We start from the raw sequence: 72,089 nt of genomic DNA, 5'->3' as shown, positions 1-72,089 counted from the left end.
TGGTGTTTCGCGGCACTGTGATGGTGGTCAGGTGCGGTGGCGAGGCCATCCCGGCGTCGTGAGGTGTCTCCGACACGAGGCCGGTTCGGGATGTCGTGACAGACTGCGGTGGGACGGTCGGCGTCGTGCATCGTTCGGTCGGCTTCGGCGGGTCAAGCGTCGTCACAGTCATGTTGAGTGGCGTCAGGTCTGCGAGGGGTGTTGAGGCTGGTGGCTTTGGGCCCGGAGGCGGAGGGAGCAGGATTGTCGGCGAGAGGGTGACGAGCGTCGGCATCGGGACGGAAGGCGTCCTTGGTGAGGCGTAGTGCGTCGGCGTGAGTGGCGTCAGGTTGATGAAGCGTGGTCTCGCTGGTGACGGTGTTTCCGGACTTGGGTCGGGAGGCGTCAGGTCTACGAGGGATGCCGAGGTTGGTGGCTCCGGGACAGGAGGCGATGGGAGCGGGATTGCTGGCGTCAGGAAGCTGAGCGTCGGCGTCGGGACGGTAGGTGGCTGGAACATTGTACGTGACGGTGCGGATGTCGTCGGGACGTGCGTTCGTGATACATCATGCATCTGCGTGAGTGGCGTCTCGATTTCGTGAATCGTCGCGGCGTATCGTAGGGGAGGAATTATTAGCATCGCTGCCGAATACTGCACTGGGTGGCTCGTTCTGCGGTACATCGCGCGCATGTGAAGGTGAAGGGTTCGCGCCGCAAAGTCCCTTCACGCTCGTTGGTACAGTCACGATGCCATAGGCCGGCGCACTCGTCGCAGTGGTAGCCCTTGCTACTTCCTACGGGACACGACAGGTTTCCACACATCGTCACTCCATATAGGCGGTACTCTTGACAATAGCCACACTCGTACCCCGCGGCAGTCCTGCCATATAAGTACCAACTCGGGCAGGGGTGGTAACACCCGATGCATTCGTCCGCATACATCTCTAGTTATCGTGCGTGTTCAGCTGTGTTGATTTGTCCTTTCATTCTTGGTGTCGTGCGCGTGGGTCAGTCTGCGAGCAGGGTCGCGCTCGGGGGCTGGCAGGTGCCCGGACAACCGCACAAAACGGAGGCCGAGAATGGTCGAGGCGCGGGCGGGGGTGCGGATGGGCATGCGAGGTGATGGCCGAGAGCGCCCGGACAGCCGCACAAAGCGGACGGGTGGAGGATTGAAGGAGGGGGAAGCTGTTCGGATGGCCGCGCGAAGCGGAGAGTTGCTAGGTGGTGGAGAGGTGGGGAGGTGGGGGGAAGGGCATTCGGCCCGTCACGCGAAAGAGAAAGTGGGATGGTGCGGAAGTGAAGAGGGGTTGGGGGTGGCCGCTGGGCTGTGACGTCGCTCGCCTGCGTCGCGCGTTCTGCTGGAATGTCGGGCGCTGGGGGAGGGGGAGAGGGATCCTTTGTCCGCTGCTCCTGGCGCGTCAGCCTGTCTAACCCTCGTGCGTCCAAAATGGCCGTTTTCTTGCAGTTTGTTCGGTTTTCACGTATTTTGTTCAAAATTTAGCCACACGCAGGGGCGCCATTTGCCGTCCGCCGCGGTCTCGTGTTCGAGGCCGGGCGCAGGTGCTAGCAGGGTGGCAGGCTTTCTTAGAGATTTCTGTTCTGGGAGGGCGCCAGGCTAGCTCGGTGTCTGACCGTGTGATGGCCGTGGGTTCGTTGCCCCAGCGTGGTCCGCTAGAACCGTCGGCAGTGATGGAATTTGTTTCCTGATTAGGTTGGGTTGTTTAGGTTAATTTACATACACTGTTCTGGTTGTTCTACGGGTCGCGCGTCGCGCACGGGAGGTGCGGGGTGGACGTTTTATTGTTCACGATTTACACTGGTTCAATACATTGGGCACGAGGTCTACTCGGCGGTACATGACTGCCAATGAGGCGTCGGAACACGTAGAAGTTTTGATTACACTATTATTACAATTACACTTGACAAAACGGCACTCTGTGGTGCTCTTACGTGCACGATTACACTCCACACGTTATCTGAGAGGGGCACCTGCGTGCCTCTACGTGTGTTTACTTATTAAGTCCTCACGCCAGTCGCAGTTGAGGGAGAGCGTTCGATTAGCATCGGCTAATCTGGTAATCGGTAACTTGCGACGCGCGGGCCCACCTGTGTGGACCGGGGCTCGCTACTAAATTAAAAACACGTTTAAGCTTGGATGTAGCCTGTGCCTGTGCACTGGGCGATTAACTAAAGTTCTGGGGTGGCGGGAGACGGCCCGTACCGTATAGTGCACGGCCCCACGTATTGCTTTGTGTGGGGCGTGTTAAATTGACGCGGCTGGGTTAGGCCCTACACCGGAAAAGGACCGGGCGCGCATGGGGAGTATTTAAAAAAAAAAGGTTTTGGTTGTGACTATAATTACCAGATGGACGTTCGGTGAAACAAATAGATGCTGGCTCCCCGTGGGACGTGCGTCCGTCCCGGTCCGCGAGTCGCGCTGTACTGGCGTCTGGCCCTGGCGCGAGGGGAGGGATGAGCTCCCTGTCGCGCCAGAGTTTCTAAAGTTCCGTTATTCGTAAAAATCTATATAATTAACTAAATTTAAGTGGCTCTAAATTCACATAATAAAACATAATGATTAATTTAATATCTATATATGTTTTTGAATTAACATTTAATAAGTTTTTCTAAAATAAGTTTGCATATTAGAGTCAAGCTGGAGACTGTCTGTTTCTTGGTAACTACTCCAGTGGCGAATGATAATGCTAATTTGGGGCGGTTTGCGTTACGTCACACGTTTCACTACCGAATTTAGGCTGAAGGCCACAAGGGTTGCACTCACAGCTGTTTTAGTAGGAAGCTACATGTGAGTGACCCGGGCACTCCTACGTCGCACTCTATTAATTAGGGGCTTTTGTTTGTTTTTGATTACTTAATTATTGTGTGGGGAATTTTGTAGGCACGGGGAGTGTGTTGCATGCGTAATTAAAATGGTTCGCTATTCTCTACCTTGGGCTGCGGTCCGCTCACTTGACTCAGGTGGGTCATGGCTAGGGGTGCTTTCCGTTAGCGGAGCCGAGTACTGGCGGTTGCAGGTCGGGCTTTGGGGTGGCTTTCGGCCGTACTATGTCAACGTTCAGTGGACGAAAGTCGACGCAGAAGCGCAAGGAGCCGTCCTTCTTCGGCGCTATAATGGCACAAGTGTTGTAGTGACTGTTCTAGGGCTCGATGACCCCGTCCCGGCACATCTCCGCGACCTGTTCCATGATGGTGCGCTGTTCGCGGTAACCGTAGCCCCGAGGGGGCTCGTACACGGGGTTGTTATGGGTGGTCGGGATGTGGTGCTCCATGACTGTGGTTCGCCTGAGCGGGTCGGACATCGTGAACACGTCCTGTATCTTTGCCAATACTCGCTCTACCGCCGCGCGGTGCTCGAGTGGGACATTGTGACGTACGTGGTGTAATATCATGACCTCTCCAGTCCCCTCTGGCATTGATCCTATCGCGTATATCACTAGTCATTCTTGGGTGCCGATGTGTACCCGTGTGGACTTCATCTCAATTACCATGTCCTGCTCGGCTAGCCAGGGTTGGCTTAAGACTGTCTCCCCGTGGAGGTCCTCAACAACAAGGGCAGTCACTGTGGTGGTGTAGTCCCGAAGGGTTACCTTGAGTACTGTCTGCCCCATGGCATTGAATACATATAATGTACAGAAGTTGCGAGCCCAGGTTAAATTTTCTGTCCGGTTTCGTAGAAGAATTGTTGTAGTAGGAAGCTCAGTCGCAGCGATCGCTTCAATCGCTGGGTATCGACAGCGCACGCCCCTAGCGGTCTTAGGACGTACTACGTTAACCAGCCAGTCATGCCACCTCCCTTCACCCTCCCATATACGTGAAGCTGGTATCAGCACCGCTCGGTGACCTTAACGATAAGTATTCCTTACCACTGCCTTTGAGAGCCACGAAACCCCGGGAGAAGACAGTCACTGGAATGGATTATGGAGGGATTGTGTACCCTAGTAACGTGAAAATTAGCTCCTAATAACTTTGTATTTGGCCTACAGTAAGTGTTGAGTTAAAAATAGTATTTAATTTAAAAGTAAAATACCCATTTATTTTAACTTTATTTCGCATTAATAATTTTATAATGTCCAACATTCTGAAGGGGGAAAAGGTGCGTACACGGGTTGTCAGAATAAGAGGATCAGTTCACGAGGCACATCAATGTTCCATTTTCCAGTTAAAAATAATGACAGGGAAGTTGTAAATTATAACTTGCCAATTTTGTTTTACATTATTTATCAGTTAGATACTGTGTATAAAAAAAGTTGATGCGAGTATGCGAGGAAAGTCCTAATTATTTAGTATGAATTAGTAAAGAATTCTTTTCTTTTATATTTTAAATATCCACGTTTTAATTACTTTACTAAACTAATTAGATTACAACAACCACGTACATATTTTAAATTTCATAATTTTGACTATAAACCGAGTCAAGAGTGAACGCTAGTTAATTTTTAATGTAAATTTTAATAAATGCAAAGTTTTAGCCAAGTATTACCCACGTCGTCTGTTTCACCTAAAATGCATTTGTTTGGCAAGCGTTTCAACAAAAATTTTAAGATAGATTGCAAAATGTGTTTAAGAAATAACTAAACAATTAATTATTTGTGAGTAGATAGACTGCAGCTGCATTAGTATTTTTTTTTTGTTTATTACTTTATAATATTAAGATGTCAGTAGCTTAATGATCGCTGTCAAAAAACGTAATGTGAAAAATGTTGCATAACATAAGTTCGAAGTTTTGTTTTATACAAAAATAAAAACAAAAACGTGGTAAAAATTGGTCCACACAACCACCTCAGTACTTTTTTTAAGTAGATAAAACTTGCAATCCGCCGCGGTCTCGTGTTCGAGGTCGGGCGCAGGTCCTAGCGGGGTGGCTGGCTTTCTGAGATTTCTGTTGCGGGAGGTCGCCAGGCTAGCTCGGTGTCTAACCGTGTGATGGTCGTGGATTCGTTGCCCCAGCGTGGACCGCTAGAACCGTCGGCGGTGATGGAATTTGTTTCCTGATTAGGTTGGGTTGTTTAGGTTAATTTACATACACTGTTCTGGTTGTTCTACGGGTCGCGCGTCGCGCACGGGAGGTGCGGGGTGGACGTTTTATTGTTCACGATTTACACTGGTTCAATACATTGGGCACGAGGTCTACTCGGCGGTACATGACTGCCAATGAGGCGTCGGAACACGTAGAAGTTTTGATTACACTATTATTACAATTACACTTGACAAAACGGCACTCTGTGGTGCTTTTACGTACACGATTACACTGCACACATAATCTGAGAGGGACACCTGCGTGCCTCTACGTGTGTTTACTTATTAAGTCCTCACGCCAGTCGCAGTCGATGGAGAGCGTTCGATTAGCATCGGCTAATCTGGTAATCGGTAACTTGCGACGCGCGGGCCCACCTGTGTGGACCGCGGCTCGCTACTAAATTAAAAACACGTTTTAGCTTGAATGTAGCCTGTGCCTGTGCACTGGGTGATTAACTAAAGTTCTGGGGTGGCGGGAGACGGCCCGTACCGTATACTGCACGGCCCCACGTAATACTTTGTGTGGGGCGTGTTAAATTAACGCGGCTGGGATAGGCCCTACACCGGAAAAGGACCGGGCGCACACGGGGAGTATTTAAATAAAAGGTTTTGGTTGTGACTATAATTACCAGATGGACGTTCGGTGAAACAAAGAGATGCTGGCTCCCCGTGGGACGTGCGTCCGTCCCGGTCCGCGAGTCGCGCTGTACTGGGCTCTGGCCCTGGCGCGAGGGGAGGAGTGAGCTCCCTGTCGTGCCAGAGTTTCTAAAGTTCCGTTATTCGTAAAAAATTACATTAATAATAAAAAGCAAGTGGCTCTAAATTCATACAATAAAACTTAATGATTAACTTAATATCTATATATGTTTTAGAATTGACATTTAATAAGTTTGTCTAAAATAAGTTTGAATATTAGAGTCAAGCTGGAGACTGTCTGTTTCTTGATAACTACTCCAGTGGCGAATGATAATGCTAGTTTGGGGCGGTTTGCATTACGTCACACGTTTCACTACCGAATTTAGGCTGAAGGCAGCAAGGGTTGCACTCACAGCTGTTTTAGTAGAAAGCTACACGTGAGTGACCCGGGCACTCCTACATCGCACTCTATTAATTAGGGGCTTTTGTTTGTTTTTGATTACTTTATTATTGTGTGGGGAATTTTTTAGGCACGGGGAGTGCGTTGCATGCGTAATTAAAATGGTTCGCTATTCTCTACCTTGGGCTGCGGTCCGCTCACTTGACTCAGGTGGGCCATGGCTAGGGGTGCTTTCCGTTAGCGGAGCCGAGTACTGGCGGGTGCAGGTCGGGCTTTGGGGTGGCCTTCGGCCGTACGATGTCAAACTGTTTAAAATGCATTGAATTATACCGTTATTACCTAAGTTATGAACAATTTAAATTCCAAAATATTTTATTATGTATCCAGAAAAAAATTAACCTGGAAGACACTTATATTGAGATTCTAAAAATTAGGTACTCATTTAAACACGAGGTGTTATAGACTTCTAGCCCAGTCAAAGTATATTATGTGCTCAAATTCAATCCGATGTTTATGATTTTGTGTTTCAATTGTTCAGTGGTCTGCACGTAAATAATATGTATTGACGCCATCCACGCTGCCTGTTCTGAAATTACGTTAATTAAAATTATATAAAGGACATTTTTGTCTCAAGGGCGGGTTCCTGGCTTCGTGGCTGCAGGCAGGGACGCGTCGACAAATGACCCCCCGGGCTGTTATGGCCTCCCAGGACACCGTATTAGTGAAATAAACACGTAATCAGATTGTTTTATTCAGGTAGCACACGTTACAGAACGTTACACAAGGCACTGGCACGTGACTGGCTGTATCGTCGTCAACCTTCACTCCGCCTACACGGCCTTCGTATGGCGGCACTGATTACGTCTCACGGTGTTCCGAGGACTACTCCACCGAGGGGTGCAGGCTAACCTGAGCTACGGTGATGACTATTCGTGGCGCAGCAAGTCTGGTGCATAACACGTGATATTTCGTGATACACGTACTACGTGAATCTGTTACTGTATATGCGGGTTAACAATTAATACTGACTTATACATGAACATGACGATGACGACACACACTAATCTGAACACGGCAATTAACACTGAATAATTCTGAGTACGTCCCGGACTCGAGGTGGGACCGGTCTCCAGACGTCTAATGATCACGTGATGCAAGACTGGTTCTCGCAGTGGCATGGGCCACGTTTAAACTGGGAACGGGCGCGACGGGACCCAGCGTGGTCTCTCGTTCACTTCCGTTGCACGTCCCAGGGGTTGATGCGTTCGTATGTTCAGTTACGCATTTGGCACAATGCCGCCCTGCGTGGGCAAAGTTCTAATCCTCCGTGGGGAGGTTTTATAGCATGAGGCGCAGGCGCCTAAAAACACAAAATTACGTATTACGCAGAAAAAACCGTGGTCGGGTTGCACAATTTATCTAAGGACCGCACGATATGTCGTACGGCCGGTTAAGGCCGACCGGGGAGCTGTAGAAAGAGGATTCGGAGATAATTACCTATTGATGCTGTGCAGTGTATTAGGGATTTAGGCACTTTTATTTAAAATTTTGTAATCTTAAATATTTTTGGAATTTTTTTTCTCTCATCTTATTTTCTTTACGGCCAGGCCCTCAGCCTCTGTTCTCAGAGGCGAGCTGATTTTCTTTCCCAGCCTCATGCTAGCTTAGCATTCTGGCTAATATTTCTCCCGCCTCCAGGCACGTCGGGGGTCGGTAACTTTATTTCTTCGCGGGTCTACTTTTGCCTACAGCAGCTTGTGAAGCAGTGCTGAGCCCTGCTAACTCTGTCACGAATCGGTATAGGGTTCACTAGCAGCAAGACACGACAGGAGGATCCCGTGGGCCTTGTGTCCCACAGACCATGCGTTTTTTGAAGCCATCCCCCTCCTGCTCACCCACCCTTTCTTCTCAGAAGTGAGGCTAGGAGCGACGACCGCACGGGGACGTTAACCGGAGTCAAGGCCATCTCAGGCTTGACAGCCGCAGTTACGATTCTGGCCTTTAACGACATCTAGCGACGGCTGTGATAACTAACGCTTCTTGTGGGCGTAGGCAGCGCCGACACTACCGCGCTCGCGCGGAGGTAACGACAACCTTTCCCCTCCTTATGTCTCAGGCCGCTAGGTGGCACCGCTGGTTACTCCATTACCCCCTAGCTTGACACTCTCGTCGGTCACTAGTCGATTTATTAGTACTTCTTCTCGCCACCAAAAGATAGCGCCTCAGTCGCGCAGTCACTCCAGTAAGATCTAATTTTTTTTATGCCGGACACCTTCGGGTGGACTCGGTAATTTTCGGCTCAGAGCCTACCCCCCCCCCCCCCCTTCCCATTCTCTATAGATCCCGCGCTTATGATATTCTGGTGATATCCCGCTCTGAACTTACTTCGGTGCGCGCCTCCTGACTGACTGGTACCGTTTGTATCTGCGATCTTCGGCGAATCATCGACATCGTATATTATGTAGTCTTCTCAGACTAGAGGGATGGAGTCCCTAGCTAAAATTATTAACCAGTCAGTAGTTTAGTTGAAAGTAGAGAAACTTAGTATTTTTATATAAATTATTTTCTAATTAATCATGATGACTTCCGTGGCTACCGCGAAACGTGGTTCGAGTTTGCGGAGACGAGACGCCCTCTCCTGAGCGCCAGGACCAACACCCTGTTTTGGTAAGTCTTGACGTCATCCCCCCCCCTTTAATTTCCCTCTATTGGCCTTTTGCGCCATTTAAGTATACTGTCTGGAAACAGGTCTAATTCTTTGGAATTTGGATGTCTGTTTCAGACAGGGTTCCAAGTTTGGGGCAACCAAAATCCTCTGCCAGAACCTCTGGAGTCGGTTCCTGCGCAGAATCCAACATCGTTAGGCCTACTACCTCGATCACCGTCTACCTACAGCCCCGGGTGATACCCGCATAATTCTATCTTTTTATTCACGAACTCAGAAATAGTGTAACCCAGGTAAGACAGTGGACAGTAAAAAGCAGTTCGAGGAGAAGAAGTTTATATTATGTTTTGCAAGGACTATATGTACAACCTTTAAAGTTACCAATGTCGATTTCATTCATGTTTTTAAGTATTGTTATTTTTGTTAAACATTCAGGGCCGGCCCGATAGTCAATAAGTTCAAAAATGTATAATATAATAAGTGTAATGGTGAGGAATTTAAATAAGATCACTTATCAATAAAAAAACAATGTAACTAAGGAAAAGTCAATCTATAAAAAAAAGAACAATGATTAATAAAATAAGGAAGTCTATAGACCTAACAGTTGTTTTTATTTATTTAATACATAATAACGATCCTTTTACTCCCAAGTATTCGTAGGGAGTCTCTAAATTTTCTTTGTTTGCTCCTAGGGTCGCCTCTGTTGTTGACTCTTATAGTTATATATTGAGGGCCTCAGTTATCAAAGTTTCCAAATCTTTTTACCTTATTATTTTATTATTCTTTAAGACACTTGGGGTATTACAAAATGGTAGCAGAGCATGGTTACGTCTATAGGCATACCTAAGTTGAAAGGTCATACCTAAAATTAAAATTTAAAAAAAAAATTAATTTTTTTGTCACTTAGAATATTTTTGTAGTAAGTAATTTGTGAACTGTCCGCTGATACACTTAGTAGCTGAATTGACCATTGAATTTTAAAATTATCATAAGTTTTGCTGCACTTTGGTCTCTGTGTTTACATCTGAGCGCGAGCCGAGAGGCAGCTGGCTGTCCGCCCACGCAACTCAGCCCGCGCGCGTGGCTTATCAACAGAGACGTGTCCGCTGGACAAGATACTCCCTCCCCCCCACACCACTAGTTAAAGGTGCTGCGCGCCAAGGTCAGTCCTGCCGGCTGACGTGACGTTCATTGTAGGTACCGTGTTGTGCAAGCTAACCTGACAGCTTTTTACACCCGAGTACACTGTTCATTTCCCGACGCGCGTAGTAATAATAATAATAAATTAGGAAGGCACATACTTCCCACGCAATAAAGCAATTGTTTTAAGCATAAGCTAGATTTAATTGTATTTATAAGTTTAAAGTAAGAGATAAGTTTAAGAGGGTAGTGTTTTGTTTTGTGTAATACTATGAATCCGGACAGGATGATTACTCCGGAGCTATTACTAGTAGATGAACTAAGTTACGAGTTGCAGTTGCGTAATTTACCAACTACTGGAAATGCGCAAGAGCTGCGAAAGAGGCTTCGAGCCGCAGTACGTGAAAAGTTACCTACCTCAGTACATAATCTAAATTTAGAAATACTCGAGGAATTCAACATAGCTTGCTACAAATTTTACGACATAGTTGCTTTCGTAAGTTATTCAGATGTGGAAGAGAATTTGCCCAATGTAAAGCGACACATTATGCGATTAGAGCATGTCACCAGACGACTGGAAAATCTTGTGTTACTTTCCGCAGATGTGCTCAATGGTGTTTACCGAACAGAGCTAAATCGTTGTCTGCAACAGACAAACGCCTTCCAAATTAAATTGATAGCTAGGGCAGCCCAATTAGAAACTCAACAGGACCTCCGGGCCAGAAACGCCCAGGCAGAAAACTTAGGAATGGAATCACTAGGAAATGTAGAGAGTGAAAATCCGGAATTTCCTCAGGGAATAAGGCAACCTGACACACAAGTATCTTTGTGCCAAACAAGGCAGGTTCCGCCCATTTCATCAATATCTCAATCATTCTTCGCAGTTTCGACCCCTCCCATCCCAGCAGCCACCACTCAAATTCCCTTAGGCGTTGTGTTTCTACAGCTCCCATCACCAGTGTCACATTTTCCGGTAACTTGCCTGCAAATCCGCATTCTTTAACACGGCAAAATTTGTTTTTCCCATACGCCACAAACCAGCCATATTTTAATCCATATTCCCAGTTTCACTCTTTATTGACATCCGGGCAAGGAACTCCGATCCCTACCATCCCTACCGCGCAAATTGCACATCCTTCACCCCCACCTCCGCCATCAACGCAGAATCAACCAGAAACAACATTACCAGTTACGCCAAGAGCGGCTGAGTATAGCTGTTATGGGAAAATTGCCCATCCAGTCGAGAGATTACTTGTTGGTTTTCCAGAAACAAGTGGTCTTGACCCAGACAAATTAATCGAATTTATAAGGCACTTACTTAAAATCAGACAGAAAGGGAGCATTCCTGACAAACAGTTATTGGAGATAGTTTTCCTTACACCCAACCACCACTGAGTGAAAGAACGAGTCAAGCAATAGAAAATAGTTACTCTTTTGACAAATACCACGAAGAAATTTTGAATTTTTTTTATACCTGCTAGACTTTTGACAAATTACCGTTTGGAATGGTACAACAGGCTACAGCGAAGTAATGAAGCATTGCCGCACTATGTAGCATCAATCAGAGAAGCCGCGGTGGTTCTGAGATTGGGCGTATCAGAGAGCGAAATTGTTAGTTGCATAGTAGACGGACTAAATCAGGCAGAGCGCTCACGCGCTGTTTTCCAGGCTAGGCCACGGAGTTTTGTAGAACTAGATCAACTCTGTATACAGGCCATGAGTTACGAGTATGCAGACACTCAGAGAAACAGGTCAGCGAAGTCCGTGGATAAGCATGATTCTCAGGCAGAAACTGCAAATAGTTTTCCATACACGAAACAACAGAATAGCCACCCACAACAGAAAACAAACTACTACAGAAATAATAAGTATAGTTCAAACAAGAACATACAACAACAAACACCTTTCTGTAATTATTGCAAGCAAACAGGACATTACATTGAGCAATGTAAACACAAAAATTTCAAACCAAATTTCAACAAGGCAAAAAACGCGTAAGGCGGTGGCCAGGCAAATTTCTACCTGGTCCACCTAAAACTTCATCCGAGAGGAATTTTTCTGTTCATAATGTGCATACTAACGAATCACAAAAACAAGATGAAAATCAAAAAAAGGCATAACACAGGAAAACAAAAACACAAGAAAAATAAACGAAAGAAATACACAGAAAAAGACAGAAAACACAAACAGAAGATTATAACACAGCAAATTAATCATAAAGAAAATTCTGAGAAATTCACAAGAATTTGCAAAACATGTGTTAGCCTGACTAACAAGGGAAAACGTAAGTGTCACAACATTTTCGGTCACGTCCGAACTGTATTACCATACACTAAAGCAATGTTTGGCAAAAATCAAATTATTGGTCTGATTGATACAGGAGCTACTCGTAGTTTTATTTCAATCGATTTGTTTAGTGAATTACAGAAGAACAAGCAGGTTCTGAAAACAGAAGTCACGGATGTGCGCTGTTTTACTGCAGCGGACGAACCAATTAGTATATCCAAAGTGGCTATAGTGAAAATCAGGATAGAATTATTCACTTGGAATTTCCCTTTTCTTGTGGCAGAAAACTTAGCCACGCAGCTTATTCTAGGCTCCGACTTCATCGCTAAAACAGGTATTTTAATTGATCTACAAGCAGGAAGTTTTGTATTTAAATTTAATAAACATTTTGTCATATCATTCGTGGAACCTGAAAATAAAAGGTCAGGACAAATTACTAATGTTTCTACCAACACTGACGAGAGAAATTCTTTGTCCCTGGATCATCTCGAGCCCAGTAAACAAGTTGCTATTCAAGATTTGTGTAATGAATTTTCAAATGTGCTAACTAAGAAATTAGGTCGAACTAACCTAATTGAATATCAAATTGAATTGACTGATACCATGCCAGTCAAAAGTCATCCTTATCAACTTTTAGGTCCTAAAATGGAAATTATGAGAAAACACATACAGAAAATGTTAGATAATAAGGTAATAGAACCTTCTAATTCTCCTTTCAGTTCACCTGCATTTCTAGTGCCCAAGGGCACGGAACAACGTTTCGTCACTGATTATCGAAAACTGAACAAACAGATTAAAATACCGCTAACACTCCTCCCAGATTTGAACTCGGCCTTTCATTGGTTTAGTAAGGCCAGGTATTTCAGTGTGTTCGATCTCAATTCGGCGTACCATCAGATCCCACTCACGCAAGACTCGAAACCTATTACCGCATTTTGCGTACCTTGGAATCTTTACCAGTATAATGTGGTACCTTTCGGCTTGGCCACAGGTGCTCAAGTACTCACACGACTTCTTGAACAAGTAGTGGGAGATTTTAAATTTAAATTTGTTTACAATTATTTAGATGATCTTGTAATTTAATCAGAAAGTTTTGAGGAACACATCCAGCATCTGACTCTTGTCCTTGAAAGACTGCGCAAGGCAGGCCTCACTGTAAATACAAAAAAGGTAAAATTAGCTGCTTCCGAAATTTCTTTTCTTGGACATTTGGTATCACACAAGGGTGTTACAATTGATCCAGAACAAACACAGGCGATCAGGGAATTCAAACCACCTAAAGACACAAAGGGCATAGCTCGTTTTATTGGCATGGCTAATTTTTATGCCAAATACATACCAAATTTCGCCGAGCATGCGGCACCTTTGAATGCATTACGTAAGAAAAATACACAATATATTTGGGGTCCTAAACAAGACAAGGCATTTAATTTCTTGAAAGAAGCCATAGCGAATCCACCTGTTCTGCGCATGGCAGATTTTAGTAAACCCTTTATTTTACAAACAGACGCCTCAAGTGTTGCTATAGGGGCAGTATTGTCTCAGGAAATAGATGGTGCCAGGCAACCCATTGCCTTTGCCTCACGTACATTAACGTTTCAGGAAAGGAAAGCATCTTCAGTGTATGAATTGGAATGTTTAGCAGTAGTTTTTGGTATTGATAAATTCCGACAGTTTCTGGAACATAGGGAATTTCTATTGGAAACTGATAATCAGGCACTCGCTTGGCTGTTAGCTCACCCTAAACAATTAGGAAAACTTGGAAGGTGGATCACCAAAATTTCTTCTCTCAAATTTAATATTCAACATATTCGCGGTACTCAAAACATTGTGGCTGACACACTTTCTCGAATGTTCGAGAACCCCTCCGAAACAATATCTCAGGAGGAACCTCAGATTTCGTGTCAGGCACTCCTAACCGATTTCCCCTTAGCTTTTCAGGACATACAAACACATCAACAAGCCGACCCATATTTGGCAAAATTAATTGAACAAGTTAAAACTGGTACAGCTCCGAAATTTTATAAGTTAGCTAAAGGTCTCCTACAAAAACCTACACAACAGTCAAGGCACCTTAAAATTGTTCTTCCACAAAATCTGCGTGATATGATTTTCACATATTACCATAGTTCACCTCTCTGTGCCCATTTAGGTATTTATAAAACTATTCAATGTATCCGACGCCATTATATTTGGGAAGGAATGCACCGGGACATTACACAGCGAGTTAAGTTATGTAAGCTATGTGCACTAAGTAAACCTGCACAAAATACACAGTACGGTTTTCTTGCCTCAGAAGTAGCCGAAAGACCTATGCAAAAACTTTTTATTGATTTTGTAGGGCCATTTCCTCGATCCAATTCCGGACACTCTATGCTTCTTGTGGGCATAGATGCCTTTTCGAAATTTGTTTGGCTTATCCCACTCCGTAAGGCTACAGCTGACACCACTGTGCGTGCATTACAAAATCACATTTTTAAAACTTCAGGATTACCGAACATAATTGTATCCGACAACGGAACACAGTTTACATCCAGAACTTTCAAGAACATGTGTTTCTCGCGTGGTATACAGCATGTGACGACATGGCCATACTACCCTAAACCCGCGCACGCGGAGAGATTTAATAGAAATCTTCGTTCGGCGCTCATAGCGTTCCACGCGAATGCGCAGGAAAAATGGGACAGTAATTTGGTGTGGTTACAGATGGCATTTAATTATGCCCGACATGAAGGACACAAATCCACCCCATTTGAGATTATGTTTACTTATAAGTCCAACACACCCCTTTCCAATCTTTGGTCTCTCGAAGACTTACTGCCGGATGATCCCAAGGACATCGCGGAGATTTGGAGAAAGGCGCGTAGGAATTTAAATTTGGCTCACCAAACAAGTCAGAGAAGGTACAATAAGTACCGCTCCCCTAACCCCTACAGGGTAGGTGACACGGTAATGTGCAAAGCACACCCGCAGAGTAAGGCCATCGATAAGCGATCGGCCAAGTTATCGTATCGCTGGACTGGACCATTACAGATCCAACGATTTCTAACCCCAGTGACTGTGAGTCTAGCCGACCCCAGTTCCGGAGAGTATGTGACACGAGCGCACATCTCCCACCGTTTAGAAAGCGCATCCGAATTTAAAATAGGAGCGATTACTTTCTCTAAGCCTTGGCATGCCATACAGTTATATATATTTAAGACTCAATAAGGAGTTTAACCATAGAATACAAAACCTAGGTAGTAACATTTAGTAACAATACAAATCCATGGTACTAGTTTGTAAGGAAACTTAATATAAGGTGTTAGTTTAAGTGGCCACTTAAGTTAATAATTTTATTTAAGATAATGAGTTTAATCATGTTAGTCATTAAGAATGTGCACATTAGTTCATAGGAGAGTTTAATATTTTTTTTGTGTGTTAGCATGTAAGTAGTAGGATACAGGCGAACCTGGTAACTTGTCCTACTGAAGTTTTTTGTTTTTTGTTTTTGCTTTTCCCTAAGCTCCGCTTTAACGCGGGGGAGTATGTGTCGTGTATTAGGGATTTAGGCATGTTTTATTTAAAATTTTGTAATCTTAAATTTTTTTGGTAATTTTTTTCTCTCGTCTTATTTTCTTTACGGCCAGGCCCTCAGCCTCTGTTCTCAGAGGCGAGCTGATTTTCTTTCCCAGCCTCATGCTAGCTTAGCATTCTGGCTAATATTTCTCCCGCCTCCAGGCACGTCGGGGGTCGGTAACTTTATTTCTTCGCTGGTCTACTTTTGCCTACAGCAGCTTGTGAAGCAGTGCTGAGCCCTGCTAACTCTGTCACGAATCGGTATAGGGTTCACTAGCAGCAAGACACGACAGGAGGATCCCGTGGGCCTTGTGTCCCACAGACCATGCGTTTTTTGAAGCCATCCCCCTCCTGCTCACCCACCCTTTCTTCTCAGAAGTGAGGCTAGGAGCGACGACCGCACGGGGACGTTAACCGGAGTCAAGGCCATCTCAGGCTTGACAGCCGCAGTTACGATTCTGGCCTTTAACGACATCTAGCGACGGCTGTGATAACTAACGCTTCTTGTGGGCGTAGGCAGCGCCGACACTACCGCGCTCGCGCGGAGGTAACGACAACCTTTCCCCTCCTTATGTCTCAGGCCGCTAGGTGGCACCGCTGGTTACTCCATTACCCCCTAGCTTGACACTCTCGTCGGTCACTAGTCGATTTATTAGTACTTCTTCTCGCCACCAAAAGATAGCGCCTCAGTCGCGCAGTCACTCCAGTAAGATCTAATTTTTTTTTATGCCGGACACCTTCGGGTGGGCTCGGTAATTTTCGGCTCAGAGCCTACCCCCCCCCCCTCCCATTCTCTAGAGATCCCGCGCTTATGATATTCTGGTGATATCCCGCTCTGAACTTACTTCGGTGCGCGCCTCCTGACTGACTGGTACCGTTTGTATCTGCGATCTTCGGCGAATCATCGACATCGTATATTATGTAGTCTTCTCAGACTAGAGGGATGGAGTCCCTAGCTAAAATTATTAACCAGTCAGTAGTTTAGTTGAAAGTAGAGAAACTTAGTATTTTTATATAAATTATTTTCTAATTAATCATGATGACTTCCGTGGCTACCGCGAAACGTGGTTCGAGTTTGCGGAGACGAGACGCCCTCTCCTGAGCGCCAGGACCAACACCCTGTTTTGGTAAGTCTTGATGTCATCCCCCCCCCCCCTTTAATTTCCCTCTATTGGCCTTTTGCGCCATTTAAGTATACTGTCTGGAAACAGGTCTAATTCTTTGGAATTTGGACGTCTGTTTCAGACAGGGTTCCAAGTTTGGGGCAACCAAAATCCTCTGCCAGAACCTCTGGAGTCGGTTCCTGCGCAGAATCCAACATCGTTAGGCCTACTACCTCGATCACCGTCTACCTACAGCCCCGGGTGATACCCGCATAATTCTATCTTTTTATTTACGAACTCAGAAATAGTGTAACCCAGGTAAGACAGCGGACAGTAAAAAGCAGTTCTAGGAGAAGAAGTTTATATTATGTTTTGCAAGGACTATATGTACAACCTTTAAAGTTACCAATGTCGATTTCATTCATGTTTTTAAGTATTGTTATTTTTGTTAAACATTCAGGGCCGGCCCGATAGTCAATAAGTTCAAAAATATATAATATAATAAGTGTAATGGTGAGGAATTTAAATAATATCACTTATCAATAAAAAAATGATGTAACTAAGGAAAAGTCAATCTATAAGAAAAAAGAACAATGATTAATAAAATAAGGAAGTCTATAGATGTAACAGTTGTTTTTATTTATTTAATATATAATAACGATCCTTTTACTCCCAAGTATTCGTAGGGAGTCTCTAAATTTTCTTTGTTTGCTCCTAGGGTCGCCTCTGTTGTTGACTCTTATAGTTATATATTGAGGGCCTCAGTTATCAAAGTTTCCAAATCTTTTTACCTTATTATTTTATTATTCTTTAAGACACTTGGGGTATTACAATGCTAAGCATGGAAACTGGCGCGAAAATTGTTGGCTCCCCGTGCGTGGAGCTGCCGGCCCTGGCGAGTGCTGGGTGGCGACTGACGACTCTCCCTGGCAACCGGGCCAGGGAGGGGAGGAAAACCTGCAGGAAAAACGACGGAGCGCGGGAAGGCGATGCCGGCCAGTTTTGTGAGCGGAAATATTTGACACAACCATTAATTAATTAAAGACAATTTTTATGCTTATTAAAAGTTTTAGTTTCTGTTTGTTAAATAATTTACATGTGCACTAATACCTGTTGCGCATTGCCACACCCGGCCGGGCGCTTTGAGCATTTAGATGGCCGTGACTGACGTCACGACGTTCGGGGCGCTGCACTAAGGCACACTCGCGGGCGTGTTCGACGCACTAGCACTGGCTCAGGTGTTGAGGACACATAGGGGCCTGTGCTCCCAGAGGGAGCAACGACAGCGGCGTCAGTATGTACATGTTTACTGTTTAGTTATGTCTTTAACATACAATTTTTCCCCCGATAAAAACGAGTTTCTTGTGTCAGAGCTTACTAAAGTTTTTATGAATGTATGCCTAAGTTCGTGCACAGATTTACACTGATCAACTATTTATATAACAGTGTCCGGTATTTTATAATTTCCGCTTTGCATACATTTGGTTAAATTTATTTTAAAGTGTATTCTTTGAGGTACTTTAATTAATTTGGTGAATAAAATATTTATTTTATATCCAATTGGACCAATTTTTATTCAAATACAATAATTATTACACCATCTGGAATCAAACACCAATGAATAACAGATATATGAGGCTGTTTTTAAATAATTGTGTAATATTTCAAGGATTTATTTTTTGCTTTCAGTTCTTAACAAAACACATTGTGTTAAATATATTTACGCATCGTTTTGACGAGCATAACATAACCTCCCGCCTTGTCAATGCGCTGGCCCTCCACACAGCAACGGATACAAAATATAAAAGATTGAGAGAGAGAGATAGAGAGAGAGAGAAAGAGATAATATGCGAACGACCTTGAGACAACCGATACTATAGCGCTCTAGCATGGGAGACACTAACCACGAGTGCCTTCTTTTCGAACGCAGAGCTGTCTGGCGGGGGAGCTTCCAACTACCTCAGTTTGGATTCCAAAACTGGCAGAATAAATCGTATCCTCTCGCGACTTCTATACATTATATATATTCAATGCCCATGGTAATGCCTGGCTGGGTGCTGGTCGCCAGCTGCAACTCCGTCTGGTGTGGTTGGAGCATCCCAGATAGCACAAGGTGAGGAGCCACGAACACGTGGCTCGCCCCAGTGTCCACCAGGGTGGCGGCATATTGCCCATTGACCTCCACTGGATGCGCAGGAGGCCGTCCCGGGGCGGGTCAGCTGGTTCAGTCGGGGTGGTGTGTCTCCTTCCGTGGGTAATTTGTGTCTCGTGGTAACCGGAGGCTGTGGTTCTAATGCCACACCCCTGGGTTCGCGTTTCCCGGCATGTTACTTGGTGGTAGCTGCTGGTGGCATGACAGGGGGCAGTCCCTGTTACCAGTGGTGTGTGATGCTGGGGCACCCCCTGTTTACACTGCGGCAGCCTCACGTCGTCCCATTGTGGTGTTCCGTCGGACCGCTCCTGTCTAGGTGGTTCGTAGTTTGGTAGTGTGCTTTCAATGGCTCGCCATCGTGTCGGTGGTTGGGTACCATTTGCCTCCAGTGTGTTCGTTGGGGTCGATCCTCAGCTCAGTATCAGGCTGGTACGCCCCCGACTCGCGTTCGGCGTGTTACGGTGCCAGAGATCCTGCAGGTTCTGTTCGGTCGCGATGGCCTATTGTACGTAATCTTCGACCTAATCGGCTCGACAGCAATGCATGAACGGCTGGAGGTCGGTGCAAAACAAGGCTGTCACTGTTGGTAATGCGGTCGTTGGTCATTGGCTGTGTGTGTGGTGATACACACTTGAAGAGTTGCATCTTTTGCGCAATGAAATGTTCGACTGCCTCGCCCTCGCATTGTCACTCGTCATAGAATTTCGAACTGCAGTGGACCAACGCCTGGTCAGTGTCGAAACGGCGGGTGAGGGCGGCGGTGAACTCGTACCACTGCATGCTAAACTGGCCCCACAGGCCTCTACATTGGCGGGCTGTGCCCCATAGTTGTTCGCTGGCTCGTCATGACTACTCGTCTGTCGGCATCTCTGACTGGGCTAAATTCGCCTCGCAGCTCTTTAAGAAACTCCGCGTGTCCTCGTGTCCAAGGCCACCGAATTCGGGTAGCATGAGTTTTCCCTGATAGCCTTGGGGGCGGTTGCTTGTCCCGAGGTTCGGGTCAGTGAATAGTGTAGGTATCCGCGTGTAGAGTTTTCCCGGCACAGTGTGTGTGCACGCGGGCCATGCTGTCGGTCGGGTGTCCACTAAGGTGGTGCTGGTTACTGTTTCCGTCTTTATGGGTTGTGGGTCGGTTTTCCCCGGTAGCAATTGCCAGGTTGGTTGTCCGCGGTTCGCACCTGGTATCTGTTCTTCCAAAGGCTTTACCCATGAGTGGTCGGGTGGATCGTTACTGCGGGCGGTGCATTGGCAGGTCATGTACCATGGTCTCGATTCCGTCAGTAGATCCGCCTCCCTGGGTAATAGGCAGTGCGCACACACGATGTTGGTGGTCTGGGCCTGCATGGTACTCCGGTTATGGTGCGTGTTCCCCTGTGTTGGCTTGTTTATTTACTAGCGGCGTTGTGTGTGCGAGGTAGCTCTGCACGCGTGGTCGCGCTCGTCGGCTGGGCAGGTGCCCGGATAGCCGCACACAATGGAGGAAGAGAATGGCCGTTACAAATGAGGCGTGCGGATAGTGGTGTGGAGCGGCGGCCGAGAGCGCCCGACCAGTCGCACACAGTGGAGGCCGAGGATGGCCATTGTGGAGGGGGGAGTGCGAATAGCCATGTGGAGCGGCGGCCGAGAGCGCCCAGACAGTCGCAAACAGTGGAGGCCGAGGATGGCCGCTGTGGAGGGGGGAGTGCGGATAGCCGTGTGGAGCGGCGGCCGAGAGCGCCCGGCCAGCCGCACACAACGGAGGCCGAGAATGGCCGCTGCAAAGGGGGGGTGCATATGGTGACGTAGTTGGTCTGCATCGCGCGCTGCGCCGGAGTAATCGGAGGGGGGAGGGGTGTTGGAGCACCTTTGTTTGCTTGCTTCGTCGCGCTGGCCTGTCTGACCCTAAACCCCCTTTTCCTGCGCAAAATGGCTGTCCCGTGTCCGTGCTGTGACTTGGTGTGGACGTAAATGAGCGGAGAGATGGAAAGAAAAAAAATTGGTTGTCTGTAAAGTCGGTTTACGGACGATAGTTTAACGTGACAACATCATAACAAAACATTGGTGAAATGATTGATCCAGAAGAAAAGGAAATATCATATACGGCCTGAAACTGAGCCGTAATAGGTTTTTTGCAACCAAACCATTTAGGCATTAAAAATATTATATTCTTTGAGGAAGATTTTTTTTTTAATTTCTAATCTTTTTCATGATAAAATATACCTCTGCATACTTTTATGAATAAAATTGAATCATTTTTATTGAATTATCACTAATTTTATGGATACAAAGGATTGAAATGAAATGTGCAATTGAATTAATAAATTAACTTTTATTTGCATTCATTAATTCAAATATATTTATTACTTTTGAAATGTTGCGTGCGCCATATTTATTTTTACAAGTACAAAAAAAATCGCAGCTGCCAGGGATCGAACCGACAATCTCTAGTTTAATAGTCAGGTGCGCTAACCACACGCCCACAAGGCTATACTAAGGTAATGTAGTTTCAAATGTTATTTATACATAATTATAAAACACTTTGTTCACGGTAGGGGTATAATATTAACACGATTTTATAACAAATACACATCCCAAAAACACCAAACTTATTTATAATGTGTTACAATATTTTTTAAAACATTGTGCAGAAGATCCCGGGTGTAATTTGAATTATTATGTGTAACTGTAAAACACCATTGTTGGTTCAAAACGTATTTGAATTTTAAACATTACTTTTAAATAACCGTACCGATTGTGCTGAAAATCGGTTGACGATCGTTAAATTACATAATATTAATAATTCAAACGACGAAAATATGATTCAAAAGTAAAATCGATGGTTGTTCCAATCGAGTGGAAGAGAGATGCCACGCATGCGTACAATGAGCATGAAGAGAGATGCTACGCATGCATACAATGAGCAAACAGAACACATCCGTAGTGGGACATCCGTAGTGGGACACTTTTTCGTGCGTGCAGCCGGCGTTCATCGATTTATTAGACGTCACGTCAAAAAGTTTCTTTTTCTTTTACTTGAGATCTTTTGGAAAATGAATGTGAAGAAATCCTGGTTTTTCTCTCTTCGCCCCACGTTGGGCGCCAAATGCCGTCGTCCGGGTTCTTGTGTTCGACACCAGGCGTGTATCCTAGCGGGAAATTAGCTCTTGTTGAAATTTATGTTCGGGAGGGGGGGGGGGGGGTGGGCACCAGGTTAGCTCAGCGTCTAAACTAATTTGGGTCTTGTGGGTGTGTTGCCCCTGTGTGGCCTGCTAGGACCATCGGCGAAGTTCGTGGTTTGAGGGGCCCCTAGCTGGTATCACAACACAGGCCCTGTGCAGCACAGTGGCGTAGCCAGGATTTGTATATGGGGGGTGTTAAGAAGCATGCCCCCCCCCCCCCCCACGGTAATAAAAGCGGGTGGTCCGGGGGTCCTCCCCTGGGAAAATTTTGATTTTAAGGTGTAAAATATTGCTATTTTAGCAATTTTCGGTACTTAAATTTAAATATTGTAATGGTAAAAATTTTATTAATTTTAATATGAAATTTTTTTCAGTGATAAATAAGAAATTAATTAAAGATTTGGTGCTAAGGGGGGGGGGGGGGTTGAACCCCTAAACCCCCCCCCCCCCCTGGCTACGCCCCTGGTGCAGCATACTATGCTGATTCCTAGCTGGGGTAGGGAGGCTCAATGCAATAACAGACACGAACTCGAGATTTAGATGGTTGCTGGCACGTCGCGCACGGAGGGTGCAGAGTGGCAGTTTAATTAGATTGAATTATTACAGTCGCAAATTACACTTTGAACCAGGTGGGGCACGAGTCACCCACCTGACTGCCACAAATGTCAAAGACACAATTAAACACGTAAATAAATTAAGTAGTGCAGATATTCATTTGAATAATGCAAACAACATGTCTATTTATTTGTTAATACTGAAATGGCACACTCATCATTCATCATATAAGGTTGCTGTTAACCTATAAGAGAATAATATTGATACACATAACATTTAAACAAGACAGGTATTACACAGCTCGTAACCTCAATAACAATTTAACATATAAGAATAAAAGACAACGAAATCATAATTATGAGTCGCCCCTGTGGACCTGGTAAGGCGTGGTAACAATCTAGGATGAAGGAAAATAAATGAGATAGCAAATCAAAAAGAGCAGAAGTCCTGAATCACGCAGCCAAAGAGTGGCTTAGCATCAATAATTAATCAAATCAGTCTCGGCGGCAAGGCGATCAGAGCAAAGACAAGTGGGCATGACCAGCAAACGCGAACATTAAGCTCAAACACGACAACAAAGCCCGACAGCAGGCGCCAGCACCTGGAGTTGAAGAAACATAAGTGAGTTAGAAACGGGCATGGCCGAGCACGCCTGCAAATACGCCTTATCCAGTCACAGGAGCGACCACGACGGGAACCAGGACCGTTGCAAGTCGACAGACGAGTGGCAGGTTGCGCTGCCCAGAATCCCCGCGGGCACTCGTTGTGCCAGTGGCGTTCGCCACGCAGGCATCCCAAGCGACACAGGGGGACTTGCTCTCGTGCTCCGGCATTCTGCGGTGGTCGATCCGCTTGCCAAGTCGGCAGCGCCTCGATGGCTCGTAGTCCTCTGTGTTGTTGGGAGGGTGAGTTCAGTAGTGTGGTGTTCCGTCAGGCTTCTGGTGGGCTGTCACCCCACGGGTGCTCAAGGTCGGGCAGCGCTTGCAGGCTCGTTGGAAGTTGTGTTCCGTCTTGCGTGCTTCCTGCACGTATCCCGCTACACTGCCGGTGTGGCAGCGAAGCAGAAAAGGTTGCAGCTCATCCCTCACTAAGCCTGTGATGATGGGCAGTGCCCCGGACAGGGGGCTGCTGGGCGAGATGCGGAGAAACAATTGGAGTTTCGTGGCGATGAACGCCTCCACTGCCTCGCTATCCTTCTGCTGAGCCCCATAGAAATTGGCAGAATACTCGACGAGGGGCGATCCTGTGTCGAACCAGTGTCGGAAAGAGTCGGTGAACTCGCCCCATTGCATGGCAAACCAGCCACACATGCCCCACCAGATCTGAGCGGTCCCTCGCAGCTGCTCGCTGACCTGCTCCATCCACTCCGATTGGTGCGTTCGGCACCCGGTTAGGCGTGCTCCGCACTGCGTCAGCAATTCCCTTGGGTCCTCGTGCGGGGCTCCGGTGAACTCTGGCAGAGTCGCTCTGCGGGGCGGCAGGACTCGTGCCAGGTCTTCCAGGCCGGGCCACACGCACTTGGCCTCGGTGATGTCCGGCGCGTGTGTCGCGCAGCCGGTGTGCGAGCTCCAGTCGCTGGCGTGGGTGGTTGGAGGGGCTGTGATGGCGGGGTAGGTACAGACCGGTAGGGGGGGGTTGTCCACTGGTGGTGTTCGCGCCTGTGATTCCGACTCCATGCTGTCGTGCCCCGGTTCTATGAGCGCTTCGACCTTGATTGCCAGCAAGTTGTTGTCCAGTGAGCATTTACAGGTTTGCAGAGAGTTCGCTTACCCCGTCACCAGGTCCCTGCCCTGTGGCCAGTAGCAGACTCGACAGGTGTTAATCTTGAGTCTGTCTGCCATTGCGTCGCGCGACGCATCGGCGTTGACAGTCGCTTCGTGCACACACATGGCTCTGTTTACAAACAGACTCCCGGCGGAGGACGATGGGAGACGGAGGTTGGCACGCGCGCTGATTCAGGCCGCTGGCTGAGGCGCCTGGACAGCCGCACAAAAGGGAGGGCCGAGACTGGCCACTGCGAAGGGGGGATGCGGATAGCCGTGTGTAGCGGCGACCGAGAGCGCCCGGACAGACGCACAAAGCGGAGAGTGCGAGGATGCGATGGAGAGGCTGAAAAACCGAAGGGGAGGGGTGGGGGTGAATGTGAAAGTTGGTGGAGGGTCGGTGCAGGCAGTGACGCGCTCTTCCGGGTGGTCCCTTTGTGCGCCAAATCCACAGTGCACGTCCAAAGTGGCAATATTCTGTCCCCTTTGTCTGATCTTTGTTATTTGGTCTTTGTCCGATTTTGATCCGATTTTTGTTATTTTGATTCCGTTAATTATGCCCAACGCAAGGGTGCCATTTGCTATCACCCGACATCTGATTAAGACCCGGGAGGTACCTGACGAATGCTACGGGCGTCGTGGTGCTGCTGATGTCCGGGGGGTGCCAGGCTAGTGCGATACTAAGCAGTTTATGGTGGGTCGTGGGTACTCTGCCCCCGTGTGCCCCGCCAGGTAGGCGGCTTGAAACCTATCCTGAGTTGCGGCGCTCGGCCCTGTGTTGGATGGAAGGGTGCAGAATGACGGTAGACGACACAGTTTATATTAAACAGTGTTAATTCACTTACTTTCTGGTGGTACGCGTGGGTACCTGGTATGCCCTACACGTACACTACGCGGTACAAAGTCGCTACACAAGCTGCGCTAATGTGCTGTGCGGAATCTACGCCGTATTACATTTACACTTTAAAACAAAATTCAACACTACAACAACCCTTGGATTTTACGGCGGCAGTCTCGCGGGAACGTAATTAATGTTGCTGGAAACGGCCAGCGCCGAGAGTTAACGAGTCTGGGAGGGCTCGACGATTGTGACCCTAAATTAGCTGTAACGTTTACGTGACATTGGAGCCGGCAGGCATATGCGCGGCAAATTAACTAAATATCACTGTGGCTGGAGGCGGCCAGTACCGTAAGTGAAACTGTCCCTGCAGAAAGGGCTTTAGTCAATCAGACATAGTTTTGAGATATCAAAAAAAAACTGATTTGCAATGAAACTATTAAACATAAAAATGTGGATAAAATAAATAAATAAATGTGTGTGCTTCAGCATACATGAAATAATCTCAATGATATTACTTTGACTTGTATGATTTTTCAAAATGTCTTGACTGAGGCCTCTTCTGCATGATAGGACATTGATGATCGTCAAATAACTTGAAATTCTTCAAAATTACTAGAAATAATTATGAAAAGTAAATATTATTTACTAATGAATGCACAACACACAGTATACGTACCTATTACCAAACATATATAAATGTCAATAAAAATTTTAAAACTTCCTTTTGTAGTAATACATACACATTTCCTCGTGTAGTCTTTTTTTTTTTTTTCAATAATCTATATCTTTTGATTCAGTAGCAGTAGGCCACCGAACGATACTGTTGTAGAATTCTTGATGTTCGTCAGGTACAAATCGTAATAGTTTATGTAAATCATTGATTTTTTTTCCTTTTTCAGAGGAACCATTCCTGATAGGTAAGCTAGTTTTGTAGGAATGGTTGGTATTGGTTTCCCAGGTTGTGCAAGACAGAATGTATGGCTCACTAATCCATTTATAAACTCTCTTGCCAAAATGGTACCTCTTAACTCAATGTTGTAGGACAAATGCATCATGTTGCTAATACCAAAGTGGATTTTTTGGTCTCGTGGCACACTTTTGCAGGACGTTTCTTCTGAGATACAGTTCTTCTTATAGTACAGCTGCCACCAGTTATTGAAATCTAGAATGTCAGCAGAAGTAATTTCTTTGACAATAAATTTGTGTGTATTGCTGGATGCTACTATTAACGTTGTGAGTTCATGCACATTGAAAAGTCTATCATGGCGTTTGATGTATCTCTTTATAATACTGAAATCTCTTTCACATGGCAAGAAGAAATGGCCTCTTACAGGGAAAAAGTGTTCGATTTTGCTGAACTGCCGATTGTCAGTCATTGACAAAAGTAGTCTGGATAAAAAATGGTTCTTATTTTGTCCACTGCAGTTGTCTGAGTACAAATGTATCTCAGTAATCTCTGGTGAGACATCCTTCAAGTAGTCATACAAAAAAGAACAAACTTCGTTTGGTCCCTTCTTTACGATACCTTCATGGTAGTGTAATGCCTACAGGCATAAGGACGGGGTGGAACGCCATAGCATGGCAAGGATTGCGAACGGGTATTTGTAACACAACAAGTTTGAAACAATAATAAAGTTTTAATAAAACTTAACAAAAATAAATAACAAGGTGATCATTATGTAACAAGAGTTTAACACACACAGCAAAAGTGAACGAGACATTATCAAGGCTACAAAAAAGGTGAGATTTTACGCCGGCGCAACGTGGTACAAAACATGCGCGGTCCCATTAAGGGGCCTCGAAAGAGGGCGTCACAAGGTAGACGCATTTGAAACTGCCAAATTACTAGATTGCCAAAATGCAGGGAAAACCCACTGCCTTATGCGGATTACGTGCGTTACAAAAAGTAAGTTACATTATCTTAAAATGAATAATTACGTTACGTTTTACGTACGTCGACGACTCAGGGGAGAACAGTTACAAACATGTGAAGTTTAATTAAATTAATTTACATGATTTCCAAAAGTAATTTTCCAGGTGGCGATCGAAAAGGAATTTAGACAAAACACACAAATTTCAATAAACGTTTACATTATGGCAAGGGCCACCGCCTTACTCCAACTTACATTTTCTTTCCCCCGAGGTCGCGCACGTCGTACAAAGTTAAAGTCTAACTGACTGACTACATGCTGGCTAACAATTACTCGAGCTCTCACAAGAGACTAAAATAGGTCTGACGAGCTAGTTGATACTAGAAGAACAAGAAGAACAAGACCGAATAAATTGAAAACGTCTGCTTTTATAAAATATGTGCCGCGCAGCGCGCATGCGCCGAACGGAGGAGGAGAGGGGAGAAGCAAGCAGTTATACACTAGGAGGGGGAAGGAAGCAGGGGACGACGAGCCGCTGCCCACGCAGACACGCGGTGTTTGAAAGAAGCGGCGATCCTAACGCTTCAGTAGATATATATTTTGGCAGTGTTGTTAGTTATATAATGTATGCCAAATACATTTACGGTTAATTGGCGCAGATAGAATGTTTCCTGAACAGGAACCTGTGGCAACTGTATGTGTTGCATGTAGTCAAAACATAATGCTAGGTAGTACATTAGGCTGGTTTGACGATTCGGCATCTGATTAAATTTGATTATAAAATTTCTTGTATCGCCTGTTGTGAACCAAAAGTTCTGCCGCTGCACACCTTTTAGCAGCATCATTGAGATGAGGAATTCGTGATTTCAACTTTAATTCCTCACATTCACAGCAACAATCAACTTGAGGGCGTCAAAACTATAAACAAAAATTATCTTTGCAGAATTTTGCATAGAACTGATAGCTTACTTTAGTTTTGGGATTCTTTTCCTTGAACAACTTAAACATTATGGTCAAGCTGAGCATGGCATCTAAATATTTTCTTTCCCTCCCAGAGTAATGACTTTCCTTCACAGGAAAACTTTCAATGTGTTCTTTAATAAGAACCCTCGTCTGTAATGGAATTCAATTTACACTGGAATTCTTCCCTCGCATAACTTTGGGACTCTTCCCCGGTATACTTAGGCTCCTGATTCGTTTTACACGCTTCATTGTTATAGAATGTAAAGATAGAAATGCTTGAAGACATACCTCAATCCTTTCTTCACCAACAATTGTGTGGTACTTAAATGATTTTACATTTTTTCGTGAATCTTATTTACGAGGACGGCGTTGCTTGATATCATGAACGTCTATCAGCGATTGAATAAATATGTTCTGCTCATCTTTTTTTGACAGATCATGATATCGGGTTAGAATTTCGTGCTGGTCCTCTTCACTGATTCCCTTAACACAGTCCTTCCTCTTACACCTAGAAAAAATAATTCACAACATTTTGGTTATGAACACTAAATTTAACAATATGATACTTGGTTATACAATAAGATATTAAGACATTACGTATCTATTTTAATTTGTAATAAGCAATATTTACCTGCAAGGTGTTCCTGTTTTTTTGGCTGGCACAAGTTTCCCTTTGTAATCTGTGTATTCTCTGCACTTAACTTTTGCCAACTTAGTTATATTTCTAGCCCATGAAGAAGGATTACTCTTCCTTTTTTTCCCCCACCAAAGGGCTTTCTTCCATTTCCATACTAAGAAAATCGACTCTACCAATGCAATTGTAACAAACTTAATAAATTACAGCCCTGCAGCCTACTGGCAAACATAACCTCACTTAACTATCAGCTGTTAATTTGGCGCACATCAGTAAGTTGTGCCAACATTCTTTAATTTAAATGACTCTTCCCTGCAAAAAGGTCTTCAGTCATTGACTGAGGACCTTTCTGCATGGAAATATGTAATTCGGTAGTCAGTTTTTCTGGTTTCTAGTCACTTGACTGAGTCCCTTATATTGTAAAAATATGTAAACCATCTATGAAATCATGAATATGAAGTGAACACATTTTCGATGATTTCATGACTGAGGCCCTTTCTGCAGGGGCTGATTCAAGTGGCGTGATCCGCGACGCGGTACGGAATCACTAAAAAGACGGTCGGGATAGGCCCGGTTCCGCGGAATACACGCCAAGTCGTGGTGAGCAGCAGCGAATTAGAATGATACGTGATTACATTACTTACAGAAGGAGCGATCGGTGAGCACAAAGGTGAATGCTGCTCACGGACGAACACGTCTTGACCTGGCGCGGAGTGGTTCGAGACTGCCGAATATGGCCTCCTCGAAAGGCGGTTGGGGGGGGGGGGGGGGAACTATCACTTCCCTTGTGAGACGGTGCCAAAAACTTATATTATATTAATTGGTTGAATTATAACAAAAAACACATTCCAGGAGCTTAAATAAAATCTAGCACCTGGTAATTGGGTGCTTAAGGCTTAACAGCTGTTTTGTATTGACGACAGTCGTCGTGCCCTCCTAGACATAGAGGCCGTATCTGTCCACCAACGTGGGCCTAACGGAGGTATTTTCCCCATTAGTGCAATCTAAGTACAGTGCAGTGTCTACGGTCAGGGACGCACCCGCGTGCGCTCTTGAACATCGACAGACGACCATGTGCTTTGTAAATAATTTCTACTATCTTATAATTATTGTGTCATTATGTTTCTGTTGTAAATAATCACGAGCCTCTACATTTTGTATAATTTGTAACATTGCATAATTCTGAATAACTTGTGTTTACATTTTTGTATAATTACCTATAATGTCGTCTTAACTCTTTAATAATTTGTATTTAAATAATTTTGTATTTATTTTCAAGTGCTGTGTTCGTAATATGTAAACCGCAACCTGGCCCGCCGTGAGTCGCGTCTCTCCCATGCCGGCCTAATTCCCCTTCCCCTCCTCCGCGGTCCGCGTGTAGCGTCGCGCGGGCGGGCGGGGGAGGCAGTGGCTAGCCAGACTCTGAGCCGAGCAGATGTGCTCTCGCTCGCTCCGCTCCGCTCGAGACGCGCGCTCAGTACAGTATAATTCTCGCAACCAGCAAGTTCGTCACGGGACTGTCTCCGTAGTCATATCAGACCGCGTATGAGTTACTTTGCACAACTGAACTTTCGTAACCAGCACGTTTCGTCACAGGACTGCCTCCGCAGTCACATAGAGTCGCGTTTAAGTTGCTACCAGTGTATTTCCGGGAGTCCGGGTCGTGGCGAGGGAGAACGTTCGTCCTGCAACGTGTCGGCCAGGCTGCGATAGGGCTTCGACGGAATAAAGTAGCTCAGGAAAACGGACAGAAACGCCTTCTCCTTACAACCCTCTTCATATCCTCTAATCTATACAAGTTTTACTCCCGGTTCCACGTTTCCCGGTCCCGGTCACGTTGGCCTGAACTCCACCATCTCTCCGACTGGAGCTACGCGGGCAAATTAGGGTGAGTCTCAGGACAATTCGCAACAGGGACTTATGGACCACAGGGCGAGGGACATCAGTATTATTTAATAATTTGAAATGTCGCACCAAGTTGGCGACTGTCAGTTTAGTGACAAATTGTCTCAATGTAAATTGTTTAGGTTGGATTTCTCCTAACCTGACTTGATCAGGTTCATGGGCACTGTAATTAAGGCCAGTGGCCGCGGCGACTGGTAATGAGGTTCGTTGCCCACTCCGTGCTTGCGGTGCTCACACGGATTACCTACGACACACTTGCTTAATGCTTATGAATAATTACTATTGTTCTAGTGTCTCATTCATTGATTGTTTTATGAAATCTAGTCCCCGGGGTCTCGTGTCAAGGAGTTTATTCGAGTTTATTGAGGTCACGCCCGGGGCGCTCGTTTGACTCATTCCGGCTGGGCTAGGGGTGTGCTCCGAAAATGGGATCCGGTACTGGCGGTGTGGAGCACGGGCTTAGAGGCCATGGTCGGTACGACATCATGTTTGCTAAACAAATATCCATTCATCGATTACTTATGTTGGCATTCCAAGACACATAAATAAGGGTTTAGGTGTTGAATATGTTACCTCTTTACCCTAACTATTTTTTTTATTGTACTACAGAACACAGTCAGTCCCTTGTTTTTAAGACAACAGATTTTGGGGGCTTATCTGTGGCCATTCTATTTTCAAAATTACGCGCATGCACAGAGCTCACTTTTTCGTTGATTTCATCCAGAGGGCTGAATCGCACAAGAAGGCCATTAACTCGTATATAGTCATTTTTATGATCATTGGGGACTTGCCAAGCATGTTGGTGTGCCAAATGAAACTTTATGATTGCGAAACTATTTTGGAATATTTTTTTTTTACACTTTAATGGTCATAATAAGAAGTAATCGCAACTTTAAAAGTAGGTACTTGAGAAAATAAAAATTACATAATTTGAATTGCACGTCAGTGCTAGTATTTAAAATATATTTTTTGTAGCAAATGTATCTACGGTTGTCAAACATCCGCTAGAATTCATTGAAACCAGTTTCTATCCTCGTGCAGGGCACAGTTTATTAAAATGGTTGCTGTTTTAGTTACCTAACAGGGATTGTGTTTGGATATGTTCTGGAATATGGTCTGCGAGTTAGGTTACAGTTTTGTCTTAACAATGCATTGCTTAGGGCGCGGTTACACGGGACCCTGAACTACTTCAGGTGAACATGTTTAAGTAAACACGTTTACAAACGCGAAAGTGTGCGGTTACACGGTAGTTGCTGAAAAGTGTGTTTAGCTCTAAAACCGATTGTCTACTGTCAACGAATGACTGTGTTGTTGATCTCTATTTTTTAATTGCATCCAGAAAACGCGGGATTTTCTCACTTGTTTATACAGCAGTATCAGCAGAAATGAAATGTGTTTACATATTGCTCAATATTTTTTTACAAATCGGGAATTCAAACATGCACAGTAAAATTTTTAAACTTATTTTTTATTATTTTTTTAACGAGAGTACCTATCTCAGTTTTAAGAAAATTAAGGTCAGGATAAATTAAAAAATATATGTAATTATCTGTTGGTTTTTTTTTTGTTGCATTCGGTAAAATATTACTCGAACTTGTGCCAGAAACACTTTCCATCTAGAATTTCTGCAAAAGACTGTTTATATTCTAACCAGCCAATCAGAGGCTAATGTAGAAGATATGTCGATCTGAACTACTTTGCCAACCTGTTTAAGTTAAATGAGAAATGGCCTCGAACGAAACATGTTCAGACTGTGTGTAACCGCACTCAACAGCTGAACATGTTCACCTGAAGTAGTTCAGACTCCCGTGTAACCGCGCCCTTATTCGCTACCTTACCCGAATGTCTTGGAGTACTGTATTAAGTAGACATTCATATTGAATCTGTAAACTTTATATCCGTTTACACAATAAATTTATTTAATATTCATAGAAATTCATAATTATAAAAAAAAATTCTTCAATGCTAGTCACGAGACAACTGTCGACAGGAGTTTTAAACGCAGTGATTTTATACGATTTCTAGAGTGTGTTCTTTTATTGATTTCTGTATTATTTGGTTAATGTTAATTTGATTACATTGCCATCGCTGTATTCAATCGTTCAATACATTACAGACATGGTACTTGACTACATCTGATGATAGACCGTAAATATTAATTAGAATCTCTGATGTTTAAAACCAGTCTCTTCCATAAAAACAGTATTTTAAAACTATTTCCACTAGAGCGTTTAGATTTTGATAATCATACCAATATGGCGCAGACTTGAGATTTAAAAAAAAAAAAAAACATTTACACATTTGCAGTTAAATAAAAATAGAATGTTCCCTTTTTATACAGCATTTGATTATGTTATAAGAAATGTCCTATTTTATAACTCAAACAAAGCGCATCTAGCGACTACTACTGGTACTTTTACCAATTTTTCCTTTTACTAAATTCGTTTCATGTTGTGTGGTCTAGTCTTTATGTACCTGTGGTCTACTAATTTTTTTTTTAAATTAGATAATTTGGGAATTTAAAGAATGCTTGTATGCTCGTTAGATTTTATGGACTAATACTAACATAATTAAGAAATGGCATTGTGCAAAACATCTTTGAAAACCGTGTTAATAGATTTAAGTGGAACACTGCACATTGAAAATACTATTACTGCGGGTGCAATTGAAGCCCTTAATAAGTATGTTAAAAAGTTTAAATGTTAGTTCGGTAATTCTGCAGCAGATCAATTTAGCGATAAAACAAAAATGATCCAAAATTTTATTTTGTTTCTTCCTAACATAATTTTCAATAATTCTGTGTGAGGTTGCTATGATACCTGGAATAGGTTACTTTTTCAAGTGGTTTGGTTAAATTAGTTGGACAGTGTTATGCAACAAAGAACCAACCCACAAGAGCAATAAACAGAAAAATGCGTTCTAGTAAAAGCTTCGACAGTAAATTCTGTGTAATACTTTAGTTTATGCATGAAGTTTCTATTTCATTAGTATGATGTTTTTTTGTCAAACATGGCTCCCAGATTATTCTTAAAGTCCCATTAGTATTTACAATTAATTAAAATGTCGGATGGTTCTTTGTTGCTTTTTTTTATTTGGGGATATTTTACAGATTACCCAGATCCATGTGGTTTGGTTCTTTGTTGCAATACACATATACCTACACTTCAATAAGTATCAAGGAAAATAATAATTATTTGTTACATAGTGCAATACAAAACTTAATTCACAAGAACAAATTAATATTTACACGATACTAATTGCTGGCTAGTATGAAACATCTCGTGTAAATGTGCAGGCTAAAACATAATATTCTTCAACATCAAAGTCTAACTGAGCATTATAACCTTCAACATCATCTAACACATTTTCCTTGCCGATAAGCACTTCGTACATCTGCTTAACATCTTAGGGAATGAGATGCATGATCGATTTGATGTCCTGGAGTTTTGGTAGAGATACTGGCTTCCCACTTGGCCACAGTGGTACAAGATGTGCACTACAAAAAATTGACTCTGAAGGGCGACCAACTGATATTTTCTGTATGTTTACAGTTTGAGCATTTGCTGTAAACTCAGTTTTCATGTTAAAGAGGAATGGTTCAGACTTCTTAATAGATATTTCCCTGGTGTTCAACCAACTCACTTTTTCTTTGTTGATGTCAATCTTGCGATTCACTATTGCCTTTTTAATTATGCTACAGCCAACAAAATCTTCTTTATTCATATGCTGAACTAAAATAGGTTTCCTCTTCCTGCAATTTTTCATGACAAAGATGTAGTCTTGTGGAGTGAATATTTGCTGTTGAAGTTTTAGTGCACATTCTACATCAGAAAAATCTGTGTCGTTGGGCAAGAATGAATGTCCCGGAAGAAGACATTTTATTGTAACCTGCTGAAGTGTTGGGTGACTTTGCAAAATAGACTTTAACATGAGAACTACCTTTATGTTGCGATTTTGTCCGCCGCAAGAGTCGGACCATAGTATAAGCTCCTTAATTAATTCCAGGTTCCAAGTTCATTTCACAATGTTTTTTGAGGCATGACCCAACCTCTTGAGCACCTCTTCCAGCGGTATCCTCAGTCCACACATAAAAGTGTGCTTCATTCTTCTTTCCTTTGTGAATTCCACAGTTATAGAGCCATAACTGACGTTTGTAAAACATTACGTTTGTTGGTAGTCTAGGCAAGGGAAGTATCTTCTCAAGGTCAAATGTAAATACTTCTAATGTAGGTTCATCCTTTGCTTTCTGCAGGTCTTCTGTCATTAGATTCCATGCTGTTTCTTCTTTTCCCCAATGCATCCTTTGTTTCTCTAGCAATTGCAGTTTCTCTTCATTGCTGACTCCAGTCTTAATTTGTTCATACAAACTATCACACACATTGCAACAATCCTTTTTTAGCTTCTTTCGTCTCAGATTAAAGTTTTCGTGGAGCAGCTTCTTGAATGTTGAAAACTTAGCTGGGGCAGGAACATCTTTTTGGTACTGCTAGAGTGCATTTTCTGTCAAATGGTGACGCCGTCCCCACTACCTCCGATTATTTAGACGTGATTTTTGTTCAGTTCGAGATCTCAGGGAAGGTTCGGCCTTGTGGCTAGAGGTAGGGGTCAACGCAGTAGGGCCCCCCGAGCTGTTATGGCCGCAAGGGACGCCTGAATAATAACACAAAACTTCTGAAGATAATTGGTGAATTTAATACAGCACAGCCCAATACATGGTGCTGCCCGTTCTGGCCGTAACTGTTTGCCAGACGCGACTAGTCACACGCGCAGCTCACTTCCTCAGTGGTGGCTCACGATTGTTATGCGCGTGAGGGGCGAACTTGTACCCGTGATGCGATAGTTACAAAAAATACACTCTGATATGGCACATGATTTCTGACGCACAATACACTACTCTATGACCTAACTCTAATTAAACTGGGCTAGCAACACGTAGGCCCGTGTCTCCGGCGACTCTACGTGGTGCTTAGGTGTGTCCCAGGGACTGACTCGTTATAAAGTTTGATGGCACGCGTCGCCTGCTGGCTGCCCCGTGCGGACCAAAACTAGGTAGACGGTAGGCTAGGTTGGGCGTGAAGCGCCGACGTAAATCCACATTATCTCCCCACAGTACTTACGTATGACGTAGAACACTCATCTCGGAGCACTGATGAATTAAGTTAAGTACTTCATGGTAAATGTAGGCCGACCGCGGAACTGTACGTAAAAGGTTTAAGAGAAACTACACTATTTAAAAACTACATGTCGGTGAATGCAAAGGTTGAAGGTTCCGCGTTGCGCGCAGGCTGCCGGCCTCTCGAGCTCCCGGAAGGACACTGACTGTGTCGCCGCGCGCGACCCCCCTCCCCCGCCAGCCCTCCCGCGGAAACGTGTGAATTTCGCGGGAAACTGAACCGGCCAGGTTCGGGACAAATCGCACAGTGAAACATGATTTTGCAAAGACTTAATTATTAATTAATGGAAAATAAATGTTTAATAAAACCTGTGGAAAACATAATTAAAATAATTTGTTGTATTGCGGCGGAGGGACATGCCACACCCGGCCGGATCCTTCCGCCGGTGCAGCACTCGTTGCATGGCGTTCGCCTCGTCGCACGCACTGCACTTTGATGCGCGCACGAGCGCGTTCGGTGCACACGTTTTTACGAGACGCTGATGAGGCATAGCGGTCTATGCGACAGAGGAGCATTGGGCGGTCGGCGTCAATGGGTTGGTAGATATTCTTTGCTGCTGTTTGCTCGACGATAGTGGGATTTGTATTTTGGAATTTTATTAAGGAAACTTATTACTCCGTTTTTGGTTTTGTCACTTATTTTGTTGTGCCCACCTCTGAAGCCTCTTTTATCAGAAATATCTAAGATTCTTACTTTCATCAAGGCAGTGTTAAATCTTTTTGTAGAAATGCCAAGTGTGTGAATAAACATGCTACGAGACACAGGCACATTTTTTAATGTATATGTTCTTGAGAAGTTGCGGGCATTTTTATCATTCTTACTGTACTTCCTTTTGACGGTAGATTCAGAAACCATTGTTGACAATAATGTGGTTTGAGCATTATAATTTCCTAAGCCCCAATATGTTTGAAACACCATATTTCTTTCTTCAACTGAGATATTTTTATGGCACAATAACTTGCAATTATTGGTACATTCATAGTTCTTGAAAGATCTCTCGTCTACTTCTTTATCACGTGAATTGATTTATGACAGATTTGAGTGGCATTTTCGTTTCCTGTCCTCACGGGACTGAGATGAGATGCATATTTTTTCTTTTTCTTCCTTTCCTTTATGTTCCCTGTATTTGGTTAGAACATGGATTTTCATCACTTTCCAAGTTTGGATATCCGTGATCATGCTGAATTTCATCATAAGTGTAAAGTTGGTTACTCTGAACTGTAATTTCACTTGCAACTGTAAATAGTAACGTCATCTCATATGTTCTGATTGTGCGCATTCTCTGTTACTTGAGCATGATCATTAGCAGTAGTAATAACCTCAGCAACCATTAAATGTTTTGTAGGCGGTAGATTATCAGTTACGCTATCTTCTTCAGTTTGTACTTCAACAACTTCATTTTCTGTGGGTACTAGGTCACCATCATTGTTGACAATAAATGTTTGAATGTCACCAGCAGTGTCTGGCGAATGTAATGAATAGCAGTTCACATGCTCAGTCCAACCTATTACCTCTGGATTTTCTGTAGACCCATAAACATTGATATACTTGTGAACATCAGTAAGCTGCTCGGAAACATCGGTAGGATGCTCGGAAACATCAGTAGACTCAGCTTCATTAATAGACCCAACAGCCTCACTTTCTACATTGGAAGAGACATCCTATAACAAAGCCAAGAATAAAAACTGTCTTAAATTATTTCACAACACAAATATTTAAAACTATTCAACTATATGTGTACTATTTTCACTGTTATAAAAGCATAACATTATTTTCGAGGTTATAGTAATTACCTATTAATTAATTAGAATGCTTACAATACTATAAAAATGAACTCTTACTTGTATATCCTCTTGATGATTTGCTTGCAAAGACTTAAGTGCCAATTGAATTATTTTCATACTACGAATTTTAGGCACTATATATTCATTTCAGCTTGCCACACAAAAAATAATTATGTAGACTGGTTCCTTGTTGCAATAATATAACGCAATTAAATGAACAAAACCAATAGCTTCATTCAGGCTTGGTTCTTTGTTGCAGATTTAAATTACCTACACATAACTAAATGCCTCCAGAACCTTCAAGCTGGTTCTTTGTTGCAAAACTAAAATTCTATATTATTTGAATGATGATTGGTTCAGGCAGCCATAAAACCAAAACTAAAATACCAAAAAGGACAGGAATTTTACCACAGGTTAGGTAATCTATTCTTACAGTTAATTATGTTGGTATTGGTAAAATGTTAATTTTGTGGGTTGGTTCCTTGTTGCATAACACTGTCCAGTTGTTCCGTGGTTCTATGCTGACCTCCGTAGCGTTGTCGGATGCACACCGACTTAGCGAGTTTTTCTGGGTTTGAGTCCCGGGTAAGACATGTGTACATTTGAAATAAATATTGCCATTTTAAAGAGATTTTAAAGTGATTGTTAATAATTTTTCTTTCATGTGTAGGCCTATTGATTTTGCTTCAAATTTTTATTCATGTTTTTAATATAAAATATATTATAGTTATTGAACATTTTTTTCATCACAAACCAATTTAACTGCATACCGTAAACTGGGGCAACTTTGCCCCAAATATTTTAAGTTTTAAATTTTAATCTTCCTAACATAATTAATTTGAAAAATTTTAATTTTATAATAATTTAGCACAAAATAAACATATTTTTAGAATGAGTTTCATTGATCACACTTATAATAACACTGATAATGTTTTTAATAATTGTTTTTAAATTGGGTTAATTATATCCCTACATGGGGCAACATTGTCCCAGTCACCATATTTATGTGATTTTGAAGTTGTTTACATTCCTGGGGTAAAGTAACCCTATTTATTAATAAAGTGATACTACAAAATGAAAAGAAATTGAGTTATTGCATGATAACTTTCACTAATGGTTAGTTACTACATAAATTATACAAGTTATTAAGGAAAATAATTAATCAAGTTCAGTAATCCATCACAGCATATGACAAACAGTGACATATTTTATAGATACCGGTACACAATAGGTACATACCTACACTAACAATGTAAACACATAGAACTTTACAACAGATTTGAAACAGCAGAGACTCCAATAAGTGAGTTTCAAAATTAGCCAAAGCGAAAAAATGTTCATCATACACCACAGACAAAAGAAATCAGTTTCAGAAAAACTGGCTTAGCTCAGGAACTGCAAAATATCCTATACGAAAAAATTTTGGAGGTTTTATTTTCATTTTAATGTCAACCCAGCCACACTGTAGTAAATCCTTTTCTGGCCACCTCCAAGACTTGTTACACTTCATCATGCAGTCCACTAAAATGGGATTTTCATTACTAGCACTTCTGTGAATAGTTCTCACTAATCCTGGATACAGTGTTTAGTTATAATTTACAGCGACAAAGTCTCCCTCTTTGAGTCTGTTTTCCTAATCTTTTCTGGGTACAAAGTTGCCATGTTCTTCAGTTTCAGAATTTTCATTTTCCACTTCACTTGAAGATGTAAATTCCAATGCATCTTCACAAGGGTCATCGTGCACACTGAACTTGCTACTGCAACTAGTGTCCGTGTTGTATGAATCATCCCTATCCTGCTGCCTTTCTGTTCTTTTTTTGTAGTCTCCCCTAGAACTGTTATCAATTAGTTGTAAATCAGCTGAAGAAGCATCTTCAAATACTTTTCTTGGTCTGCCTACTCGTTTTTTAGATGTTTGCTCTTTAACTTGTTGGCCATCTGTGTTTGGCATTTCATCAGGGCACACACTCTTGCCTGGTGAGACATTCATCCATCATCTTACGTTTTCGATTCTTCCTCTTAGGCGAAACAATATCTTCACGTCTTTTCTGCACATCTTCCAGGAATGCTTCACCAACTAGTTCTTTACAAACAGTGTCTTCACTCGGAAGTCAATCTATTACTTTATGTTTGTCAAGTGGGACAATCTCACTCTTCAGAAACCCTGATGCTAGATTAATACCTTTGTCTTTCAGAGCAACGTCCACTAGTTGTTTTAATAAGGATGGAAATGTGTCCTTTGACAAACTTGAAGTGGTTTGGTGTGTTACGTGTTTTTCCATTCACTCAAGATCTGTCTCCATGCTAATTTTAAAGGATGAAAATACGCTACATCCAAGGGTTGAATTAAGTGAGTTGAGTGGGGAGGAAGGCACACAAACCTAATGTTATTCTCCTGGCATGCCTTTATCACATTTTCGTTTATATGTGACGATAAATTGTCACCAATTAGTAGTTTGGGTCCATCTTGTTTTTTTAGTTTTGGTAATACAAGACTAAAGAACCAATCTTCAAATATGGAGGCATCGAACCAACCACTTTTTGATCTGTTATACCGGCAACCTTTCGGTCCTCCCGCTGTTCAAATGTCCCACATTTTCTCTGCTTTGTAGACAACATATGGCGGTAGCATTTTCCCTTCTGCATTTTTGCAAAGCATTATGGATGTGGAAGTTTTAGTTGTATTTATTATGTTGTCAACGTACTTACTTCCTCGTTTACAGACTACTTTGACAATGCCTGGGTCATCTGTAAGATTTGTTTCGTCATAATTCCAACAGTTTGAGGGAGGCACTCCGTCAGTGCTCTATTCAAGATTTTTGAAATATGACTCAATGACATTTGTGTCAATTGCTGCCCTGTTTTGTTTTACATTATTACACATTCGTGTAGAAAGTTCCTTGTGACAGCCTAAAAATGATTTCACCCAATCATATCCTGGCAAGTTATCTCGAAACAAGCTGATTGTACCTTTTTTATCCAGATAGTTTTTCACACAATGCCTCAGTTCTGTTTCTGTCACTGGAAATCCAAACTCACTGAGAACTTTAATGTGTTGTACTAAGCTTTGTTCTTCGACATTCGAAAGGACTGTTTGCCGACCTGGTGTTTTAAGAAATTTACCTTTGATTTTGTTCTTCAGTGTAGACCTGGGAATGCTGTAATATTTTGCTGCCTCTCTTTGAGATTTTTTCCCCGTTCTAATGCCACCTAGGGGTCATTCCATATGAAATCAACCAGAGGCCTTAACCTCTACACCTTAGATTTTCATGTTTTTTTGTACATTGGTAATATCAACTAAATACATTATAAATCTATTTTTTCTAAAAAAAAAATTTTGAGTAGTTTTTTTTGTATAAATTTTTGAAAATTGCAAAAATAGCCAATTTTAGCAATGTTTTGGATCACTCAAATACTTGTAGGTTTCCAACTAATGGTGCTAGAAGGCTGTTTGACAACTCATTTTAAAGGTCATTGAATGGGCTTCAATTTGATATGTAACATGACCAACTTTGGAAAAAAAGATAATTTTTATTTGTTTTCAAAATTTTTAATATTGAATTTCTAAAAAACACCATTTTCGATTTTTTTTTTTTAAAAAAGTATGTTATTCCTACATATATTGGTTAGATTTGTGCCAAATTTCAAGGTGGAGAATCAATGGGATCATGAGTAAATAATGATGAGAAGTTTAGTAGATGCTTAAGGGGGATGCTTTAAGCGTCAGTTGGACGTTATTGGTTTTTGGAAGACAACATTGAAAAACTGCAAAACAAAATCCTACATAATGTTATTTGCCAACTTTATTAGCAGACGTCCTAAAAAGACAATTCTCGAGCGTTGTTTCTTCCGCAGCAATTAAATGTTCGAAATTACCAAGGCAGAAGTTTTGGCTTCAAGTAATCTTCAGTTTTTAATTAATGCATTTAGCTCTGGTTTAGATACCATGCCGCCTTAAGAAATAGTTGCAGCAAGGAAGAGTAGCATAATTTTACATAAAATTTTGACTTAGTAAAGTATTCAAATTTTATTGTTATAGACAAAGTTTTTTTACAAATTATAAAACACGGATAACAAATCTTACCTTACATTCATCCAGTGTTCTTTGATTAAACATTTGATCAATATGATAATACAAAGCACGTGATCTTGCTGAACAGATGTAGCCTAAGTTAAAAGCACATGATCTTGCTGAAAGGATGTAGCCTAAGTTATAACTGACAAAACATGTTACTGTGAAATACGATAACTTTTGGTGGCTTGCATGAATATTGGCAAAAAATAATGATAATAATGAAGTTAAAGTCAGTTTTTTACATCCCAAAGGACCTGCTGCTTCCTTTTTTTATCCAACACCAAGAACCGATATACTAGACATTAGAACTGAAGATCTTCTTAAAAAGGTTGAACCTTGTACAGCAACTGGGAGAACTTTTACACTCACTAAAGAAGAGATTGTAAAGACATCACACCTGCTTGAACGAAGTATGCCACAACCTAAGTGAAAACTGTAAATAATTAAATATATACTAAACAGATTTTTTTCATGAGCAATTATATGTTTTGTCAGTTATAACTTAGGCTACATCCTTTCAGCAAGATCATGTGCTTTTAACTTAGGCTACATCTGTTCAGCAAGATCACGTGCTTTGTATTATCATATTGATCAAATGTTTAATCAAAGAAAAGAACACTGGATGAATGTAAGGTAAGATTTGTTATCCGTGTTTTATAATTTGTAAAAAAAATTTAGTCTATAACAATAAAATTTGAATACTTTACTAAGTCAAAATTTTATGTAAAATTATGCTACTCTTCCTTGCTGCAACTATTTCTTAAGGCGGCATGGTATCTAAACCAGAGCTAAATGCATTAATTAAAAACTGAAGATTACTTGAAGCCAAAACTTCTGCCTTGGTAATTTCGAACATTTAATTGCTGCGGAAGAAACAACGCTCGAGAATTGTCTTTTTAGGACGTCTGCTAATAAAGTTGGCAAATAACATTATGTAGGATTTTGTTTTGCAGTTTTTCAATGTTGTCTTCCAAAAACCAATAACGTCCAACTGACGCTTAAAGCATCCCCCTTAAGCATCTACTAAACTTCTCATCATTATTTACTCATGATCCCATTGATTCTCCACCTTGAAATTTGGCACAAATCTAACCAATATATGTAGGAATAACATACTTTTTTTAAAAAAAAAATCGAAAATGGTGTTTTTTAGAAATTCAATATTAAAAATTTTGAAAACAAATAAAAATTATCTTTTTTTCCAAAGTTGGTCATGTTACATATCAAATTGAAGCCCATTCAATGACCTTTAAAATGAGTTGTCAAACAGCCTTCTAGCACCATTAGTTGGAAACCTACAAGTATTTGAGTGATCCAAAACATTGCTAAAAATGGCTATTTTTGCAATTTTCAAAAATTTATACAAAAAAAACTACTCAGAATTTTTTTTTAGAAAAAATAGATTTATAATGTATTTAGTTGATATTAGCAATATACAAAAAATCATATAAATCTGAAACATGAAGTTTCTAAATTAATTTTTCTTTGGTTGATTTGATATGGAATGACTCCTAGGCACTGTTCCAATTTCTCTGTTGTCCAGTTTTTGTATGGCCTACTTTCCAGTATTCGTAGGTGTTTTCTTGCCATCTTTAAGTATCTCTCCTAGAACAAAGAATGTAAATGCATGTATTATTCACTCAATAACACTAATGTGATAGTATTATATATTTAGTTGGGCTTTGGCCCGAGCCAAAGTTACCCCAATATTGATTAAAATGATGTCAGGTTATAAATAAAGGGCAGCAAAACATGTTTCCATCAAAATTGTATCCAAATACATCATCATAATATTAAAAAATGATATGAAACATTGTAGGTGTATACTTACAATAATTTTTTATTCTCGTTGTCAGTTTCCCAGTTATGAAATCATCTTGGCATTAATAATAGCTTCAGCTCATAACTATACATTCACCCAAGTGCTACCAACCTTAAAGATTTATTTTTACCTTTTATAGCTATGAAATGTATTGTCATAGAGATATACAAAATTATGTCCTCCATCATTGTTTCATTTTCAATATATAAATTTTATAACTTTTTACCAATGGTGGGCCAAAGTTAGACTTAATGGACAATGTTGCCCCAGTTTACGGTGCTTCTTTTTATTATTATACATTAAAATACAATTGGATTCTTTACACAGAACAATTGCTCCTGGGAACAATGTTCCTTATTGTGTATCTGTTTATATCAAAGGTTTTGTAATGTATGTCTTCAAAATCAAAAATATTTTGGTAATTGTGCAGTTTCAAATTACAAAAACATTCAACAGCGTACTTTATTTTAGTATTTTATGTTATAATGTAATTGGATATGTTACACAGAACAGTTGTTCCCAGAAACAATGTTCCTCGAACTTTTATGCATATTTTCAAAATCAAATATATTTCGGTATTTCTATAGCTTATTAAAAAATGCAACTAGATTCACAATAAGGAACAATTACTGATTTGTTGATTAAAGATCGAGTGTCTGGTCAGTTGCTTAAAACTGTTGACCTTAAAAAAAAATTTTAAAAATATCCAGTGATCCCAGATGGCATCAAGGCTCCCCGATACAGAATGTGTCAAGTTCATTATCGTAAATTATATATGAACATACATTGCTATTTACATAAATTTAATAAAATATAATACATTTTACATGTCTAGAAAAATTAAAATGCATTTTTTACATAGGTAATATAAAATTAATTTTAATTAACCATTTTCATAATGCAAAATTTAACACATATTTATAAGATGATAGGTCAACTAAACAACAGTTCTGTTTCTCTATTTTCTATCAAATTAAAGAATACTTCCAGTAAGTAGGAAGGCAGTTCTATAAGTATTTGTTTTACTGTTTTTTGTTAGTTCTGGTAAACCTTTTGTGTTTTGTTATTTTCTAGGATAATAAACTATAGAGTTTTAGGCCCATGTTACTTAGACCATTTTTAAATTTACCTGGTGCTATGTTTTGCTGGCCTCAATGTTCTAGTATTTCTAGTGTTATACTTTAATATCTATTTTTTTAAATTTATTTTTTTAATGAATGAATAAAAATTTTCTTAGAATATATTTATTTATGACAGTTAGGATTTTAAGTTTAATGTGATGATTTTTTTTCTCAATTTTTTATTTTGAAAATAGCTTTATTTTGTAATTTTAGAATTTTCTAAACTCCCACTGCATTATCCCAAATTTCAATACAATGCATCATTGCCAAATTTATGTGGACATATCAAACAGTTCTCATTGCCTCTAAATTTACTTTTTCTGTCAGTTGTCTTAATATATAACAGGAGCTACTGATCTGGCTTACTATTGAGTTAAATGGTCAGTGTATATTTGTTGTTTATTTAAGTTTACACCAGAAATTTTACTTTGAGGTTCTATCTATATCACTGTCAAGCTTTAAATTAATACTTTCATCATTGGAGGTGCTACGTTTATTTCTGAAATCTATGCAGTTTGTTTTGCATGAATTTAGAACAAGTTTGTTAGCTTGAAACCATTGATTTAAATGTCAGAGAATTATATAAGCTTTTGGTATTAATTATTTACATTATTTCCCTTCACTAGTACATATTAGAAATGCAATGAAACTTTTAAATTTGTTTAAATATGTGAACAGTTTGTTAGCTTAAGAGGTTAGCTAAGCTACAAGAATGGTAAAATAGGGGGGACATGTAAGTTAGGTTAGCGACAATTATTAATGTAACTAATCCAACCAACCATTCACATGGTGGTAATTCTATAAGAAGCCATTTGTCTGGGGGAAAATAATACTAAATGGTTATTTTCTATTTAGTAACATGATTTCGACACATTTCCTAAGAGGATTTTGTGATAGGTACTTCAAATAGTTTACCGTTTTAATGAGTGGTTAGTTTATGCTAAATACATTAGACATACTTAATATTGTAAGATTGGTCTGTTGGATTAAGTGAGTTACCATAACAGTTTTAATGTTTGCCTGTGCAGTAACAAGGCCACTGCTATGTGGGAGTCCCTGTTGTGCTTGCAAACAGCTTGCCACAATAATGACAGGTGTCAATGGTCAATGTAACAAACTGCAAACTTATAAATAGCAAAATTTCATATATGCATATAAATAATTAATCTACTTATTAAATATTTTAACTATATTGAATACTGTGAAGTTACCTCATTGTAAAATGAACCCATTACACATGTTTATTATTGCTGTAAAATAAATAAAATTTTTTTCCAACACTTGGTACAATTGCTTGCATCGCATGAAACGCAGTATTCAATAGGGTGGATATCATTACCTTCCAGAATGATGTTTATGGAGAATAAACCTGCCTTAGGTAATTACTGAAAAGGTTATTATTTCAAATGTTGTCTGTAATCACAGCAAGAATATTTGTTATGTAACTTTATACCTGTTGTTACGTGATAGGTTTTGATTTTAAGGTCCCTGTCATTTAATTATTGAGGCAAGCTGTTAGCAAGCACCATAGGAACTCACGCTAGGTGGCACCCACATTACTGCACATGCAAACATTATAACAGTAGCATCACAATGCCCTCTTAGGAAATGATTCAAAAACATATTAAGTAGAAATTAAAAAATAATAATTATGAATTTTTTATTTTATTCTGCTCTCTCCAGAAAAGTGGCTTTCATTCAGAATTACATGCACAATTTCACAGAATTTTTAATGTAACTAATGAACTTAACCAACCATTCTCAAAATTTAACACATTATGTTATGTACCTATACTAACTTTATAAACCATCAGTTGTCTAAATTACTGGTAAACTACTTGATTGCAATTGTGAAAATAATAGGAAAACATACCGCGAAGCAAGTAAATGCATATTAATTATTTTTTAATTTTACAGAAAAGTTATTGTGTTCCATAATATATCATTTATAATTGTTTAGAATATATTAAACTTGTTACTTGGAAATTACATGCTTTGGGACTAATATTGCATCCCAAATTCCATAAAAATATGATGATGTCATCAACATATCATTGTTTGCATCATTACCATGCCTAAATTCTTTTGGGATAAGCTTGAGAATGTGGATATTTGGATTTGAACTTTCACTTCAGCAAATAAAATTTTAAGTACCCTAAAGTATACTAGAACCCCATATAGTCTAGTGTACTACACAATACCGAAAATATGTTACAGCATTATATTTTAAACTAAAATCCTAACCAGTCTACCATATTTTATGATACTAATTATTTATAGTTAAATTTTTTGTTTAATTATTTTGAAATTCCAGGTAACAAAATATACTTGTATCCTAGCTGTTGTAGGGTATTGTAATGTATTTTCCTTAAGAAATTAATTTGCATCAAAAAAAGCATGTGAATGTGTTACATTCCAGGTTGGCCCGGCAATACAACCCAGAACAACAAATACATTTGAAACACTTGAAACAATTAAGTTTATAAGTTACGTCTTTAATTTCATTTTTTTTTTTTAGCGAGCTGCCGCGGCCGCAAGTTGCGACGATCGAGCAACAACTAACTGGCACCACATAGTTACCTTCCTTTACAAAGTTAAAACAAAGGGAGGCAACCCCGTGGGCCAACTGACCAATCACAATACAGAATCCAGTACCTGACCATATAGGGAAAGTACTGTAAAAATAAAAGTTTGGGAAGGCGCATCACACCACCTCAAGGCTCGTTCTGATTGGCTGGCGAGACTGCGACCAGTGAATGTTCCAGTCTATTGCTGCGCAGTCATGCATCCACGTGCTGGGGTTTTACAATAACACACTAACTTGATGTGTGAAAAATAACCTGTTGGCGAAAGTGTGTCACGCCCGTCTCTTCCTTTCTTTCAGAATCTTCTAGAATGTTCTCAAATGTTCCATACAATCTTACTTCCCAGAATATGCCTTAAAATTCTGACAAAACGTAATTAATATACCTGTTAATTGTAATTGATAAAGTAAACAAATAATAACAAAACACGCTACATTCAGCTTTACACTAAACATAACCCAAATTATTAATAACCACTATTAAAACACAAACGAAATACTTGAAATGCCTATGCATAATAAAAGCAGATTAATAAAAGTAATTATAAAATATTCTAAAAACATTAACTTAAAACATTTTTAGTCAAGTATTATTGGTAGTAGGTGGCAGGAATTCTGCAATGTTACAAATGTTCGTAGCCATTTCCTGTACTTGATCCATAAATATGTAAGGCTGGTAACGACTTAATATTATCAAAGCTATTGCCTGCAGCATACTCAAACCATCTTTTACTTTAATTTTAATTGACCCAAACCTCCATTTTATCATTTTTACCCCTTAAAACTACAAATGTCACTCACTGCACCTAGGCCTAATGATTTATCATGTTATGCATTATACCTATGAGCTTCTTATCTTATAATTAAAAACAATTTTTTTTCAGACTCATCTTATATCACTATCATTATAACCCTTCCCACACATGTCCATTTACATCACATATAAGTCATTATTTCATTAATGCCATTCCTTCTTAATTTGCTCTTTTAGTAAATTACTTATCTTGTATTCTACACACCACGTCTAACATTGTCAACCAGAATAGCTGCAGATGTTGTTAACTCCTTGTCACCGGATGGAATACCAATTGCAGGTCATAAACATGTAATTGAATCAGTCATGCTCGTTGCTGCTCAGAAAAACCATAAGATTACCAATATTCCTACCAGCTACCACATCATGTACCAATCCAACAATTAATACATCTTTCTTCTAAACTCTTATTTTCCTAGGCCAACTTCCATTTCGTCATATATTTCTCCTACCATTTTTTTTTCTCATACACAGTATTTAAATATAGACTTGACCCAATGCTTGTGCAGTTGGCATGCATAACAAAAGTAACAGTTTCAAGAAACTTAAGTGTCATGGGTGAATTACAAGATACAATTGGAAACTCATCATTCTATGGTGAATTACAACTGTTAACTGAGCCTTCTTAGTCAAATATCATTAAAGCTACTGTTAACTAAACTTGTTTGTGAATTAAGGAGATTATTGAATATATAGTCTTCAGGGGGAATCTTAAAACTTGTACGTTTCTGAAACAGGCCTGGCTGTACCACTGCTTGTGAACACCGGCAGGTTGCGAGACACAAACGTTCGCGTGAAGTTTGTCACGAACACGACGAAGGAGTCCCGCCGGTGCCTTCACGAGCGGTTGACGGACCTGGGGTTCGCCATCCGGCCTGACGAGATCTGGAGCTCGCTGTGGGTGGCGCGCGATGTCGTCGCTTCCCGAGGTCTCCGGCCGCTCCTGCTGGTGGACGACGCGGCCGTGGAAGACTTTGCGGGGGCCAGGAGCGAGGGCGAACACGACTCCGTGGTGGTGGGCCTCGCACCAGACAAGTTCAACTATGCCCAGCTCAACAAGGCCTTCAGGTGCGGCTTTCGGGTAGGCTGTTTCACTGCAGATTGGTCACATGACTCACTGGGAGTGAATCTTCTGCTGATATATAGACTAGACGACCTTCACAGTTAAACCATAGAAAATTTAAAATCTTGGATACCTGCAAGTTTTTCTCTCAATTTATCAATCATTCTAATTACTTTATGCTAAATGTCAAATTTAAAACTTTCAGTATACAAATTATTCCGCAGTATGTCCACAAAACGGCCGGCTGACCGAACGTTACCAAGAGGACGGATGTCGCAGGGTCCTCCTGTCGGGGGCGCCGCTGATCGCCATTCACGAGGGCCGCTACTACAAGCGGCTGGACGGGCTCGCCCTGGGGCCGGGGCCCTTCGTCAGGGCGCTGGAGTACGCGACCGGATGCAAGGCGGAGGTCGTGGGGAAGCCCTCAGCCGCCTTCTTCGAGTCTGCGCTGGGCGGCTTCCGGCCTGAGGAAGCAGTCATGATCGGAGATGTGAGTTGCGGCACTCATGCTGTGATATGGAGCAAGGTGGCACGGGGGTGAAACCTGGCCTCACGTATTCTTCATGCGTGTGTCTATCTCGAAACACCTTTTCAAGAGGTGTGAAACCAACATATATATAAATATAAATCTATTATAAAGAATTATGGTATCTACGCAATTTAGGTCATAAATTGTTTGACTTTTCTAAGTTTAACTGTACATTACACATTTTTGCTTTACTACAGAAAACAGTTCATTTCGATGAAAAAAATTTATTTTCAGCAACTTTGACATTATTCAAAACAATGAACATTTTTGAGAACAATCACATGGTTTACCTTAATTTTACAGATAAATAATTTATTAATTAAAAAATATATTACAAAAATTTTTTTAATTAATCTGAATCCTCACTATTTAGATATCAAAATTAGTTTCTACTGAAAACATTTCTTTTTCCGAGCATATTATAAAATTTTATAATTTTCAGTCCTGTTGATATAATTTTTTCTAATTCCTTGCAATACTATTTTGGTTTTCTTCTTTAGTTTAGCTGTTATCATGACAAACCATACAAATCATAGTGTTTGTTATTTGCAGTTTGGTAATGCTTATACCTCTCAAAGTAACGTCCTAGTTCGTTCAAGGAAAACGGAGCGCTAATCAAATACGTATTTTCCCAAGGAGCCAGGCTGACCAAATTGATTTTGGTTTTTATATGACTTACCTACATTTTTCCATGCATAATCTGGACTGGTTTCCAACTTTGTCATCACCGATTTCTGTCTTAGTATTGTCGCGGTACGAGGTGCGCTCTACCAGGTATCCCTTGGTCCCATTATGGTCGCATGGGGTGGTTCCCTAGTGTGACGAGTCTTCCCTCTACGTCCAATTATAACCAAGACTGCCTACTCGTGTAAATGGGTCGGGTTGGTGGAGTTAGTGCAGGTTCCGAGGGGGTGTCGGAGGGAAGGCCCTGATTAGTTCAGGTGGACATCCCCACCGGGGGATTCCCTTCAGGTGGTCCTTGGCGGCTCGTGGTACACCCTTCCGTGGCTGCAGCCTAGTCATGGTGCTACTGCCCTGGCTACTGGAGATAGCTGGAGTGGAGTTGCCTCCAACTGGGGTGTGGTGCGGAGGTACTGGCTGGAAGGGGCCTGCAATGCTCTGGCGGTGGGCTGCCACTGCTCGGTCTCGAGCCTTCTCGTAAACCCAAGGTGCCTTGTCTCGGGAGTCGCCCTCCACTGGAATGTATCTGGGGTAGCACGAGGGTATCGGACTAATCCCTGGGGTTTTCTGGGGGTTCTTCTGGGCTCCTCTCCATGAGTAGGGCATTGGTGATAGTCGTCTTACCCAGGAGTAGCTGAGATGGCGGCTGCGGCGATGACCTCCTCCGGTTGCTGATGGTAGTTGTCCAGGTGATGGCGGCAGCGAGGGTTCCCCTGGGGTGGTCCCTCTCCCCAAAAGCACAAGGCACTCAGTTTGGAGAAACACCAGTATATTCAGTACTGGCACGGGCCGACAGCCTTCCCTCTACAAACTATCTCCTGTTTATCTGCGGCCTAAATAGGCAGATCCTATCACTCTCGCCTCTATACACTCGACTCGTCTGGCGTCGAACTCGCGAGCGACGCGGAAGACATACTTCCGGTGGCCGGCGCGGTTGCTTGGAATCTTGGCTGGAGTTCTTGGTTAGCGAGGTGAGCCGGAGCTCGTCAGCTAGCTGGCTGGAGTGACGCTGTGAGCAAGATTGGCAGCCTTGGTGCCTCCAGGACACCAACTGCCCTCCTGGCCCAAGGGCCGGCCTTTTATACCCCTCCTGAGGGCTGGGGCGTGACGTAGGGAGGGCTGGGGGTTCCAGGAATCGCGGGTGCTTCCAGGAATTCCAGGCGGCTGTAGGGCCGTGCGCACAGCGCTGGCCTGGTGGGAGAGGAGCAGGCGGTGTGGCTGGGATTGGTGGAGGAGCGAGGGGGGTAGGGGGGAGAGTGTGCGCGCACTTGGCTGGCCTGGCGAGAGAGGGGTAGGCGAGGGGTGGCGGCCACTGAGTGGAGTGCGCACGCACCCAGCTGGTTGCCAGGGGCAACCTAGGACGCGGCGTGGCGGTGGCTGGGTGGTGTCAGCTGTTGCGGCCGATGGCGGCGGCGGCTCACACACGTGTTTAGGAAGAGAGGGGCTGACGGCTACGAGAATACAGATGTGCGCGGCACGTCGTGCTTCAGTATTCCTGGATTGTGTTATTTGAGTGTTATCGTCTCTATTGCTTTATTGTCGATGAAACATTAAGCCCAACTAAAATATAAAATATCTAATAATTGGAAATTTTTTGGTACACGTAGAAGAAGTGGGCAAAACTCTACCCTCTAAGTTGAGACATTATTCATAGAAATTTCCAAAGATGTTAAACCTAGGTTTTTTTGCAATTGGATTATGTGGCAAATGTTGCATTGAGACAGAGGGTTTTCTCTGGGTGCTCCCGTTGCCCTCACTGTTGCTGCCCAGCCCCATGATTTCACTCTCTGTCTTGCTTATAGTGACCTTCATACCAAGATGACGTTAAGCTTAAATTAAAAATACAGTGTGTCTATATATGTGTGTATGTGTGTGTGTGTGTGTGTGTGTGTGTGTGTGTGTGTGTGTGTGTGTGTACCTCATATAAAGTTTTTCCAAAGGAAAAATATTAAATAAAATTTACTTGCAAGAAAATGTTTTAACCAGGAAATCTTTTTTGTGGGCTTGTATTCTATTTCATCAATTTTTTTTATTATTTGTACTGACAAGCCATTAAGAAATTGAAACAATATTATTACTGTTAGGCATTTATAATAGTACATTAATTTTTTCTGGATCAGTTTATCCACTTTTATTACATTTTCAATAGCCATCATGTGAGAAAAAAACACAATAAATTCAGTGCAACTTTAAAGTGTATTTGCTTCTTTTGAATTATAATTTACAATTTGTACCTTGAATTACTTGGCTGTTTTGATACTAATCTGTTTATGGCTACTTAGTTTGATAACATTCATTATTCATTATGCTAAAGTGTTTAAGAGTTTTACCATTTTATAGTTTATATAATCAATTAAGCATGTTAATAAAAAGTAAATATTAAAACATGAAATTTTATACATCAGAAATGCATGCCTTTATCTTATGAATAGGGACCTGAAAGAAATTGTGAACGTGATAAAAATGCAAAATAACGCGAATTGTGATGTTTTGAAGTCAAAACGTTATTTTCTAATTTTTTCCATCTTTTTCACGAATTTCTACACAAACAAACTAATGTTATGGTTCCTACCATGGTCTTCTCTCCAACACCCAGAACCATCACGGTATCGTCATATGCCAGGCCGAGGGCTGGAACAGCTTAGTTTATAAATCACATGCTCTGCATCTAAACTGCTTTACTTCAGCCAGTTTGGACCACTGTTTCTTTCATAACGGCCTTTGAAATCAGAGGGCTGAATTAGCTTAGTTGAAAAATTACAGGTTCTGCCTCTAAACTGCATTACTTATGCCTGTTTTGACAGGGTTTTTTTTTTTTTTGCCCGCGAAATGTCACATCGGGTGACAGATGATATGGGATAACACTTCGGAATTTCCTTGAAAAGGGATGGGAGATTTTATACATAAACAACATTTTGAATATTTTTTTCATAGTTTGTATCTCACCTTTAAACTAAAAAGGTGTGTTGAATTGTCTTTCTTTGCACTTTTGAAGTAAATATAATTACTGATCATAATAAATGGTAGGGGTATAAAATTCAGGTTGACACTGCTTGGGTTAGATGTTTTCCAGAAATAATTCTACACAGTAATGGCTTATCTGTAATAATTGAATTAACCAATGATTTGTTGTGCATTTTTATTTTCTTGAGGTATTTTTGTGATATTGCAAATGGTACCTCTTGATAGTGATGAAGATGGTGAAGTAAAGAGGTCTTTAAACACTCCTTAATCTTTGATTGCTCAAGAGGGTATGAATCATGTCCATATAGACGGTGGGAAACTGTGCAGTGTAAAGCTGTGTTGTATTTAAGGCTCAGTCTCACATGCAACGATTGATGTTTCATTTTCCTGCATTTACTATTAACTAAAGGATGTATCTGTAAAATCTCAGTAGCTCTCTTTCTTTTTATGCTTGATAACAACTTTTCTCCCCTGACATTTAATAAATGTTACTTTCTAGGTGTAATGGATCATGTCAGGATGATAATTATGAACACTTGCATGACTTTTTATCACAATCAACTAATATTTAGAAAATATGTTAGGGGAAATTGAGACAAACTCAAAATGAAAGAGATCTGCGGTGATAAATTTGCAGTGAAAATCCCTAAATAAATGTAATGACATGAAAATGAAATAAAAATCATGGCAAGTGAGACAGAGCTTTAAGTGTGACCTCATTGTTGACCAGGACGTGAAAGATGACGTCGACGGCGCCCAGAGAGTTGGGATTAGAGGGATCCTGGTAAAGACCGGCAAGTACCGGGAAGGAGACGAGGCCAAGATATCTCCTGCGCCGAGCCAGGTGTGTGCTGACTTTGCGCAAGCCGTCGCTGTCCTACTGGAGGAGCTTCAGTAGCGGACACAGAGGGCTTGGAGTTGTCCCGTCGACCTTCATTTTTGTTTCTTTCGCTCTGCTCCTTGGAAATCTCATTTATGCCCCAGCCACTGTGATCGAGCCGTCGGATCGCCTGCCTCCTCCAGCGGAGCAGGTGCCAATTAACATTTGTCTTCAGTGGGGGAAACATGGCAAACTTTGCAGTATGCACATAACCCTTTTTTTTCTGTGTTAATGATTCCTCTCTCTCCCCACTCCTCTTCCCCCACTTATTCAATTGTTCATCATTCTTATCTTGTCACCCCTCGCCTTGGCAAGACTATGAGCACTAATTAAAGATGGGCCTATCAGTTCCTCAAATACCATCAAATCTTTTAGTATTCAATAGATTTTATATTTGAGGAAAAAGATTCTAAGACAAATATGTGAAGAAGGAAAATTTTTAAATCCAAACACTACCACATGATTATTACCTTTTTAGCATAAATAAAATTAGTCATTTTTTTAAGGAGCCCTTGAAAGGATTTTTAATGATGTTCTGTTGTACGCAAATATTAGGGAAGGGTTCATCTAATCCTCAAATAATATCAAATATCTAGTATTTGAAAGAATATTTCAAAGAAAAGGTTTCAGACAACAATACTGGAGGACATGATATAAATTCAAAAATTTACCGAATTTACCCCCCATATGGGTTGCATATTTTATGCCGATTTTTAGTTTTAAAAAGTATTGTGGGATTCTTATTTGAATTTATAATTTTTTTGTAAAAAAATTCTATTGCGGTTTATCTTGAGTAGGTGTGTAAATAACTCTACTGTTTTGGTTTATAATAAGTCTGTTACGAGTAAGTATAAATTGTGTAGTTAAAATATCTGAGCAGTGCGTGAAAAGCATTATGAATGGCACTTTTGTGCTACGTCTGCCCAGGCTGCCGCGCCAGTCGCACCACCATAGCTGGCGCTGGCGAGTGACATGACTTGCTGGGCTGGCATTCAGCTGGAGGAAGGGAAATCAAAAATTAACTATCGAGTTTTTTTGTGTGAGTGCGTTCTGTGAGTGCATGTGGCCATGTAGCGGTGTTGACTGTAGACGGTTCTTCCTCTCTCACACTTATAAATGTCCGTGAACTGGTACAAACTCCACATGTCTGTTTCGACAGGTTTTTAAGATGAACTGTGACCCAACATACTGTAATTGTTTTTTGTTTTTTTGTGCGATTCCTCAGCTTTCAAATGCTAATATCCATAACAAAACTACAGCCAATTTTGGTGCTTTGAAAGTCACACTTAAAAGGCCAGGCTTCTTACATTCTTCAGCTCCCGCAGGAATTTCTCGCTAACTGTAATGTGCATACTAGTATTTTTTATAAAAGAAACTGACAAGAAAGTGTACCTTGCTGCCTTTTTTTTATTCCACTCTGGAAGAGGACTGGTTTAAAAAAATACAATAGCTGGGAAGGAATACACACTGTCTTTTGTTATTAGGAGGGGTCATAAATAAGTAGGGGAGAGGGGGAGAAATGTGGGCTAGCCTCCCTCCCTTCCACACAGAAATAAAGCAGCACAGAAAGCAGACAAAAAGAGAGTCCAGGGTTAACACCAGTGCCGTATTTTTTACGCACCATAAGCTGAGACACGGAACAAAGACTTCACTAGTACTCTACTGTAGACAAATATATGATGCGATTCATATTCGAGGTTGACCCTTAAGGCGAAAAAGTTGTAATTTTAATGACCCAAATTATAGCTGTCACTATTTTTAATATGTACATTATAGGAAATAAAATTACAATATGTATTGATTTGAGATTATTGTTTTGTGACATTTATTGGTTGAATGTTTTAACATTAAAGTTAATATATTTTTATTCGTTATACTTTTTCTTATATTTTTTTTTTGCCCTTGAGACATAGATTTGGATTCAAGAGGTAAAATCGAGGTACTGTTTGTGTTTTGAGTTTGAGAATCAGATTGAGAAAATTGTGATTCGACCCATCACTACCACTGATCCTTTCATTCACTCATTTCCTAGACTTTTTTCCTTGACTGCCTTAATGCAAAGGTGCAAAATGGACAGTCCAATCTCTTATGACACAGAGGTGGTGGTTACTACGGAAATAACACACTGTCGGTCGTGAACAGTGACATTGGAGTCAAGCGACTGCTGGTCTTGTCAAGTATATTTGCAAGTTTTTCAGCGTAGAACGCAGTCCACTCTTGATGTCATTGAATGGAATTTGCCAAAAAATAAAGAACTTAATTCTGATGCTTATGTTCCTCAGACACGTTTCAGCATTCTCCACTTAATAGGTTTGTGCGGAGACCAGATAGTTCAAATCAGGTTTTGAATAAACACTTTCATGAAAGCATCGGATATTTTACATCATCACTATAAAAAACTGCTTCCAGTCTGGTGCCAGGTCAGCAAAGTAAAATGCCTCCATCTTTCTCTGTCCTGCCAACATTCCTCATCCTTCACTGTATTCCAATCTTCTCCTCTCTCCTGCATGCCTTTAACTATCTACTGTTATCATCTCCTCCTTGGTTTTCCTTGGGGCCTTCTTCCTGTGTTCTTCAACTCCATCATTTTCCTAGGTAGCTCTCTTCCCAATTACTCAACATTGGCCATTCCATCTAATTTTTGCTTTTTCCATGATCTCATTTGTCATGTACTCGTGCTCTCGCTTGCACCATCTCATTCCTGATTCTGTCTTGCCTAGTAACTGCCAACATATTTTTCGTAAACGTCATTCCTATTGCTCTGATCTTCCCAGCATCTCTCTTGTCTATAGTCCAAGTCTGCCCCGTAAGTGACTATGGGCACAAAGTAGGTATTTTACAACACTTGTTCACATTTTAATGGCACCTCCCTCTTCCATGCCAAGCCTCTCACACATCAGTAGAATGCATCTTCTTGTCCTCTCCTTACAGTTTCTTCCTGCTTTTGGCCTCCTTCATCCAATACACTTCCTAGATACTTGAAGGCTCCTACCTGTTTTGACTCAACACCATTCAATTCAAATATTTTACATAATGGTTATAAATATTGATGTAAGTTTTAGCTTCAACTTTTAGGAGTTCTTTTTTTGTTGTTGTTGTAAACTGCTTGTTGTTTGCTTGTTATAAACCTATCAAAAAAAATACCTTCATATTACTAGTTGTCTCATCATCTGAACTTAAATCATTCTGCAGTTTATTGTGCATATGTTGAAATAAAGTATGGCTAATAAAACAGGTTTAAAAATGTATTAGGTAAATTGTGTAAGAAACACATTTATATTGCACAACAATGACTCTTAACCTCAGAAGCATTTTGTATTATTCTTTGTGGAATCAATTGAAAGGTTCTTTGTAATATCAATGTAGCCAGAGTTAATTCAATAATTTAAAATGATTTCATAAATTAAAAATCTTTTGGCTATTCTGGTTTGTTTCAATCCACATGTTTAACTATTTTTATGACTTAAAAATGTATGGTTATTTATGTATCTTTTAGTCTTCAAATATCAGCTGACACTATATTGCAGCCATTTGTCTGGTGTGCTAAACAAAGTTTAAGAAGTTTGTGGTGATATTGGTTTAAACCTCTTAGCAACCTCTTTGCATGAACATTGTTTAACCTTCAATATTACCTCTTATTCAAATCTATGTATTAATTCATGTAAATATCTAAGTCATGTTTTGTGCTTAATAAAGCCTTAGTTTCTGAAGATAAGGTTTATTATGTCAATTTATTAAGCACATTCTATCAAGAAACATTTAATACAAACAATGGACAAGTATTTCAAGCCCAAGAGATTTGAAGCAGATCACACAACTGGGAAAAGCTCCTCACAATGGAATCACTGGAAGAAAACATTCGAAGTCTTCACAGCATCAATCAAGGCTTCTGAAGCTGATAAGCTGTTACTACTCTACAATCACGTGAGTCACAGTATATACGAACTTATTAGCGAATGTACTTCTTATGCGTCTGCAATCGAAAAGCAAGATTCACTCTGTATTAAACCTAAGAATGAAATATTTTCAAGGCATAAACTAATGAGCCGACACCAGCAACCTGTGTAAATCAATTCTTACAATCTTTGCGTCTCCTTAGCTCTGACTGCGAGTTCAAAGATGTTAAAGCAGCGGCTTATAGGGACGAATACATTAGAGATGCATTTATAAAAGGTCTCTCATCGAACAGTATCCGACAACGTTTGTTAGAAAACGCAACTCTTAGCCTGGATGAAGCATTTGCAAAAGCACGATCATTAGAATCAGCTCATATAATTTCTGAATCTATATTCCTAGCCAGACACCTTTAGCCTCAACTGAGCCGGTTCAGCAACCAAATTCTCCTGTAACCGCAGCCAGCAGTAGTCAGAAATGTTTCTTCTGTGGGTTCCCTCGTCATCCTCGTTCTTCCTGTCCAGCGCGAGAAGCTACGTGCAAACTCTGTGGTAAGAAAGGCCATTATGCAAAAGTCTGTAGGTCAATTAAGCCCAAAGATCGTACTGCTGCCTTACCTGACTCTCCTCAAGACACAGATGACTTCTCAACTATTGCTTGCCTTCCTGCTAAGTCTCTGGTTTTCCCTACTAACCAATCTAATCGTAATCGTAAGACCAAACCAACATCTTCCAAAACATCAGCTGCTTCTCCAACTAGCCTTTCCAAAACCATTGTCAAACTGAAAGTAAATGGTTTTCCAGCTGAAGGGCTAATAGACACGGGGAGTTCGGAGAGTTACATAAATGATGGTTTTGTCTCCAAACATAAATTAAAACAATATCCTACGTCATCTGAAGTAGCTATGGCATTGTCCTCTTTGGCCATGCCTATAAAAGCTTATTGTTCCGTAGATTTACAAATCTCGGACAATATATACAGAAAAACAAAGCTTAACGTTCTAAACAACTGTTGCGCAGATGTTATATTAGGGCACGATATCTTTAAGCAGCATTCCACTCTGTCGATAGTTTTTGGTGGTAATAAACCTGAACTGCAAATCAGTAGCTTAGCATGTGCCAAAGTCGGTCCAGCCACCCTCTTCGAACACTTAACACCAAATTGTAGACCTATCGCGATCAAATCCAGACGACACTCAAACGAAGAAGAAAAATACATTCAATCCCACATAGAAAAACTTCTCTCTGACGGTGTCATTGAAGAAAGCAACTCACCCTGGAGGGCGCAGGTACTAGTCGTGAGTGGAACACATCGAAAACGTATGGTCGTCGACTATTCTCAGACTATAAACTGATACACGATGTTAGACGCTTACCCAATCCCTTCCATAGAGAAAATAGTTTCCGATGTAGCTAAATATAATATCCACAGCACAATAGATCTCAAGAGCGCATATTATCAAATACCAATAAGGATTGAAGATAGGCCGTACACCGCCTTCGAGGCAGCAGGAAAACTCTGGCAATTCAAACGTATACCAATGGGCGTCACCAATGGAGTGTCTGCGTTCCAGAGGAAGATGGACGAGGTCAAGACCAAAGAAAGACTACAAGGAGTTGACATCTACTTGGACGATGTGAAGGTGAGCGGAAAAGACCAATCTGAACACGACTCCAATCTACGAAAATTTTTAGACGTCTGCAAGAAATATAATTTAACCATTAATCAAGAAAAATCCCATTTCAATTTGAAGTCTCTTAAGCTCCTCGGTTATCTCATCGAAAACAATATACTCAAACCAGATCCCGACAGACTTAAGCCACTGATTGATTTCCCTATCCCTAGAAACAAAGCATCCTTGCAACGAGCACTAGGGATGTTCGCTTATTATTCTAAATGGATTCCAAAATTTTCAGATAAAATACGTAGATTAGTGAACTGTCAAGTATTTCCCTATGGCCCCTGAACTAATCCAAGACTTCAACAATTTACGGAACTGCATAGTTAAATCCTTCGTCGTTAACGTAGAGGAAGACATCCCATTCTGCGTCGAAACAGATGCCTCTGACGTCGCCATCGCCGCCACTCTGACTCAAAACAAGAGACCAGTAGCCTTCTTCTCGAGAACCCTCACTAAGAGCGAACAACACCATTCAGCTGTCGAGAAGGAAGCTTATGCGATCATTGAAGCCCTTCGGAAGTGGAGGCATTACTTGATAGGAAGAAAGTTTCAACTTATAACCGACCAGAAGTCTATTTCTTACATGTTTAACATTCGGCATCCTGGTAAAATCAAGAACGAAAAATTTACAAGATGGCGGTTAGAACTTGCTCCTTACAACTATGACATCATCTACAGACCGAGGAAGGAGAACGTGGTGGCTGACGCTCTCTCTAGGACTTGCAGCTCGCTCCATACCTTCGACAGACTTGTCCACTACCACAAGGCTTTGTGTCACCCAGGGATCACCCGGATGGCTCACTGGGTGAAGAATCAGAACCTCAGGCATCTTGCTCCTGCAGGGGATATTGTCAACAATGAACCTAAGTTAGAAGACGTGAATTTTCCAAACCTCGCCGATGATCCTAATCAACACACTGAAGCATCTGAAGACAACCAGCTGAACCTCACTCCAGAAGATTCACCTGAGAAGAACATGAATGATCAAGACCTACCTCAAGTGAACCCAATTCCGACTCCACCCAGATCTCCTCCCAGACCTCAACCTCCACTCCGGAGATCTTCCCGCACCACTAGACCTTCTGAATATCTCAAGGACTATGTCCTTAAATGAAGAGGGGGCGAATGTGGTGATAGCAGTCAAACCTCTATCTATCGTTTTTCAGGGGACCAACAAAAAAATTCAGTAATTGCGGACATTCAATGGATGTGGACTTCACTCTAAGAATTTTTAAAAAATAATATTTCAACCCAAAATTAGTGTCAGAAATATATCAGTTACTTGTCATTAAAGTTAAATCAGTTGAAAAATAAATAAAAATGGAAGTATTTTACTTAATTCAATTTACACTTGCAAAAAAAAAACATACGCACAATAAATCTACATGGAAATTAAAGACTTTTTCAATATCCTGAAGTCTGAAATATGTTTACTCATGTCATCAGATGTAGAGCTGTACTGAAGAAGCCGATTTTACCAATATTTAGTTGAATCGGCATTTCTGTCGACTTCCGATACGTTTGTTAATTTTCGGCCGAAATTACTGAAAAACGAGAGATACTGCCATAACCTAAAAATCCACGAGTACCCTTTTCACTTTTCGTAGTAGTACTGCATTCTTTCGGATCGCATTATTTCTTCGCAACATGTGCCAAACGTACATATAAAAATTTAACATCCTTTTTTTTCTCAATAATGTTCTTTAATTTTAATATGTCATAAATACCGTCACGGTAAATATACATCTCGGTTGTTACGGTAACTGTAGTGCAAATGTGGTAGCTATCGTGCTTCTGTAGTAATTATGGTATCGACAAAGAATCTTTAGTTCTTTTTATGGTAATTATCTTAGGATAACAATTGGGTTTGTACTGTAGTTATGGTACATCATCCATATTTCTTCGTAAGTTGTTGTTCATTTGTCTTTTCATATTTACGTGCTCCATTACTTGGCTGCAGATTTAAGGTGATTTTTACTACTGTATACTATCCTTACTGTTTTTATGACGGTTTCTTTCTAAGAAATGGTTATTTCAGCAAAATCTTTATGGTTAAACGATCATCTATTATAATTTATAGTGACGGGACCACATATTTTGTACGATCAATGCGGACAAAACGGTAATTCGAACATCGGTACAAGCGGACTTTTTTAACCTTAGTTGTATGGCAATTTTGCCGGGACCGTAGAAAGTATACGATAAACACGGACCATCGATACATGCGAGTTCGATAGATAGAGGTTTGACTGTATTTGTTTTAACCTCTTAGCAACCTCTTTGCATGAACATTGTTTAACCTTCAATATTACCTCTTATTCAAATCTATGTATTAATTCATGTAAATTTCTAAGTCATGTTTTGTGCTTAATAAAGCCTTAGTTTCTGAAGATAAGGTTTATTATGTCAAAGTTAAACGATCAAAATTTGGCTTTTAAAGTTAATAAATATTTATGTATCTTAAAATCGAATAAATGTTTGGTGAAATGCTATTTGTTATTAAACAAAGCTTTAGTTAAGCTAAGCTTAGAATTTAAATGGTCATGGTGAAATTGGCCTTAAGACTAGCTGGTAAAATGGTAGAATAAAAATCATGAATACAATAAATTATTATAATCAGAAAAGTACTTAAAATTGTAATAATGAAATATTTCTTACCATGTAATAAGTTAAGAATGGTAAGGATCTGAATATGTAGTAATATACTACTCGCAATGTTGATATTTAGTAAGGTAAGCGGATACTCAGTAAATGTCGAAAGTAGCAAATCCTGGGAAATACGGTTAATAATAAGTTAAAGGTTTACATGAAAACAAAATAAGCACTGAAACTACTAGTATGTATACAACTCCCATCATCACTAAAATAAATTTAATCAGTTTGCAAGAGTATAGAATTAGCAAAGACATCTTAATGTTATGTCTGGCGAGTGGATACCTGACTACCTAATTTAATCACTAATCTCGCATTATTCATAAATAACAGCTATAGATATCTAAAATTAAATTTTTTTTTTATTTTTGATATTTTGAATTTATCTCCAACTATGACAAATTTATTGTACCCCATGTTCTTAAATATAAACACAAATGGCATAAGTTGCATCTGAAAATAGTCTAATGGGAACTTTAGCTAAGAGATACACTAAAAGTTCATTGTATTGGACGTGGCCATCCTTGTGTTACTTCCAAACACTCACGAAGGATGCCAATACATCCCTACATGCATACGCTAAGTCAATATTTCTAGGGATGCGACACTTGCATCCACTTATGTATTCCTACATCCAGTAGCTTCAGAATCTTGTTTTATTTTGTTTATATTGTTATGCTGGCCATAGACTGCCATGGAGTTCGGGAGGGCAAGGACCCTTACCACCCTCCAGCGAGGGAGGTGTGTGTGTCGCCTGGCCATTAGCGGCCTGTCAATCACAGCCTTCCCCCTCTGTCAGTTATGTAACCCAGCCAGTCTGGAGGGATGAAACACAACCTAGACCGAGAAGTCTGGAGAATTCTGGGGTTTTCACCTCGGGGGATGGGCGAGCTGTGCACCATCGGGTCAGGAACACTTGTGACGTCAAGCACGGCGTCTGGGTGCTCCTTTCCATGCCTGACCAGGGACGCTTACACGTGGCTTCTGGGCACATACACAGCTGGCCTCCATGGGTATAAAAAGGCCCCGCCTCTGAGCAGAGGGTAATGAGTAGTAGTGTGAAGTGTGTCTACCTACCGGCGAGTGACACCGGTATACCCGTGTGGCGGCATCGGTGTGACTGTTCGACGGCTGAAGGCCTGGCTACCGAGAAAGAGTCTCTTTGGTAGCGATATCAGCAAGAGTGACCCGCGCGAGAGAGTCTTGAGAGCCTCTTTGGTAGGAGTCGGGGCGACAGTAACAATAGTCCGGGACAGTGCTGTGGCGTGGCGTGGATGACTGATGTTGTAGTTGTCGAGGACTGCGGTGAGCGGACAGAGACTGGCAGGGAAGTGAGCCACTGTTGAGTCAGGCTCCAGTGTACGTGCTAATGTGCGATTGATGGATGAGAGATTTATTTTACAGACATGTTGGGCTGAGAGAGTCTTCCTGATTAAATTTAAGGTGTAGTTATTAGTAATTAATTAATAAAACTGTATAAAAATTAATTGGACTATCCTTTACGAACCCGTTTTCCCCTAGATATTCGTACCATTATGTAATATTGCTTCAGATTTTCGGCATAAGATTTGTTTAAAATATAAGCATAAGTGATAAATCAAATAAAGACATTTATAAAAATTATGGAAAGGATAATTTAATATTATAGGGGTTGTTAATGCTCAAGATAAGTTTTTTTTATAATTTGAGATTCATTACAATATTTCTATTTTGATCACTAGCATTTATAACATCCCAGCTATTTGTCTTTATTATTGTTTTGCCGAATACTTATAGATATAAAATATTGTAGTAGAACAATCTAGGATAGTCATCAGAAAAGAGACATGTTGTGCAGCGCATTTTAGCAGTAGGTCCTGATCCTACAGTTAAATGCATTTATGACAAGGTTATTTAGCTATTTAAAATATACTTTTTTTTACAAGTTTTCTCTAGTTTTAGTTATTTATTATGGCTGGAAAAGTTCAATGAATGTTTGTTTGCAAAAATTAAGATATTTCTGACTACTCGAAGTTATCTTAGGCCCTTTGGTGCCGAAGTCGTCGTCTTAAGGCGGCATTAACTCATATATATATATATTCACTTATATGAACACCTTACATCAAGCTTATCGGTGTGCCAAATAAATCTTTGTGATAGCAAAAATGTTCTGGAATACATTTATAAACTTCAATAGTCACATAAAGAATAGAATTTCTGAGTAGTCCTAACATAATAATCCTTTAATAATTCGAGTTTTAGCTCCCTATGCATGGCCCTGACGGGACAATACACAGGTGCTTCAGTCACGATACGAATGCTCTTGTTCTGTATTCTCTGTAGCTTTTTCAGATGGGATTCTGCTGCTGTTGCCCACACTGGTGCCGCATAGGTAATGCAAGAATGAGGCTCCTGACATGGTTGCAGCTCAATTTATAACATCGCGCCGCAGCGCGCGCATGCGCCAATCAAGGGGGGGGGGGGGGGGGGTAAACGAGTAGACATAGAACAACCACTAGGAGGGGGGGGAAAGGAGGGAGAAGGAGGAGGGGAGCGGAGTGCCGGAGGCCAATGCGGCGCGCGCAGTCCAAACCGCTACAACTCCCCTGCCCTTAAACCACGGTACCCGCCGCCTTCTCCAGCTTCATGACAATGTCAAAGTCAAAGTTCAATTTCAAGACGAACACAATTTTAACTGTCAGTCTAAACTTATTAACATACAAGGTTAACACACCGTATATAATGGTCAAGGATTCTTGAATGATAACATAGGTCAAATACAAAGACCAAAAGGAGCATCTTCAGCGCTGAAAATGACTTTTCTTGATCTTGAGGGACGTCCCAGGAAAGTTCATTTTTTAAGAGTTGCAACGAGCTCCAAAGCTCGTACGTCGACAAACAGACGCAATTCCGGACGCAACTGCCGCAGGCATCCCCAAGGCAGCTGACGCCGGTGGCGCCTGGCAGGGTCGACTCTTCACCTCGCACCCCTGTCGAGCGGGTTGCATGCTCACAGGGGACGAGGGCTTCCAGATGCCATTGCGTGCATCGTGCAGGCTCGCATGCGGCATGCATCACAGCTCGAGACTGGCGGAATGGAATCTCACGCCGGCACGCCAACACGTCAAAGCAGCCGGCCGCTCGCTCACCCAGGGACAGCATCCATCAACCGCGGCGACTCAAGTAGGCACCTCAGGGCGAGCCAGGGAAGAGCCGCATAGCAGCATGCTGATGCGGAACTCCGAATGACGGAGTCGCACGGACGCATCAGACTCAGACAGCGAAAGAGGCGGGCGGCCTCGTAGACGCAGCGAATAGCGGGCGGGCACCAGTGACCACGACGGAGTGGGCAGGCGAAGGAGCCTCAGGTCCGTAGCTGCGCTGATCCTCTTGAGGGCACGGCATCCGCGACGAGGAAGGAGGGGGGGGGGGGGGGAAATAACCGAACCAAACTGAAAAAAAAAAAACAGTAGCGCACGCCAAAACAACAGCAAACCCTCAAATTAAGTATTAAACTTTTTTAACTGCCCGACATGAGCCTTTCTAAATATTTTATAACCAGATGTACTGTGCATCAACACAGTAAGTATTCTCACTAAGAAATATATTGATGACATAGGGTCCAACATATGGAGGTGTAAATTTAACACTAATCATGTCAGCCCTATTTGGTAGCAAAAAAATTCTTTACTAGGACCAGCTGTCCAACAGAAAAACCATGAGGCCTCCGGGAAGCGTTATATGAACTAGCTACTGCTTGCCGAGCCTTCGTGAGATTACAAGCCACACTATCCGGCATGGCCTCCAGTGACTCGTCATCCGAGGCAGCCTCCAGGGGTGGCAGTCCCCACATGTTAAGGAGAGGGTGGGTCAGCTCCCTACCTAGAAACGGGATTGAAGGAGGGAATCGAGTAGCGGAATGCATAGCTGAATTAAGCCCTAAATTGATAAAATCCATTTTGCTGTCCCATAGCGACTGATCATCCCTGTAGAAAGCAGTAAGAATGCTCTTAAGCACTTTATTGACTCGCTCTGATTGGTTTCCATGGGGACAGTAAGGACTACTGTAAACATGCTTAATGGCCCATTGAAAACACATGCCTTTGAACAGTACAGAGCGGAAGTAACGTGCGCTATCACACGTGATCATGGCAGGAGCACCAAAACATTTCCACACCTGATCTCTTAAGACTTTAACAATGCTATTTGCTTTCATGTTCTTTAAGGGGATTAGCAACACAAATTTCGAAAAAATGTCCAGAACAACCAAAATACAGTTTTTACCTTTTTTAGAATGTGTTAGGAGCCCAAAAATGTCAATGTGAAGCACATGCTTCGGGGGCAACTGGAGAATCAGCACAATACTAGCCGACTTTGGCACACTGCGGCGGTTTCGAGACTTGACAATCTCGACAAGTTCGCACGTGTTTTTGTACATCAGCTCGCAATTCAGGCCAAGCTAAATGTGCACTAATTCGACGGAACGTTTTGTCGATGCCCAAATGTGCACCCAATAAGGAATCGTGATAATATTTCAAAACCATAGGGCGCAGGGATGCAGGAACAACAGCCTTCCTTTGCCTACCAGTTGTCCCGGTATAGTAAACAACACCCTGTTCCTTAACATATGGCACGGCTTTACCGGCATTCAAATCCTTCCAGATTAGAACACACAAAGGATCCTCCTGTTGACACTGATGAATACTAAGAAATGATTCCGGAAATACTTTGCAAACAGCTGCACAAATCGGCTGTGTTTCATCCGCAGACGAAACACGAGTCGCAAATTCACCAGGCGAAAACATTCGCGAAAGCGCATCTCCCACAACGTTGTCACTACCCTTAATATGGTGCAGTTTGAATTTGAAGCGGGACAGTCTTAACACCCAGCGCCCTAGTTTACCGAGCTGGTTCGTATGGTTAAACAGCCAACTGAGCGCTTGATTGTCCGTGAATAGATCGAATTCGTGACAATCGAGATATGACGCTGTCGTCGCCCAGGTTTTTCCCCAGGAAAAGTGCAGCTGCCCGGCTGCTCGTGGTAGAGGGGGTTCAGGCCTCGTGGCCTCCGGGGAACGTCAACCTGGTGCCCGAAATGACTAATACCAAATTCAACGATCGACTCATGATTTATTAGCCCACTAACACGGAATACTTGGGGCTGGCCCCGTTCCTGCCTGCGTCCGTCTGGGGTGAAGCCCGGCTCCGTGGGCTGTGCCACGCCGTTCCGTACCGCACCGAAAGTCCGTGCGACGCTGGCACTGACACAATAACTATTAACTTCCCGATGTTCAGGATAGGTTTTAAGTCTCTGTAGGTTGCAAGCCTTCTCCCGCGTCTCAATCGTGACCGCTTGTTAGGCAACCGCGCCACGAGAATCTCCCGCGATTCACGCGACTCTCCGCGACTACTCCTCGGGGCCGCCTGCCCAGCGACTACTCCGCGACTACTCCTTCGGGGCCGTCTGCCCAGCGACTACTCCTCGGGGCCGTCTGCCCAGCGACTGTGCGACTACTCGCGACCGTGTCTCCCTCGCGACTGACTCGACTGAGCGCTCCGCGCGCGGCGCTTCCCCTCCCGGCGCGTCTCTCCCTCCCCTCGACGTCTCCCACGGAGCACATGACGTTTCGCAGGCAGGGCGGGACCTCAGTCGCCCGGTGTACAAACACAACAATACCCTTCAAAAATATAAAAGATTACAGTCCGCTGAAAAAAAAAACAACACACACTGGTATATCATTATGCCTAACTGGCAGGAGAGGCGTTGCCTCGTCATAACGGCCTGTAGGGAGCTAGGTAGGCACCTGGGTCGACGTCAAATGCCCCCCCTCCCACGAGGCCGCTATGCGCGGCAACGTCTCTCAGTTAGGTATCACTCGACGCACTTGGGGATAATTCAAAAACTGTGTGGTCGCACTGGGGGTCAACCTCGCACTGCTCCCAGGAGGGTAACAGGCTCATCACGCTGCACCTGGGTATGGGTACGTCGCGGCGCACTGGCATGGTCAGAGTGGGGCACACGTAATCTTTCAGATATTCAGGGGCCCTACGGGTCCTAGAGGGACGAGATGGTGTAGCGGGTTTTCTTACTACGAGCGCGGCGGGGCCTGCCTGAGGGGGAACATCTGCGTGCGGACTCGCCTTAGGTGTGGATGCAGCCTGTGGAAACAGGTCGAACAGGGTGGGGGTAGGGTCATCCGAACGGCACTCACCCCCGGTCCACTGCATCTGTTGGCGCAGGCGGCGCTCCTCCTCGTCCCCTGTGTTCGCCTCAACATCTGTTCCCAGACACTCAGAAATGTCGCAACCGCCCCCAGAGATTTGGCGGGGAAGGCCCTGCTCCTCACTGACCCCCTCCCCTTCATCATCCGACTCTGGTTCCGTGACAATTTCCCGTGACCCGTCCCGGTACGCCTGCCGCCCCGTGTCAAGGGCGGGCCACCCCTTCCAACCCCTCTCCAGAGAGTCCAACGTTGTCTCCAGGTACTGCCACAGCTCCCGGCTATAAGGCCACTGCTCTGCCTCCTCCCCTTCAGCCCTGCCTGGTGTCCTGTCTCCCGCAGCCGCGGAAGTCACGTCTCGTGTCTCGTCATCCGGGATCACGTCCTCTGTCGCGTCTGTTGGTCTTGTCTCCAGTATGTCCGTGGACGTTGGTGCTGGAGTGATGTCTGTGGGAGTAACGTCTGGCACATTTTCCCTTGCCTCCCCCGGGGCCTGGGGGCCTATCGGACCACGTGGCTCTGACGTCCGGGACGCTCCCTGGGGCGCGTTCGCCGGCAATGCTGGCGGCCAATCCGGACTCCCGGGCTGCTCTGTGTCCGTTTCCACGTCCGTTGCACGTTTGAGGTCGTCCCTATGAATTTTGGTACGCCCTCCATTGGGCGTCCGTACTATGTACGACGTTGGTCCTGCCTGACGTAGAATGGGCCGGGGCCCCGCCCATTTTGGCGCTAACCCAGCGCAGAACTTTTTGGCTCCAGATGACAGGTGGTGTTGGCGCACAAACACCTGCTCCCCCGGCGCTAGCACGGGCGGTGGCCTATCCGTCTGTGGCGTGTGCTTGCAGAGGTAGGTTTCCTGATGTTGCCTTGCCTGCTCCCGTTTCTCCGACAGCTCTGCCCGCAGCGACTCGCCCCATTCCCCTGCTGTAGCGGCCGCCGCCACGCGGCACTCGCCTGGCAGCGCCAAGTTCTGCCCCTGGACTAGTTCTGCCGGTGTGTACCCCGTAACCGTATTCGTCCTTCGTCTCAGACTGTACAGGAGAGCCGGAATATGCAAGTCCCACTTGCTGTGGTCCTTGCCCAACCGGAGACGGAGCTGCGCCTTAATTTCCTGGTTCCGTCTCTCGGTTGGGTTGGCCCTTGGGTGGTATGTGGGGGTAGTATGATGGTCCACCCCCCATCTTCGACATGCCTGCTTCCATCTGGCACCCGTGAACTGGCATCCATTATCACTCAAAACTACTGCCGGGTATCCAAACCGGGGAAAAACCTCCCCGTCCAACAGGGCGATTAGTGTACCCGAACGGACGTTGAAGACAGGGTAGGCCTCCACCCATCTGGTGAACAAGTCTGTGACTACCACGAGGAACCTCCTTCCCTTGCTGCTCCGAGGATAAGGACCCATGATGTCTAGCGCTATGGTGTGGAAGGGGTGTTGGGGCCGCCTCGGTCGCTGCTGCTCCTCACCATCTGTCCTCCTCGCCTTGCAGTGTTGACAGCGGAGACAATTCCTCACATACTCCCGGACGTCCCGGGCCACCCCCGGCCAGTGAAACGTGGTGCGCAGCGCCTCCGCCGTCTGCTCTGCGCCGGGGTGACCCGCGAGCCGGTGGTCATGGAAGTAGGCGAGGATGGCGGATCGGGCTCCCTCCGGGGCGTAAATTCGCCATGACTCCATATCCCCAGGTGCCCTACTCTGCAGGACCCCGTCTACCACCCTCTGGTACGGTGTCACCTGGGCGCCACACGCCTCGACAGCGGCCCTGGCGGCGGCGTCTCCCAGCTGTACCTGCTGGACAGCATTGATGAGGTCGGCTAGTGTGTCTACAGACTCGCGACCGAGTCTCTGGGGCTGGTGAGTCACAGCGTACAGGGCGGCACGCCCGGATGACTCCCCTATAGCTGAGGAGTGACCCTGTGGAGGAAGCAGGTCCTCCCAGGATCCTCCGTCCTCGTAGACGTTTGCCGGGTCAGGGTGCCGGGAAAGCTCGTCCGCGAGCTGGTTCGCTTTCCCCGGCACATGCTCGACTTGGAAGGCATAGTTCTGTAGCATCATGGCCCACCTGGTAAATTTAGACTTGCGGCCCTGCATCGTGTTTAGCCATTTGAGACATTGACTGTCTGTCTTAAGAGTGAACTCTTTGCCCTCAAGGTAGTGCCGGTAGCGACTAACCGCCCACACTACCGCCAAGCATTCCTGCTCCTTTACGTCATAGTTCCTCGCGGCCGGCCCGAATTTGGAGCTGGCATACTCCAACACTCTCCGCTCGCCATCGGGGCCGACCTGGTATAGCACCGCCCCCATACCCACCTTGCTGGCATCCGTCTGCAGGTACAGGGGCTCCCCTGGTGCCATACGGGCGAGGACATGACTTCTCCGGAACAGGCGCTTGACAGCCTCCAGGGCGCAGTCTGCCTCGGCTGTCCACCTGTACTTTGTCTTGGGCGAGAGCAAGTCGGTGATAGGAGCAGTCACCGTCGCGAAATCCGGAACGAAGGAGCGTAGCCAATTTAAGAGGCCCATTAAGCGCTGCAACTCCTTCCTCGTGCGTGGTGCTGACTTAGTTTCTATGAGGTCTAAGTGCTTCGGTAGAGGTCGGCAACCCGCGGCATCCACCATATGCCCCAGGTATTCGAGCTCCGCCGCCCCGATGTGACACTTATGTGGTGCGCAGGTGAGGCCGTGCCTGGCCAACCGTTCGAGGACCAAAGCAAGATGTCGTGCATGGTCCTCCCACGATCTGGACCAGACGATCACGTCGTCCAGGTAGGCCGTGACGAATTCGCCCACGAACCCATCCAGGACGCGGACCATCATGGTCTGAAACGTCGTGGGGGCGTCCATCAGCCCGAACGGCATGGCGCAGAACTGGAATCGGCGACCATCCGGGGCGGTAAAGGCTGTTTTGGGGCGGTCCTCGGGTTTGACAGGGACCTGCCAGTACCCGCTCTTTAAGTCTAGTGATGTGAAAATAGTGGCGTCCCCCAATCCCGCTAGGGAATCTGCAATGTTTATGAGGGGTGGGGGTGCAGGGATTGTTACTGAGTTCACTGGCTTAAAGTTCACACAAAAACGAAGAGACCCATCCTTCTTGCTTGCCATAACCACTTGACTATTGTATGGGGACTCGCTCGGCTCGATCACCCCGTCCCTGAGCATTTCTGTAATCTGTTTCTGTATGGCTCCCCGCTCGACTGGTCCAAAACCGCGGGGCTTTACAAAAATAGGTTGGTGGGGCCTGGTAGGTATAGAATGTTCTGCCATTGTCGTGCGCCTTAGCATGTCCGTGGCTGCGAAGACTTGGGGGTGCTGTGACAACATGTCCTCGAACAGGGTGACGTACTCAGGGGGCACGTCATTGGCAATGTCCGCCAGTCGGACTAGGTTGGCTGGCGGGGCGGGAACTGCTCGACCCACGCCGTACACCGTGCGACGGCCCCGTCGACCCACGTGCAGCCTACCTTGTCTGATGTCGATGGTGGCGTCCTCCTGGACCAACCAGGGTAGGCCCAGGATCAGGTCAT

General features: G+C 42.7%; 1 protein-coding gene across 1 annotated transcript; it reads left to right on the top strand.

Moving 5' to 3' along the window:
* Positions 1-33,107: 33,107 nt before the first annotated feature.
* Positions 33,108-63,851, top strand: LOC134527675 (haloacid dehalogenase-like hydrolase domain-containing protein 2). The gene is made up of 4 exons (XM_063360567.1): positions 33,108-33,327; positions 48,792-49,088; positions 49,363-49,573; positions 53,988-63,851. Exons 1-4 carry the CDS (start codon positions 33,224-33,226, stop codon positions 54,153-54,155), a joined length of 780 nt encoding a protein of 259 aa, XP_063216637.1. The 5' UTR covers positions 33,108-33,223; the 3' UTR covers positions 54,156-63,851.
* The last annotated feature ends 8,238 nt before the right edge of the window (positions 63,852-72,089 follow it).

The sequence above is a fragment of the Bacillus rossius genome, chromosome 1, assembly GCF_032445375.1.
Source record: "Bacillus rossius redtenbacheri isolate Brsri chromosome 1, Brsri_v3, whole genome shotgun sequence".
In the NCBI taxonomy this organism is placed as follows: domain Eukaryota; kingdom Metazoa; phylum Arthropoda; class Insecta; order Phasmatodea; family Bacillidae; genus Bacillus; species Bacillus rossius.
The sequence above is the reverse complement of the archived record's forward strand: the minus strand, read 5'-3'. Positions and strand labels throughout refer to the sequence as shown.

Coding starts and splice junctions, on each gene's coding strand:
- LOC134527675 (XM_063360567.1), top strand. CDS start 33,224: ATGGCATTGTGCAAAACATCTTTGAAAACCGTGTTAATAGATTTAAGT. Junction 33,328..48,791: donor GCAATTGAAGCCCTTAATAA/GTATGTTAAAAA, acceptor GAACACCGGCAG/GTTGCGAGACACAAACGTTC. Junction 49,574..53,987: donor AAGCAGTCATGATCGGAGAT/GTGAGTTGCGGC, acceptor ATTGTTGACCAG/GACGTGAAAGATGACGTCGA.